The 72,089-nt window shown below is 37.0% G+C and overlaps 3 protein-coding genes across 8 annotated transcripts in view; 2 read left to right on the forward strand and 1 right to left on the reverse strand.

Moving 5' to 3' along the window:
- zmp:0000000926 (ataxin-1-like) overlaps positions 1-8,774 on the forward strand; it is a 50,382-nt gene extending 41,608 nt beyond the window's left edge. For both annotated transcript variants that reach the window (XM_007236078.4, XM_022665592.2), the window contains exon 3: positions 5,035-8,774. In XM_007236078.4, the coding sequence (XP_007236140.2) occupies positions 5,035-5,466 (432 nt within the window). In that variant the 3' untranslated portion in view covers positions 5,467-8,774. The remainder of the gene's footprint in view (positions 1-5,034) is intronic.
- A 4,734-nt stretch (positions 8,775-13,508) lies between these two features.
- Positions 13,509-34,933, reverse strand: irf10 (interferon regulatory factor 10). The gene is made up of 9 exons (XM_049462880.1): positions 34,308-34,933; positions 29,662-29,848; positions 27,508-27,697; positions 26,320-26,402; positions 25,245-25,287; positions 24,877-24,996; positions 21,347-21,733; positions 20,091-20,209; positions 13,509-13,769 (listed from the first exon to the last, which is right to left on the reverse strand). Exons 1-9 carry the CDS (start codon positions 34,310-34,312, stop codon positions 13,617-13,619), a joined length of 1,287 nt encoding a protein of 428 aa, XP_049318837.1. The 5' UTR covers positions 34,313-34,933; the 3' UTR covers positions 13,509-13,616.
- A 20,170-nt stretch (positions 34,934-55,103) lies between these two features.
- Positions 55,104-72,089, forward strand: part of l1camb (L1 cell adhesion molecule, paralog b) — a 90,713-nt gene continuing 73,727 nt past the window's right edge. For 3 of the 5 annotated variants that reach the window (XM_049462867.1, XM_049462870.1, XM_049462871.1), the window contains exon 1: positions 55,104-55,277. The gene's annotated coding sequence lies outside the window, so the exon portion shown is untranslated. Of the gene's footprint in view, positions 55,278-65,441; positions 65,529-72,089 lie in introns of those variants that run through there. The other 2 variants (XM_049462872.1, XM_049462868.1) reach the window with 2 other exon arrangements.

A 72,089-nucleotide genomic window follows, 5' to 3' on the forward strand; every position in this document is an offset into this window, starting at 1 on the left:
GAAAACTCCCAGTATTTGAGCGTGGGAGTTGTGTAATTGATGATAAGGTGGACAGAAGAGACAGTTACTCCAACAAAAGAAAAAAGCTAACAAATGTTGGCAATGTAATGTTACTGAGCTTAGAATAGATATTCTGATTGGCTACTTCTTGTGTCATTAAGTAACTAGTGCTGTATATTGACAAGAAATTGGTGTTAAGTTAAAAGGGTTACAATTTAGTATTTATTGCAATATATTGTAAGTGATGCGATATTTTGGGAATGTTTGAATCAAATTTTGAGAAAAACTGTTTACTCCTTATCCAATCGGATCAGTTGGATCTAACGACAGAGTGCATCTCAGGTGGGCGGGGTTTAAACACAACACTAAATGAACCACTTCTGACTCCAATCTTTACATCTAAACTAATAATGAACAATCATTACTGCTTTTGATATGGATACAGTATTATTGCAAAACTAAATATTGCGATACTTCGATATATCGAGATTTTCATACACCTCTATAAGTAATAGTGTGACACTGACCTTTTGGGTAGGGTGTTGATATTGGGCTAAATTAATCAGTTATAGTGTATATTAATATATAAACTAGGTGTAATTTATTACACGGGACAGTGTGCAGTAAACTCACAGAGCCAGGTTTGTATAGATAACATTATTAATATAAAGATAAATCATTTTAGGGAAGTTTTAGTGAAGGGTATTTTGTATTTTGTGAGTTTTTTTTTATGTAAATCAGTGTGGTTTACATCCAGCTGAATTTAAACTGCTCTCCTGTTCTGGAGACATTAATTTATTCATGTGATACACAGTAATCTATCCTCTGAGCTGAGCTATATTAGGAAAAATTCATTTTGTGCTTCCGTTTGCTGAGAGACGCGTTTCAGAGCAGAGCAGGAATATGTAGTATATACAGAATTATATACAGCAGGATAGAGAAACATTTCAGAGCTATATTTTCTGTGATCAAAGCAAATATACCATTTAAATCACTATTCTGTTCTTTTATCTTTATTTGCTTACCTCACATTTTATCACCATTACCATTAATACAATTGCTTATCTGAGATCATTTTTTAAGTATAATACTTACTCTTAAAATGAAGAGAGCACTTCAGTTTCTGAATCAGTTTCTCTGATTTTGCTATTTATAGGTTTATGTTTGAGTAAAATGAACATTGTTGTTTTATTCTATAAACTACAGACAACATTTCTCCCAAATTACAAATAAAAATATTCTCATTTAGAGCATTTATTTACAGAAAATGAGAAATGACTGAAATAATAAAAAAGATGCAGAGCTTTCAGACCTCAAATAATGCAAAGAAAACAAGTTCATATTCATAAAGTTTTAAGAGTTCAGAAATAATCAATATTTGGTGGAATAATCCTGGTTTTTAATTACAGTTTTTTTTTTTCATGCATCTTGGCATCATGTTCTCCTCCACCAGTCTTACACACTGCTTTTGGATAACTTTATGCTGCTTTACTCCTGGTGTAAAAATTCAAGCAGTTCAGTTTGGTGGTTTGATGGTTTGTGATTATATTATATCTTCCTATAGATTAGTATCTGGTATTGTTGTTTCTAAATGAATATGAACTTGTTTTCTTTGCATTATTTGAGGTCTGAAAGCTCTGCATCTTTTTGTTATTTCAGTCATTTCTCATTTTCTGTAAATAAATGCTCTAAATGAGAATATTTTTATTTGGAATTTGGGAGAAATGTTGTCTGTAGTTTATAGAATAAAACAACAATATTAATTTTACTCAAACATAAACCTATAAATAGCTAAATTAAATATATAAAATTAGATATATAAATATATAAAAATATATATCTAAATTAGAATTAGATATCTTTATTAAGAAAGAAAAATATACATTTTTAAGATTTGAATAATTGTATAGTATTATCAATTTTATTTTTGTTTTAGAATTATCTACTTCTTTATATTTTAAAAACAATTTTTTTTTGACCTATTTAGAATATTCAAACTGGAGGGCGTTACCCACTGAAAATCATTTTATTCTAAATCAGCCTTTTAGTGAACGTGTACAGTACCAGTTAAAAGTTTGGACACTCCAATTCTAATTCAATATCTTTATATATATATATATATATATATATATATATATATATATATATATATATAATTATTTTTCCTACATTATAAATGAAGAGTGAGGTGATCTAGACAATGAAGGAACACATAAGGAATCATGTAGTAACTTAAAAACAGTGTTAAACAAACTAAAATGCTGAAGGAACTCTTGCGGTCCTGATGAGTGCCAGTTCCATCATTATAACATTTTTGATGGTCTTTGCAGTAACTGCACCTGAGGATACTTTCAAAGTTCTTGAAATTCTTCTTTTCGGAATGACTGAGTATTTTTCTTTTTTCTTTATTTAGTTGAGTAGTTGTTGCTTCTCATAATCTGGATTCGAACATTACTGAAATATTCACTATTCACTGTATACCTGTAACTCTACCTCTTCACTACTTTACTTTAACTGATGCTCTCAAACACTTTATTAAGAGACAAGAAATTCAAGTAATTAACTCTTGATGAGTTCAGCACAGCTGTTAACTGAAAGCCTGAATTCCAGGAGACTCTACCTTTTAAAGTATAAAATAATTCCAGGTTTTTCTTCATAGTTTGGATGAGTTTAGTATTAATCTACAATGCAGAACATTTAAAATAATGAAAAAACACTTAATTTAAGATGCGTCCAATTTTTTGAGTGATATTGTGTATCTCTAGATTTACAGATTACATTTTTATCTTGTATAAATAAAGGGTATTTTCCCAATATAACCATGCAGATATTCTATATCATATAATACAGGGATGGGCAACTGGTGGCCCGGCACATCACTCAGTGCGGCCCGCGAATAGATCAAAAATAATTTCATAATTTCATAATTTAAAAAAATAAAATAAAAAAAAAACGTAATTCTACTTTTGACCGCTAGAGGGCGCTGCCAAACAACCACGAAAATTGACATTGACATCCAGTCCATTGTGAGCCAGCAGGCCAAACCACAGCTCTCTCATTAGCTTCAATAAATGTTGGGCCTCTGTGGTCTAGTTTTCTGCTATTATTGAATGAGCTATTTGCAATCAGTTTTTAAATCTTTTTTGTTCTTTGTTATAAATGAGTTCAAATGCCTTTTGCACTTTTATAAGCAAATGTTTTGTCCTTGTTGCTTATGAAGGACTTGTTATAATGAACTTATTTTACACAGAGGAACTACTGTATTTGCAATCAGTTTTTTAAGCAAACTTTTTGTTCTTTGATATGAAGGACTTCCTTTTTGCACTTTTTTTAAGCAAACAGTTTGTCTTTTGCCGTATTAAAATGCATTAATATGCAGAAAATAGTTGTTGATAAATGTTGGTGCTGTAAACATACAGATATAAATTCATATAAAATTTGTTCTTATTGAAAATCAGTTGTAGCGTTTTTCATATTCAATTATTTGAAGTGCGAGGTCATGTGGCCCTCCAATGGTCATGCTGAAAAAAATGTGGCCCTCTCCATCATGGAAGTTGCCCATCCCTGATATAATATAATAAGGCTGTTTAATGTATAATATGTAAAATTTTAATATTACAGCGTAAGTTAGAGTATAATGATCAGTTTTCCGGGTGCAGCGCTGTGATTGGCGGGCTGTGATGTGCAGTGTTTCCTAATGCGGGGTGTTATATGAGGGTGATGGTGAGACGGGCTGGTGGGGATTTCACTTCTCTATAAAGACTCGGACTCGTCTCCGCGCTCCCCGCCGGCGCTCAGCCGTAATTACCGCTCCCGGTTATATTTAGAGGAGCTGTTTTCTCAGCTTTAGTGAGGAGTGTGAGCTCCAGCACAACTTCAGCACCACGGATCTGTGAGATACACACCTCCGTATCACAAGCAGAACTAATCACAGCTCCTTAACGAGGGGTTCTTCCACCGGTACCCATAACAGCTCCAATCACACTGTAGAGTTATATAATCTGATAGATCTGCAGAAATACACAATCAGAATAAATCAAGACTCTTAATTGAAATTATAATGTAGGACAATTAAATTATATTACAATTAAATAAAGTTTTAGTGCCTAGTGCTCTATTCTAATGTTATATAGATTTAATTACAGGTAGATACTCTCACTGAACACTGACTTTATTATTGTTTAATTTTGTTTAGTATTCTAATGTTAATTATAATATTGTTATGTAACTAGAATTATGTCTTATCCCATTCCATTACAAGATTCTTACCATACTACTATGTACGACTACTATACCGTATCAATACCTTAGCAACCACCTAGCAACATCTTTACAACCAACTACTATACCGTATTAGCACCTTAGCAACCACCTAGCAACATCTTTACAACCAACTACTATACCGTATTAGCACCTTAGCAACCACCTAGCAACATCTTTACAACCAACTACTATACCGTATTAGCACCTTAGCAACCACCTAGCAACATCTTTACAACCAACTACTATACCGTATTAGCACCTTAGCAACCACCTAGCAACATCTTTACAACCAACTACTATACCGTATTAGCACCTTAGCAACCACCTAGCAACATCTTTACAACCAACTACTATACCGTATCAACACCTTAGCAACCACCTAGAAACATCTTTACAACCAACTACTATACCGTATCAACACCTTAGCAACCACCTAGCAACACTTTAGTAACACTTTGACAGCACTTCTGCAATGAACACGTATAATACAGCAACAACTTAACAACCAACTAGCAAAGTCTTAGCAACCAACTACTGTACCATAGCTACACCTTATGAACCACCTACCATCATCTTTGCATCTTTGCATATTGTCACTGACATAAACAAAACCTCATAAATAACCTCAGAAATTGCCCAGAATTACTTGTTTTTGCTGTTTTGGCGGGTGGCGCTCATGTGACTCTGGGCAGAGGCATTAAGAGTGGTGGTTGGCACGGTTGCGGGTTCGGGGCGTGGCATTAACAGTGTGCTGCTTTTGTTTTTGGGCAGGAATTGCTGACGGTTCTGGAGGAGTACCCGTTCTTCGTCAGGGACCGCGGCTGGTCCTCCTGCAGCCCCCAGCGCAGCGCCCAGCTCTATGGCCTGCCCTGCCGCCAGCTCAGCGCCGGCGACGTCTGCCTGGCACTGACCCCCACGCCCACCTCGGCCCCGCCCACCTCAAACCGCCCCCACCAGTCCCGGGCGCAGCACAGGCACGGCCGAGCCGCCGCGGGGTCGGAGGTCAGACCGCACGGGTCCGAACGAATGCCGCCGCCCACCGGACCTCCTCTTCCTCCGTCCGCCCAGGCCCCGCCTCCTGACTCGCGGGGACAGGAGAAGCCACGCCCCCGCAAGAGACGATGGTCCGCCCCCGAGCTGCAGGCCGGAGCCGGGACCCGTCCGGATTTACCTCAAGACTGCAAGCGAGTGAGACAGCAGTGAAGCTGCGTTCACATTACAGCATCCGAAAGCGGTGCAAATCCAGGTTTTTGGCAAAAAATGAGAATTTATTGGATGCAAATCAGATTTAAGCTAACATACATTTGAGCCACTTTAGCTGTGTTCATATTAAAGCATCAGAAAGTGGTGCAAATCCAGGTTTTTGGCTAAAAATTAGATTTTTCTGGCTAAAAATCGGATCTAAGCTAATCAACATTGAGCCACTTTAGCTGCGTTCATATTAAAGCATCCGAAAGCAGTGCAAATCCAGGTTTTTGGCTAAAAATGTGAATTTATTGGATGCAAATCAGATTTAAGCTAATGTACATTTGAGCCACTTTAGCTGCGTTCATATTAAAGCTTCCGAAAGCAGTGCAAATCCGCGTTATTGGCTAAAAATTGGATCTAAGCAATACAGAATTGAGCCACTTTAGCTGTGTTCACATTACAGCATCAGAAAGCAGTGCAAATCCAGGTTTTTAGCAAAATAAATTCAATTTATTGAATGCAAATTAGATCTAATATAATCAGATCACATTATAGCAACTGAATGTGGTGCAAATGCAGGTTTTTGGTTAAAAATCAGATCTAATCTAATCAGATTTGAGCACTTTAGCTGCGTTCGTATTGCGGCATTCGATAGTGGTGCAAATCCAGGTTTTTGGCAAATAATGTGATTTTTTTGGCTAAAAACTGGATCTAATCTAATCATATCTGAGCCACTTTACCTGTGTTCACATTATAGCAACTGAAAGTGGTGCAAATCCAGGTTTTTGGCAAAAATTAGATTTCATTGCATGCAGATTAGATCTGATCTGCATGCAATGAAATCTACTTTTTGCCAAAAACTAGGGCTCAACTACAATTTGTCAAACACATTTTGCCAACACAGATAATTATCATTATTATTATTATTATTATTATTATTATTATTATTATTTAGACCACCTTTTTACAAACAAATCTTAAACTTAATAATAATGTTATGTAATGTTGAGGCAATTAATTTGCTATAGTTTACGATACAATTCATTATTTTTTGTTTTTATTTTATTTGTTTTGTAAGTTAAAAAACAAACATTCAGGAAAACAGTTCAGTGACGATGGTTATTATTGTATTAAATCATAATAAATGTGAACAGGAAAAATCTGGATTAAGCCGAATTCAGGTCTGTAATGTGAACGCAGCGCTCTACAACAAATCCTCAACAATCCCTCAACACACAACCACCACCACAACCTCCGCCCATCGATCGGACCGAAGCCTCCGCCCATCGCTCGGAGCCTCGGCTGGGCGGAGTCTAACTCAGACTGGATCATACTGAAGACCTCATGGTTCCTCTGGAAGAGGCGTGGCCTGGAGAACTGACCGGCCTCCATTCTGTCTGTCGTCTTATTGGATAACACGGGTGTGGAGGGGAGGCGGGGTTACGCTAGTGAAGCCCAAAATGCACAGCGCCATCGTCGAGTCGAGTCGAGTCGAGTCTGTATGTGAGACAATCAGATAATCACCTGTCTATCTCGCCACGCGGTAAAACTGTCTGTTATAGTAACGGTCGTTCCATGCCTACTGACAGTGTTTCTTTCTTCAGGGTAAATCTTTTCAATCAGTATTATAACTAAATAATATTGAATGGAAAACAATGTGCATATATATAAATATATGTATATGCATATGTATATATATATTCAGTACCAGTTCAAAGTTTAAAAACACCTTAAATTCAAACTCTGTATTCTAGATTAATACGAATGTCATCCAAACAATCCAATCACCTGGAATTCAGGCTTTCAGTTAACAGTTGTGCTGAACTCATCAAGAGTTAATTACTTGAATTTCTTGCCTCTTAATGTGTTATATAAAAAAAAAATTATGATGATAAAACTGGCATTAATGAGGGCCACCCCAGGAAAGAAAAGAAGAGCGAGAGTTTCCTCTGCTGTAAAGGATTAGTTTATTAGAGTTACCAGCCTCTAAATACTTAAATACTAAATAGCACCTAAATGCTTCTTCACAGAGTATTTTGGTTTGTTTAACATTGTTTTTAAGTTACTACATGATGCCGTATGTGTTCTTTCATAATCTGATAGATCACTATTATTTATCTATAATGTAGGATAATAAAAATAAAAATAAAAACATTGAATAATAAGAAGGTGTGTCCAAACGCTTTAAACATTTTAAACTTTTGACTGGTACTGTATGTGTATACATATGTATTACATTACCTACAGGATGTCTCAAAAGTAAGGAAACTAGGGTTTCACCAAAATTAAGTTATAATGTTTTCAAATAGTTACTGAAACAAAGTTATGTTGATGTTTACGTTAAAATGAAGCACAGCATTGTTTTTCTGTTATAATTCTCCACCAGATTGATACGTCACACGCCTACCTTTCTATAAAAAAAAAAATTCAAGATGGCCGCCATGTCATTGACTTTAACATTGGCATTACCTATGAAAGTTTATAAATGGTTCCTTACTTTTGAGACACCCTGTGCACCATATATATATATACATGCATATATTTATATATATGAAAATATCTTATTACAGGTGTTATATGAACATGTTATATATAAATATATATATATAAATATAAATATAAAAAAGGTTATAAACTTTATGGTAACTTTCGTAAATGCAGTTTTATTTTCACGCTTCTGAACTGAGCTCGGCCTTCAGTCTGGCAGGCGAGGTGAATGTATCAGCAACCTTTAGCCAAGCTTTCCACTGTGGGGTCAACATGCTAATTTAACTTAGCATTACGCTCCAATGTGTTCTTACAAAGGGAAAAGACACTAAAGAACGTGAGCGAGAGACGAAGGCAGCCGGCGGTCCCGGGCGTCCCCCAGGGGGCGCTGTTTTCCCGCCAGTCGTCCGCGGCGCAGCGAGCGAAGAAGCGTTTTAACGGTGCTAAAAACATATTGGAAAGTGATGCTTTGTGAGTGCAATTGACCTCGCAATGTGCTTTCGTTCCCTAAAAACCCCGAAACCCTCCTTTTTTATTATGTTTCTGTACGATCGAGAGCAGGGAAGAAATATAAAAAAGACTACGGAAAGTATTTTGAACTCAGATACGGGTATCTATTATTGATCAAGCACACTCTCTCACTTTAGAGTCTCTTTTTTTTCTGTTTATTTTTTTGTCGTTGTTAATTTTTTTTTCCAAAAAAAAGAAAACGAGAATGTTATTTTTTTTTCCTTTGTAAATGTATAGCTATAAAATTGTATATTTTTAAAATTGTGAGACTGTAATACAGTGTTCGCTAGAAATAAAATAAAATAAAAGAACGCTTTATAGATTTACATGGTATTCAGACATTTATTAACTTTTTGTGGTAAAAAATAAAATAAAATAAAAAATAAAATAAACACAGTTTACACTCTGGAGATTAAACAGATTATTGATAAATGAGTGAGTGATTAAATAAATACATAGTGATGAATGATGAATCTTACATATGCTGCTTATCTACAGTACAGATGTCTAAAAGTTGCCACACAGTTTACACAAGTTTACAAGTATTTGTTAATTAGTTCATTTTACTCTTTATTTTGTGTTTTAAGTTATAAATGATGTGAAACTCGAGTCTATGACCAAACTTATCCTGATTTATACTAAAATTTTACTACAATTAAACACAGAGATGAAAACTGATGTATGAGCATGCCAGTCCTGAAGGGGGCGATAGTAAATCTTTATAAATCACTGAAAAATATATATCTTTATATTTTTCATTGATTAAACAGTGCTTTCGTGAGGCAATTATTGTTAAATATACATATCCTGATACATTTGGACATTTATATTAATCAGTATTGTGATGTGTGTTAATATTTTAAATTATTATTCTTTTTTTTACTACAAATTTTACTCATTTTTAACTCACATTCTCAAAAAATTGCAATTTGTAAATTGTAATTAAATTTTCCAGACTGTTGTTACATCTAAAACATTTTTTAATAATGCATTTTTTAATCTTTTATGTGAGGTGTTAGCGGTTTCTGTAAAAAATACATTAATTTCAAAATAGCTTGCAATTTTTAGATTAAATAAAACATCCAGATCCATTAATTCAAATCTATATACTGGCCTATTTCTGAATTTTAAATCAAATAGGTTTGAATTGGTGGATCTGCATTTTTTAATTTTTTTATGTGAGGTCGTGAAGTTTTGTGTAAAATAAAAAAAAAAAAGATTTCAGAATACCTTGCAAATTTTAGATTTAAAAAAATTCAGATCCATTAATTTAAAACTATATACTGGCCTATTTCTAAATTTTGAATCAAATTAATGGATCTGCATTATTTTAACCGTAAATATGTTTAAATCTGATTTTTTAAAATCATTTTTTAATAATTAGAAACACCAAAAACCTTATTTTTGTTTAAATATCTAGATCAGGGGTGTCCAAACTATGGCCCTATTTTAGAAATAGAATGAAAGTTGGCACGCTGTTAAGCAGGTTTTTATAATGTGAGATTCAAAGTTTGAACGCTAGGTGTCAGAAACGGGCCAAAGAGTCTAAAAGCGGAGAGAGTGCGCATTTCTAGCGCAGAAAAACGGGCCAAAGAGTCTAAAAGTGGCCGTAATTAAGGAGTTTAATATTAAGCGACATCATGAAATGAAACATCAATTTGAAAAATCTTAGTTTACACAACACTGTCAAAGATAAAGATAGTAAGTGAAGTAAAATGGTGTGTAAATGAAATAATCAGGAAAATGTATTATTTAAAGTGGTATATTTCATTATTTGTTTTATTACAGAGTCTGTGGTCCGTGACTTCAAATATATTTCTCCTTCTGCCCCCAACAAAAAAAGTTTGGACACCCCTGGTCTAGATACAGATATATGTAGACGAGACTTAACTGGTATAGGTCAGTACTGTGATTTTTTTTAACCCTAAATAAAAATGATCTTAAAGCATAAACACCAAACCATTGTTCTGCTGAAGAACCCAGTCAATAAAACTGATTAATTGAACACCATTATGGTTACAAATAACATACAAACTTTTACCTTTATCATCAGAGTAAAATATTCTATAAAGACACACATATAGGATTATTATGCATTGCTGACAGTCTACAGTTTTTATGATAGGAGGGAGTTTTCTTGGTGATGGTGCCCCCAGCTACCTTGAGATCATTAACGTCATTAACTGTGTGATTCTGGGCTAATCCCTCACCTTTCTTAGAATCATCCTTACCTCACAAGTTGAGATCTTACTTTCTTAAAGAAACAGGACTACCATAAAAATTATAGACTTTTAATGTCAGTGTAAAATGGGGTAGAACTTGCATTCAATTTTCCCCACTGTAGATATAAACACACAAACAAACTGACACACATAAAAATGAGAGGAAAATTACAGATAGCACAAGCTCCACCACAAGAGGTGCAATTTTAAATCTACATTATATATTTTTTTGTTTGTTTGTTTGTTTATTTGTTTTGAACTTGTGAGGTGGTGAAATTTGCTGTCTTTATTATTATTATATTTTATTATTATTATTATTATTTATGCTGCATGAAAACTAATATTAAAACTAATTAAAACTAATAGCATAAATTTATATTTCTAAATTTAAAATCAAATAGTTTGAATTTATAGAGCTGATTTTTGTAAATAAAAATATATTACAATAATTTTTCCAACAGTTAATTTCACCACCAAAACACAAAAACAATTGTTAAAATATAAATGCATGCATTTTAATATTTTAAGTTTATTAAAAATGGGTAAATTTAATTCAAATATATAAAATGCAGATTTAAATGCTTTTTGTCAGCTTTTAAGCTCCGTAGAACACAACTATACAACGTTTTATAGGAAATTATCACAAAAACTTACAGAGCTCTTAAAAGTAGGCGTGGCTAATTAAGATGGATCGCTAACTGATAAACTCTTATTTAAACAGGTGGGAATGTAAATATGTAAATATGCTGGTATATATATATATATATATATATATAAATCACATATATAGTCTTTACGTCACATCAAACAGTTAACTAAACATAGCGTGTTATTTATAGGCGTCTTTAAGAATAAACACAAAATAAAAGTCCTAGCACTTCCTAAAGAGCAGCTCCAGCAAACAGGCAAACATGACTAGCGCTAACCGGTTAGCATCGTGTGACTTATCGTATGCTAACTGGTGTCTATTCACTTCTATTCATTTTTTTTATTGTGTTAGCATGATTAGCATTTCTGACGGGAGCTGCCCTTTATTCACAGTTGTTTTGTAGTAGAGATGCACTGAAATTGATATATTTGGCTAAAACCAAAAAAAAGGTAAAAACACTGAATTCCAGCTATCAAAATTTGGTTAGTAGAGCATTTTATTTCTGGTTGTATTTGTGGAATGTATTTAATTCTGGTAATGTTGCTGCGACGTCACTTATGACTGTTTAAAATTGTTAGTTTTAATAATGTTACTTTTACGTTTCCATTTTGTTAATATTTCTCTTAGCACCGTTTTTTATAATCATGAATGTACCTCAGAACTGTTGTACTAATCATGCATTTACCTCGGCAGTGCTAATCTAACCATAAATTTACCTCAGCGGAGCTATTCTTGCCATATATTTACCTCAGCAGGGCTATTCTAATCATACATTTTCTTTAGTTATACAAATGTATTCCTGAATTTATCTTAGTAGTGCTATTCTAATTATACATTTTCTTCAGGAGACCTATTCTAATCATGAATTTACCTCAGTATTGCTATTCTAATTATATGTTTACCTCAGCATCCCTATTCTAATCATAGTTTTCCCTTAGTAATACTAATTTTTTCATAAATGTACCTCAGTAGTGCTATTTTAATCACAAATGTTAAATTTACACCAGCTGTGCTATTTTAATCATACATGTACCTCAGCAGTGCAATTTTAATCATGAATTTACCGCAGTAGTGCTATTCAAGTTACGTAAATGAAACGAGCAAAAGGGTTGTATTTGTGGAATTTATTTAGTTTTGGTAACTTGATGCAACATCATTTGTGACATTGTTTAAAATGTTTCGGTTTGGAAATGTTATTTTTACGTTTCCATAATGTTAATATTTATCTTAGCACTGCTATTATTATCGTGAATTGACATCAGAACTGCTGTACTATTCATAATGTTACCTTGGTAGTGCTATTCTAATCATACATTTACCTCAGAAGACCTATTCTAATAAAAAATTTACCTCAGTAGTGCATGTGAGTGAAACAAGCAAAAGGGTTGTATTTGTGAATTGTATTTAGTTCTGGTAACATTGATGCAACATTTGTGACAATGTTTAAAATGATTTGTTTTGAGAATGTTCCTTTTACGTTTCCATAATGTAAATATTTATCTCAGCATAGCTTTAATCATGAATTTACCACAAAACTGCTGTACTTATTAAGCATTTACCTCAGCGTTGTTATTCTAAACATACATTTACCTTAGCAGTGCCATTCTAACCATATATTTACTTCAGCAGTGTTATTCTAACCATATATTTACCTCTGCAGTGCTATTTTAATCATAAATTTACGTCAGCAGTGCTATTCTAATCATGAGTTTACGCAATAATACTAATTTAATCATAAATGTACCCCAGAAGTTCTATTCTAATCATGAATTTGCCTCAGTAATATTGATGTAATCATAAATTTACCTCAGCAGTGCTATCCTTATCATGAATTTACCTCAGCAGTGCTATACCAATTACACATTTACCTCAGCAATACTATAGTAATTATGAATATACCTCAGCACTGCTAATTTACACATAAATTTCCCTCAGTAGTGCTATTAAAGTCACATGCAGCCAGTCTTTTGGTAAAAACAAATGATGCTACTGATGCTAACATTGCTATCCTAGTCCTGATGCCGCTTAAAAAAGGAAACACTAAAAGGAGAATAAATAATAAATTAATGAATATTCGCTATTAATTATTTGGACTTTTCACTAATTTGGACGAATACCAAAAAGTGCTTTTTCCCTTTTTTTTTTTGGTTGCCAAATATTCAGTGCGTCTCTCCAGTGCATCCAGTGCATAGCTGCTTTTTGATCACATAGCAAATGACTAATTACAGTGTATATTTAATTTCTGGTAGCTGGATGGGTTAATCCCCCAGCGAATCAGGTGTGCGAGGGGTGGGGTCTCACTTCTGAAGCTCCGCCCCTCTCCTGCCCTCCATCGCTGATGGGTTGATGTTCTGGATGTTCTGGATCTCTGCTTCGGTTCTTCTCTCCACCCTCAGATCCTGAGGAACCGGGAGCCGGGAAATCAGCTCTTTAGCAAATAAGGGCACCACCTACACAAATACACACACACACACACACACACACACACACACACACACACACCATACACACACACCATACACCATACACACACACCATACACCATACACACACAGAAAAAAAAACTGAATCAGTCTTTTAGTTGATCTGTTAGTTTGTGTGTTGTGTCTCCCTCTACTGGCAGCTAAAAATAAAACTTCAATTGAAGTCATTTAACTAAAAATTAAAACATACTCTGATTTTAAACTAACTCAAACCTATTTTATATTTTCCACTGATATATTTTACTCTGTAGTTAATAGAATAATAATTATAGACTGTAGTTAAGTATCTGTTTCTCTGTATATTTTCTCTCTGTTTTTCAATAATCAGAACCCTGCTTTTTAATCACAGTTTTTTTCATGCATCTTGGCATCATGTTCTCCTCCACCAGTCTTACACACTGCTTTTGCTCTTACAGCCTACACCACTGAGGCCTGGCAATCAACACATATATCACACTAATGCACGCCTAGGACAAGGTAGCTTTGGGCAACACACAGAACAAAGATGGTAAGTAAGGGGGAGGCCACACCCAACATGCAAATATATGGTGCCAGGAGCCTATAGGAAAGCTGTATGAACACGTTCATGGGCTCAGACATCTTTTTTAAGCTTTTAGGTTGATGGTTTATTGAGTTGTACTGGACGGCAATTTCACTCAACTTGATAATATTACAATATTAGTTCTTTTAAATAAAACAAAATACCTTTTTATCCAAAAAGTAAAATACATGCCGTCTTAAGAGAAAATGCACGAAACATCTCAACAAAACCACTGCGAGATGCTGAGTTACCAGGTCTGCCGTGCATGGTGCATTCCACAGAGCTCGTAGTAGTGAATTAAGGGGTTTTGTCACAAACGTAGCATCAGCAGAGGTGGAAAAAGTACAGAAAAAATTGTAATTAAGTAAAAGTAGCTTTACTTTGCCAAAATTCTACCCAAGTAAAAGTACTCATCTAAAAATCTACTCAAGTAAAAGTAAAAGTACTCATCTAAAAATCTAATTGAGTAAAAGTAAAAGTACCCATCTAAAATTCTACTCGCGTAAAAGTAAAAGTACCCATCTAAAAATTTACTCGAGTAAAAGTAAAAGAACCAATCTAAGAATCTACTTGATTAAAAGTAAAAGTACCCATCTAAAAATCTACTCAAGCAAAAGTAAAAGTACCCATCTAAAAATCTACTCAAGTAAAAGTATCCATCTAAAATTCTACTCGAGTAAAAGTAAAAGTACCCATCTAAAAATCTGCTCGAGTAAAAGTAAAAGTACCCATCTAAAAATCTACTCAAGTAAAAGTAAAAGTACCCATCTAAAAATCTACTCAAGTAAAAGTAAAAGAACCAATCTAAGAATCTACTTGATTAAAAGTAAAAGTACCCATCTAAAAATCTGCTCGAGTAAAAGTAAAAGTACCCATCTAAAATTCTACTCAAGTAAAAGTAAAAGAACCAATCTAAGAATCTACTTGATTAAAAGTAAAAGTACCCATCTAAAAATCTGCTCGAGTAAAAGTAAAAGTACCCATCTAAAATTCTACTCAAGTAAAAGTAAAAGTACCCATCTAAAAATTTACTCGAGTAAAAGTAAAAAAGTACTCAATTTAAAATGTACTTTGAGTAAAAGTTACATAATTACTTTTAATTATTTGATGTAAAAAAGTACAACAAATCAAAGTTATGGTCATATTTGTGACTATTAACTGTATTTTTTGTAGTTTTACAGTTCATTATTATTTTTTAACTTGCCATTGCTGTGCTTTAACTGCTATTTAAATGGGGTTTTTTTTACATTTAAGCAGATTATTGTTTAATGATAAAAATACTCACCACCACATGGTTTCTCAGGTTTGATGTGGAAGTTTTGAAAGCTGCAGCTCTGTCCGGCGGGGCACATTTTGTATTGCATGAGGATGTTACTGCCTCATTATTCCACGTGCGAGCATCCGTGCACCGGCGCATCCACGCCAATTTATTATTATTTTTTTTATTCAGATAATTGTTTTTTTCCCAGCATTTTATATTATACTCAGTAATTGGAAGTTTTCCAATGTAGCAAAGTAAATTACTTGTGTCAAAATGTACTTGAGTAAAAGTAAAATTACATATTTTAAAAACTACTTTAAAAATTACAAATTACTCATGAAATCTACTCAATTACAATTTCATTTTAAATGAATTATCTGTCACGTCCTGGTCTTGTCTCGTGTCTCTGTGTGTCTTCCCCATGTGACCCGTACTCCTCTGTGTCTCTTGTCAGTACTTTTCCACCACGTGTTTCTCATTTGTAGCTCCGCCCCTTCCCCAGGTGTTTCCAATTCTAGTGTGTTTCCTGTTTCTGTGCCACTTTGTCTCCGTCGGTCTTTGCACCTTCACCTGTCGTTCGTCTCTCTCTGTGTTTCAAAGCTTATCTCAGTGTGTTCTTGTCTCTCAGAGCCCTAGTCCCTTGTTTCTTGTTTTTTGCTTGTTCTCTTGTTCTCTCGTTTATAGTCTATTTCCTTGTTTATTTCTAGTCCTTCCCTATTATAGTATATATTCCCTGTTTATTTTCTCATTATTATCTCTAGTTGGTTTAGTTTATGTTCTTTAGTTTCTCTCGTTTGTTTTGGTTTTTGGTTATATGTTTATCTATTTTCAGTTATTTAGTTTATTCCCCAGTTCCTTGTATATATCTCCCTGTTTTATGTTTAGGTGTTTATTTGTTTCTTGTCTCTTTGTTTATCTTTGTTATTTATTTATTAAATTATTTATTTTCGCTCTTACCTGCACTTGCGTCCGTCTCCTCGTCTCCCTGCCTGGGTCACCCGTGACATTATCATGTAAATGTATTTATAACAATATTACCTGTATTTGTTTGATTTAGTTTATTTTATTTAGTTTATTTTTTATTTATTTACTGCTAACGTTATTATAGATGTGATGCTGTTTCACACGAGTTTGAGAAATAACTTTTATAGGGTTACAGATATAAAAGAACTGTTTGAAAAGACTCCACCAGATAAAACACTTAATTTTCTGGAAGTTCTTCATATGAAGAAACTGATTTAACCCTCCTGCTCTCCTCCAATTTAGTAACACCCTTTATTCTCTCAGTCAAAATATGATCCCAGCAGTTTAAACCTCCAAAAGATGGTTATAATTTTTATGCTTATTTGACAGATTATTAGTGGTTCTAATATTATTATAAGTGGTTTATTACTATTATATAAATATTATAGGTATTGTGTTGTTAAGTCACGGCTTAAAATGAAGGTAATTTAGAGAATGATAATAAAACTGAGTGTAATAGTGAAATCGACATTATTACCACACAAATATGTGTAAAATATTGAGATTTCTTATGTTTTACACCAATAAAACAGCCTAATAAAACAGACATTGAAGTTGATATATATTTAAAACTTATCTTAATCTTATGTTTCACTCATTGTCTTTATTAAATTAGGAGAAGACGGTAAATATGAATCATAAAACTAATCTTAACCCTTTTTTCAGAGGCTTTATACATTAAATGGGGTCAAATTGACCCCAAAGATAATAGGAGGGTTAAGCCTGTGATGCTCGAGTCATCAACATCGCCGATGCCATAAAACAGCCAACATGTTGCTGATTTGGCACAAAACACAAACAAACAAACGAACAATCACGTGTGTTTGTTATAAACTGCAATAAACAAGTTTCGACTATAGTTTATGTGTTAGTGCTTGTGTTAACAATTGCTCCTAGACTTGCTGCAGCATAAAGCCCCGCCCACGAACGATATCGGCTTTTGGAAATGGAAATCAGACTCAAAAACGATAATCTGTCCATCTCTAATCATAATCATAAAACAACAGAGGCCTTATTTTAGTCATTTGTAGGCGAGTTGTTAACTGTACAGTAGAGTGCAGCTATATTTAGGGCAGTATGTCGGTGTGTCTTTGCTATCATAATGATGGGAAAAGTACACCTTGCTCTATTTGAAACACAAACCAAAATTCATGTACTAATTATTGTAATTAATCATTGGTGTAATGTGAAATAAACCAATCAGAGCATCTCTTGCTCATCATTCTCTTTAAGAGTAGATCAGGTGAGCTCTGACTTTGGTGGATTGCTATTTTAACGGTGCAGCTACCTGGACGTGTTCAACAAACTCTTCTCAGCAGAGGAAACTGAGCTGCTGGTTGACGCTGTGAAGGAGCTCCAGCAGCTCATTTACGGGAACAGCAATGTTATTTTATTTACTATTCTGTTTATTGTTGGTGTAAAAGTTGGGTTTGTGCACTGCTGCTACCAAGATAGCAATAAACGTCTGACTGTTGGCGTCTGTCTAGGTCGTATTCAGTCAGTGGAGCTCCTGTGTTTTCTGTTACCAAGATAGAGATAGCAATACCCCAGAAATGTACCTGAACACACCTCATTCCCAGAACACCACGCCGTGCTGTTTAAACCAGGCAGGAGGAAGGAGTGAAAATAGACTGTTAGCGGAATGTAAGATAGCAATGAGCATCTTCAAGCGAACCAGACCCTGGTTTAGTAGATCCAGACCCAGACCTCCTCGTTTGGTTAAGATCAATCAGTTCAGGTGTGAAACAGTCTGATTTTCTGAAAGCTGATTTTTCCTGTATTGATGTGTTAGTGCAGGTGGGCGGGGCCGAGAGGAGATAATGTTACGGCTGCTGTGAAAGCAGTCATATGATCTTCTGCAGCTTTGATGAGGCAGCTGAAGCTCGGCCTCGGGCCTCAAACTCCCCACGAAACTCACACTCCTGAGTGTTCTGTCACACCTGAGTCAGCGCAGGGCCTTAACGAGCCTTAACAAGGCTTAACGAGCCTTAACAAGGCTTAACGAGCTGATTCAGGTGAATTACAGCGCAAACACTGAAACCTGTTAGCAGCACCACACCGTAAGTGTTCCTGAAGTTGCAGAAGGAGGTCTTCAGTAATGCTGTGCTTCAGTTCTACTCAAACCATGTCTTGCAAAAGTATTCATACCCTTTAGGTGCCTTTTTCATGTTTTATTACCTTAGAACCCCTAATTTAAATGTATAGTTAATTGAGGTTTTAAGTGATAGACCAACACAAAGTAGCACATAATTGTAAAGTGGAACAAACAATATATATATATATATATATACTAAGTATTCAGCCCCTTATATGAATGCTTAGAGCCACCTTCCTCCGCAATAACAACTGCAGGTATTTTGGCCTTTGGGGGTTTGTTTCTACCAGTTTTGTTCATCTAGAGACTTTTAGAGAGATTTTTGCTCCATTCTTCTTTATAAATCAGCTGAAGATCAGTCAGGTTGGATGGAGAGCGTTGGTCTGTGAACAGCAGTTTTCATGTCTCTCCACAGAAGATCAATGAGATTTAGGTCTTTAGGACTTTAACTGGATCATTCTAACACATGAATATTCTCTGATCTAAATCATTATAGCTCCACTGTAGCTCTGGCTGTATGTTTAGGGTCATCGTCTTGCTGGAAGATCTCAAGTCTTTTACAGCCTCCAACAGCTTTTCTTCTTCTAGGATTGTTCTGTATTTACTTATCTCCATCCATCTTCCCTCCATCAACCCTGACCAGCTTCCTAAATCTGTCCCTGCTGAAGAAAAGCTTCTCCCCACAGCATGATGCTGCCACCACCATGTTTCACAGCGGGGATGGAGGGTGTGTTCAGGGTGATGGGCAGGGTTACTTTTCTGCTTCCCAGCACTTATGTCTTTCTTTCAGCAATGTTTTTTTTTCTTCCACTCTTCCATAAAGAACAGATTTGTGGAGAGCAGGACTGTCCTGTAGATAGATTCGTCTCATTCATCTGAGCTGTGGATCTCTGCAGCTCATCCAGAGTGACCATGGGCCTCTTGGCTGATTGGCTGTTTTGGTAGGTTTATAAAAACAGTTGTAGAATAACTTTTTCTGGTTCATTTATGGATGATTGATGCTTAAAGCTTGGAATATGTTTTTATAATCTAACCCTGCTTTAAACTTCTTCTTTACGACTTTATCTCTGATCTGTCTGGTGAATTCTTCCTTCTTGGTCTCTTCATGATGCTGTTTGTTCACTATTGTTCACTAATAAACTACTGAGGTCTTCACAGAACAGCTGTATTTATACTGAGACTGAATTACACACAGCTGCATTAACTCTATTAACGAATTAAGAGATTTCTGTTTAGCACGGATGCTAATCCAGCAAGCTACGTAGCGAGCCATCCGCTACTTTCCCCAACGCTTCATTTAAAAGAGTTTATACAGTAGAACAAGCCGATAATGTAATCAGATTAACAGGTGTTTATATAAACACTAACCTGTGCAGTGATGAGCTTCCTGCTCTTCGGTTGCCCGATATCAGGAAACTCCTCCCCGAAGCACAGGTCGATCTCATAGCGTGGTCTTGGTCCCGCAGCGTGTATATGGCGATGTAACTCTGCAGATCACAAAACAACACGAAAAACATTTTAAACATCTTTAAACTATTACTGATATTAATTCAATTATGTTTTAATTAGCAGTTCATCAATATACTATTAATACACAAAATAATATCTATAATGTTCTCTGTTTCTATTGTTTTAAAACTAAAGAAAAACAAAATCTATCGTCTTCCTTCTGTTTTACCACTATTATTGTAATTATTAGTAGTAAAATATGTATTAACATATGTATATGTATTAACATACACACATTTAAACATTTTTTTTACATGTGAACTATATGACAGGCTATGTGAAAATGTGTTTTAATGATCACAAAAGGTGTAACCCATCACAAAGCCCATGCTTTTTGGGTCACAGACCATATTATTTTTGTAATTTTAATGTATTTTGTCTTACTGCTTAACTTGTAATGGTGCTTTTATTTTGACACATCGTATTTGTTTGTTTATTGGTATTACTGACTTTTATTTTGACATGGTATCTGCTAGTTTCTATTACTGACTTTTATTTTGACACAGTGTGTATCTTTACTTTGACATTCTGTTTATTGATATTAGTGACTTATTTTGACAAATCTGTTTACTGGTATTAGTGATTTTTTAGTTTAACAATCTTTTTCATGGTTTTTATTACTGACTTTTATTTTGACAGTGTTTAATCATTTAATAACTTTTATTTATGACAGTCTGTTTAATTATTGTTATTAATTACTTGTATTTAAAAAATGTCTGTTTATTTGTATTAGTGACTTTCATTTTGACAGTCTGTTTATTTATTGGTATTAGTGACTTTTATTTTGACAGTCTGTTTATTGGCGTTAGTAACTTTAATTTTGACAAAGTCTATTTATTGGTATTCATGACTTTTATTTTGACAGTCTGTTTATTTATTGTTATTAACTTTTACTTTGACAGTCTGTTTATTTGCATTTGTATTGGTTACTTTTATTTTGACATGGTCTCTGCTACTTTCTATTACTGACTTTCTACAGACTGTTTACTGGTATTAGTGACTTTTATTTTGACATGCTCTGTTTGTGATGTAGTGGTTGGGGAACAGGTGAGGTGGTTGGGGGACAGGTGAGGTGGCTGGGGGACAGGTGAGGTGGGCGGGGCCTGTGCTCTCACCGTGGAGGAATATCTGCATGTCCATCAGTTTGCAGGTGCGCTCTCTCTCCAGCTTGTTGGGTTTCTCTCGGTGTTCTGCCAGCGGTCCGTCCCAGTACACCCGGCCCTGACAGAAGCGCTTAATGAAGATGCCGTCCGGCGCCACCCACACCAGCACACCTTTCTCCAGGTGCGGCAGGAGGCGGCTCATGGCGTCTACGATGCCCGAGGCGGCGGAGGCGGAGTCCAGCTGCGGGAAGAAGACCCGCTCGGCGGCACACGGCCCGTAAATCTTCTCGCTGCCCACCGGCGCCGAACCCTGCAGGATAAAGCAGCCCTCAGGAGAACTGCTGACCAGATCCTGCACCAGCTGCCCGTGGTAAAACAACCGCACCTGCAGTCTGAAATCTGCACACACACAGTGGCATCAGGACAGTTAGAGTGGCATTTAGGCTGCCAGAATGGCATTAAGGCTGCCAGAGTGGCAGTAAGACTGCCAGAGTGGCAGTAAGACTGCCAGAGTGGCAGTAAGACTGCCAGAGTTGCATTACGGCTGCCATAATGCAACTGGGGCAGCGTGGTATTAAGGCTATTAAGTGGCATTAAGACGATTAGAGTGGCATTAGGACAGTTAGTGTGGCATTAAGGCTTTTAGTGTGGCATTCAGACCGAAAGTAATGGCATTGTGGCAGTGTGGCATTAAGGCTGCCAGAGTGGCATGGGGACAGTTTGTGTGGCGTTAAGGCTGACAGAGTGGCAGTGAGACAGTTAGTTCAGCATTAAGGCCTAAGGAGTGGCATTCAGACTGACATAATGCAATTGGATCAGTGTGGCATTAAGGCTATCAGAGTGGCATTAAGACAATTCGAGTGGCATTAAGGCTTTTAAATGGCATTCGGGCTGCCATAATGCCATTGAGACAGTTTTTCATCAATTGGCATTGGGACAATTAGAGTAGCATTGGGACAATTAGAGTGGCACTGAGATAGTCAGCGTGGCATTCAGGCTCACAGTGGGGACATTTACCAACCTGGGTATCGAACCCACAAACTTGTTGGTTCCACTGGGACTCGATCACATCCAGGGTAATACTGGGTGGCATTAGGTCTCGGCAGGTTAGAGCTTTATTAAACCTGTCAAACTGGCATTACATCAGTCTGTGTGGCATTCAGGGTAATACAGTGGCAGTTTAGAGCATTTTTAAACCTGTTAAATCGGCGTTACAGCTGCCAGTCTGGCAGTCTGATTTTATTTGATACCATTCTGACAGTTAGATTGGCATTAGCGCAGTCAGGAATCAATTTTAGCACTAATAATGGCATGAGAACAGTCAGTCTGTCACGTCTGGTGCTGTTAGCTCCTCTGTCCCTTCCACACCCAGCTCTAACGGAGGTTCTCAGGTCAACAACTACATTACCCAGAATGCACCACCCGCTGACATCACGCACTCACCTGATCACGTGACACCTCACCTGCTTCCTCCAGGAAGTCCTGAATACTGATTACTGGCACTATAAAAGAGCACTCCACACAAACACCCACGCCGCGTATTGTAGGTTCTCCTCTTTACAAAGCGTTACCGTATTTTTCGGACTATAAGGCGCACCGTATTATAAGACGCACTATCAAAGAACGCCTATTTTCTGCTATTTTTCCATACATAGGGCGCATCGCATTATAAGGCGCGTTAAGTGACACTAGAAAGGGTGCCTATATCAAAGTGAACAGGGGTGGCGCCATGTTTCCCTTCCCCCACCGGGGGTGGTCGCTTGCCGGTGGAGCGTCTCAGTATATATAAATCTAGCTCTTTCAAAGTCAAACGAGTGCTAGATATTAATCTACACAGATTCCTCTCCTGAAAACTGTTTATTTGGGTGAGTAACGTGCTTCAGTTTATTTACAGTAAGCTTAGATTTCCAGATGTCCACTAAGGCTTGCTGCACCAGCGTTAGCATAGCTATCCGCTAGCACGCTAGCTAGTCACCTAAACTAGTAAAGTTAACCCAAACTTAAACGACAGCGTTACACTGAGTAATCCTGCGTGTTCTGGTAAGACAGTGAGATATTAGCTAGCGATTCGTCCCACGTAGCTTGTTTTAACATTGTAAACAAGCAGATTACAGGCTGATAAAACTCACCTCTGAGAGAGTTAGCGCTTAGCATCTAGCTAATGCTAGCCAGGCAAAGCAGCACAGACTTACAGGCCGATAACTCACCTCTGAACGGTGAACGCTTAGCGATTAGCATCTAACTCTAATAATACTGCTCCAGCAGTATTAAAAGTGCTAAATTTAGAAAATACTGATCTCTGAACAGTGAAAAAGCTAGCTAGCTAAGCAGTTAGCATCTAGCTATTGCTGCTCCAGCCTCGGAGCGGCACGGCTCTGCACGGAGTGTGTGTTTACTGCTCCTTACACCTGACGGGTAAAATTTAGATAATACTGATCTCTGAACAGTGAATAAGCTAGCTAATGCTATTTGCTGCTCCAGCCTCGGAGCTGCACGGCTCTGGACTCTGTATAGCACTGAAACTCTCTATAACGCTGCACGGAGTGTGTGTTTACTGCTCCTTACAACCTGACGAGTAAAATTTAGATAATACTGATCTCAGTGAATAAGCTAGCTAGCTTAGCGGTTAGCATCTAGCTAATGCTATTGCTGCTCAGCCTCGGAGCTGCACGGCTCTGGACTCTGTATAGCACTGAAACTCTCTATAACGCTGCACGGAGTGTGTGTTTACTGCTCCTTACAACCTGACGAGTAAAATCCATACAAAAGGCGCACTGTATTATAAGACGCACTGTCAATTTTTGTGAAAATTAAAAGTTTTTAAGTGCGCCTTATAGTCCGAAAAATACGGTACTTTATCTCTTGTCTCAGTTTATCTCGTGTATGACCTTGCCTTTGTTTTCTCGACGCCGATTATTGCCTTTGCCTCTGATACTGGATTGCTTGTGTATTACCTGGACTGTGTATCTCTACTGCCTCTTGGATTACCTCTGACATTGGATCTCTCGTGTATGAACTCTGGACTGTCTCTCGTTTATGGTATGGTTTTGTCTACATTGCTCTGGTTTCTGGTGATTAACTGTTTTCTGTATCAACCACGTATTACATCTGTTTATTTTTATAATAAACATATATTTTTATCAGTATCTGCACGTGTCTGCAATTCTGTGCTCATCATGACACAGTGGCAATATAGCAGTGATGATGGCATCAGAATAGTTAGTTAGAGTGGCAGCAGAGTGGTGACTATAGTATTAAAGTAGTAAGACAGGCATTAGTGCAGTAAGAGAAGCATTAAAGTCATTAGAGTGGCAATTAGGCAGTAAAATGGCATTGGCAGTACGAGTGGCATTAGAGCATTAAACATGGCATTTAGACTGATATTAAAATTTTGAGAATTTTATGAGTTCGCGTGAACATTATAGCATTATTAATGGCATAAGGGGTGTCTAAGTTGCATTTACCTCGCCACAGTGGCATTAGGGCATTCAGGGTGGCATTCAAATCATCAGATAAATATTGGTAATGAAGGATCTTATTACCTGAGATGGAGCCCTGAGGTGGCAGCAGATAGAAATAGGCTGGAGCAGAGTTTTCATATCCAGTGGCGCCATTAGAGCCGTGCAGATTCAACCGCCCGTCCACTCGCCTCTCTGTATTACCTACAGAAAAATATACATATATAAATATATATATAACATACACACCAAATGGGGCAGTCAGTGTGGCATACACGTTATAAGAGTGGCATTAGGACATTCAGAGTGGCATCAGAGCAGCCAGTAATTAGAGAGTTAGAGTACTGATGAAAGCATTATAGCAGTAGTGGCATTAGAACAATATCATTGGAATTAAAGCAGTTGGTTGAGGCATTAGAAAAAAGAGATTTGTGAGTGGCATTAAAACTCACCGTTTGATACTCCGTTATTTTTTAGTTCGGTTTTTACACTGACCTGAAAACGAAAAAATATTAAACTGTTACAAGACATGTAACTACAGTACCAGTCAAAAGTTTGGACACGCCTTAAATTCAGTGTTTTTTCTATTATTAATTCTATTATTATTATTATCTATTATTAATTCTTGCCTCTTAATGTGTTTGAGAGCATCAGTTGTAAAGAGCACGTAAACGCTTCACTGAGTATTTTGGTTTGTTTAATGCTTTAAAGTTACTACATGATTCCTTATCATATGATCACCTAAAAATGATGAGTTTCTTTGATTTTACCAAATTGAAAACCTCTGGAATATAATCAAGAGGAAGATGGATGATCACAAGCCATCAAACCACCAAACTGAAATACTTGAATTTTTACACCAGGAGTAAAGTAGCATAAAGTTATCCAAAAGCAGTGTGTAAGACTGGTGGAGGAGAACATGATGCCAAGATGCATAAAAAAAACTGTGATTAAAAACCAGGGTTATTCCACCAAATATTGATTATTTCTGAACTCTTAAAACTTTATGAATATGATCTTGTTTTCTTTGCATTATTTGAGGTCTGAAAGTTCTGCATCATTTTTGTTATTTCAGTTTTGTTATTTCTCATTTTCTGTAAATAAATGCTCTAAATGAGAATATTTTTATTTGGAATTTGGGAGAAATGTTGTCTGTAGTTTATAGAATAAAACAACAATGTTCATTTTACTCAAACACAAACCTATAAATAGCAGAATCAGAGAAACTGATTCAGAAACTGTTTTTTTCTATTACTATGTAGGGAAATATAAACACAGATACGGTATATTTACACACTCAGTAAATACAGGATCAGCGTGTGCTGTTCAGATCAGTCCACTAGGTGGCGGAAACGCTCTCTGACTGACAGGATCAGTTTCACTTTCACCTTCACTGGTCACACTCACACACACACACATTCACACACACACACACACACACACTAACACACACTCAGCACCTTCACACCCAGAATCAGGGGATTTCCAGCAGATCTGCTGCTGCCAACAACCAACAACCAGCGTTACCTGAACAGCGTTCGGCTCCCTCAGCGCCCGGCCCATCCTCACTGTACCCGCCACTGCACCCGCCACTTGACCAGCCACAAGCTCTACACCACACACACACAAAACATCAGATTTTAGGGATGATTTACTATCTGGTCATGGTAAAGGAAGAACTACAAATACAAGGAAGTGGAGAAAAAAAGAAAGACGAAACTAAAAAAAGAAAGAGCAAGAAAAAAGAAGGAAATGAAGTCAGAGATAAGCGAAGAAAGAACCAGATAGAAATAACAAGAAGTGTTATTTATTTAAATGAGGGAAAAGTTAAGACAGAAAGATAACGAAAGAAAATTAAGTAAGGCGGAAACAGATAAGATAAGAATGAAAAAGAAAGAGGAGTAACCAAAAAATAGAGAGTTATAAGAAAGAAAAGAGAGAGAGAAAAAAGTTACTGGAAAGAAAAAGATACAAAGGAAATGGATAAAAGAAAAAGAAAGAAAGGAATAACAAAAACGAGTAATAAAATAGAAAAAATAAAGATAGAATTTATCATATTATGTGTATATATATATATATATATATAAAATATCTAAGAATTCAAATAAAGAAAGAATCTAAAAGAAAATGAGTTGGGTTAAGTAGTTTAGTGAACTAATCGCTGGTTTGAATCACAGGTCATGCTGCTTCTCCATCAGCAGGAAATCAGATGGTATAAAAACAGCACTAGAACCTGGGATAATGTTGTTTAATAGTGAAAGTAAGAGCTTTACCATAAACACACACTGCAGTGAACAGAACTGAAGGGGTTAAAGTGATTAAACTGCTGTTTATCTTTAAGAAAAGATTTTATCAGTGAAAAATCAGATAAAACAGCTTCAGTTTAGTAGAGAGAGTAAAGATCAGACTCTGGATCAGAGGAAGAAGAAGATCATGTGAAGATCTGATTAGTCCAGATAGTGGCCTAGTGCTTACTGTACAAGCCTGTGGGGGCGGGGCTATGATAATCTGGGGGTGCTGTGATTGGTCAGGTCTAGGTTTAGCAATGTTATGTTACCAAAACATGAGGTCAGCTGATCACCTGAATATACTGAACACCAGTTTTTTTCCATCAGTGGATTTGATCTTTTCTGATTGGACGGGAATATTTCAAGAGGACGATCCCAGGATTGAGAGACAGGAGAGACAGACAGAGAGAGAGACAGGTGATGGTACCTGTGGGTTTGTCAGTGTCCTCCAGGACGCGGTACACTTTGTAAGGTTCAGAGATGTCCAGTTGGCTGCGCTCTGGAACCTCCCTGAAGTCGGTGCTCTTGTTGAGGGCACAGCGGAGGCGTGTCTTCCAGGCCGAGGGGTCCGGCTTATCCCGCCCCTCCCGGTACTTCCCCTTATACACCGCCCACGCCTGCAGAGTACCACACACCCCCACCCCGGTTACAACCATCACCGCAAAACTACCATCAAAACTACCATCAAAACTACCATCAAAACTATCATTAAAACTACCATCAAAACTAGATAGATAGATAGATAGATAGATAGATAGATAGATAGATAGATAGATAGATAGATAGATAGATAGATAGATAGATAGATAGATAGATACTTTATTTATCCCGAAGGAAATTTAGGAACTACAAACTACAATTAAAACTACCATCAAAGTTAACTTTAAAATACCATTTAAATACCATTTAATACCATTTAAAACTACCATCAAAACTACCATCAAAACTATCATTAAAACTACCATCAAAACTACCATCAAAACTATCATTAAAACTACCATCAAAACTACCACCAAAACTACCATTAAAACTACAATTAAAACTACCATCAAAACTACAATTAAAACTACCATCAAAGTTACCTTTAAAATACCATTTAAATACCATTTAATACCATTTAAAACTACCATTAAAACTACTATTAAAACTACCATCAAAACTACCATTAAAATTACAATTAAAACTACCATTAAAACTACAATTAAAACTACCATCAAAGTTAGCTTTAAAATACCATTTAATACCATTTAAAACTACCATCAAAACTACTATTAAAACTACCATTAAAACTACAATTAAAACTACCATTAAAACTACCATTAAAACTACCATCAAAACTACCATTAAAACTACCATCAAAACTTCTATTAAAACTACCATTAAAACTACAATTAAAACTACCTTCAAAACTACCATTAAAACTACCATTAAAACTACCATTAAAACTACAATTAAAACTACCATTAAAACTACCATTAAAACTACCATTAAAACTACCATCAAAACTACCATTAAAACTACAATTAAAACTACCTTCAAAACTACCATTAAAACTACCATTAAAACTACAATTAAAACTACCATTAAAACTACAATTAAAACTACCTTCAAAACTACCATTAAAACTACAATTAAAACTACCACTAAAACTACCATTAAAACTACAATTAAAACGACCATCAAAACTAACATTAAAACTACCATTGCCACGAATAAGAGTGGCATTACAGTCACAGAAGTGGCATCTGGGAGGTTGGTGTGACTTTATAGAATTACATCATAATAAAACTCTGCTGTGCTATTATCAATCCAGACTGGCATTAAGACTTAAGATTTATGCCTTCAGAGCATCATTAGAACAGCAAAGTGGCATTAGAACAGTATTAGCATTAGATCAGTAAGAACAGAATTAGTATCGGGTGATTGAAACAGGAATGCATTACATCGGTATAAGTGGCATTAGAACAGCTATACATCAGTTTGAGTGGCATTAGATCAATAAGAACAGCATTAGTATTGAGTGATTGAAATAGGAATGCATTAGAACAGTTTGAGTGGCATTAGAGCAGCAGCATTAGAACATTATTTGAACAGTTTGAGTGGCATTAAAACTGTTTGAGTGGCATTAGAACAGTTTGGGTGGCAATAGAGCAGTGATAGAACAGTTTGAGTGGCATTAGAACAGTTGAGTGGCATTAGACCAGCATTAGGGGCAGTTTATGTGGCATTAGAGCAGCATTAGAACAGTTTGGGTGGCATTAGAACAGTTTGGGTGGCATTAGAACAGTTTGGGTGGCATTAGAGCAGCATTAGAACACTCTGAGTGGCATTAGAATAGTATGAGTGGCATTAGAACAGTTTGAGTGGCATTAGAACAGTAAGAACAAAAGTGGCTTTGAGTGATTAGAACAGGAATGCATTTGAACTGTTCGTCTGGCATTAGTATGGATTTCTTTCCCAGATAATCCTTCTTTGCTAATGTTATGTGATGTAGCTTTTCTAATTAAATGATGCATTAATATTTAAATTTCCACTAGAAACAGCTATAATCTCAGAAGTTGAGGTCTAAGAGGGTTCTTACCCTGAAGAGCGCGGCGTCCTCGTCCTGCCGGTAGTCCTGCTTGGCGGCGTGTTTCCAGGGGATCTTGAACATGGATTTCTCCTGGTTCTCCCAGCTCAGACCAGCGTACTGAGCACTGTCAATCTGAGCTATCAGCCACTCCCTCAGCCTCATGTGTCTTCCTGATTCCTCCATCGGTGACGGCAGCCTGGAGCACAACCACCACAAACAATCAGAGACGACCAAAAACAATCAGACATCTACCAGAGACAATCAGAAACAACCAGAAACAACAACAATCAATCAGAGACAACCAAAAAGACTAAAAAACTGCCAAAGACAATCAGAAAACTACCAAAGACATTCAGAAACAACCACAAAAAACACAAACAATCAGAAACAATCAGAAACAACCAGAAACAACCAAAGACTCTCAGAAACAATTAGAAACTATGAGAAATGAGGAACATTGAGAGACAACCAGAACCTACCAGAAACAGTCAGAGACAATCAGAGACAACGAGAAACAATCAGAAACAACCAGAAACAGAGACAATCAAAGACAATGCATAACAACCAGAAACAACCTGAAACAATCAGAAACAACCACAGACAATATAAAACTACCAGAAACAACTAAAGACTATCAGAAACAACTAGAAACAATCTGAAACAATCAGAGACAAACAATCAGAAACAATATGAGACAATCAGAGACAATCAGAAACGATCTGAGACAATCAGAAACAATAAGAGACAATCAGAGACAATCAGAAACGATCTGAGACAATCAGAAACAATTAGAGACAATCAGAAACAATCAGAAACAATCAGAGACAATCACAGTCAATCAGAAACAATCAGAAACAATCAGAGACAATTACAGACAATCACACAAAATAAGAAACAATCAGAAACAATCACAGACAATCACAGACAATCAGAAACAATCCGGAACAATCCGAAACAATCAGAAACAATCTGAGACAATCAGAAACAATCAGAGACAATCAGAAACAATCAGAAACAATCTGAGACAATCAGAAACAATCAGAGACAATCAGAAACAATCACAGACAATCAGAGACAATCCAAAACAATAAGAGACAATCAGAGACAATCAATAACAATCCGAAACAATCAGAGACAATCAGAAACAATCACAGACAATCACAGACAATCACAGACAATTAGAGACAATCAGAAAAAATCAGAGACAATCAGAAACAATTAGAGACAATCAAAAACAACGAAAAACTACCAACGACAATCAGAAAACTATCAGAAACAATCAGAGACAATTAGTAACAATTGCAAAATATCAGAAACCCCAACAATAAATAAATATCATAAATTACTTTACCGTCCCTTCACCTCACTCTACACTAACTCTATTCTCACTCTACACTAACTCTATTCTCGCTCTACACTAACTCTATTCTCGCTCTACACTAACTCTATTCTCGCTCTACACGAACTCTATTCTCACTCTACACTAACTCTATTCTCGCTCTACCCTAACTCTATTCTCGCTCTACACTAACTCTATTCTCGCTCTACCCTCACTCAACCTCACTTTACCCTCACCCAACCCTAACTCTACTCTCACCCAACCCTAACTCTACTCTCATTCTACCCTAACTCTACTCTCATTCTACACTAACTCTATTCTCACTCTACCCTCACTCAACCTCACTTTAGGAGGTCTTTGAGGATGGTCCCCCCTTAATGTGAGTCTTGGTCCTCCCAAGGTTTCTTCCTCCTCCTGCAGCTCTGAGGGAGTTTTTCACTGGGGGTTCTGTATTCTGTATTTTCTATGTTTAATGTTTTGCCTGATTCTTTGTCCTGTAATCATGTTTCTGTAAAGCTGCTTTGTGCCAACACCAGTTGTAAAAAGCGCTATACAAATAAATTTGATTTTGATTTTGACTTTACCCTCACCCAACCCTAACTCTACTCTCATTCTACCCTAACTCTACTCTCATTCTACCCTAACTCTATTCTCACTCTACCCTAACTCTATCTCGCTCTACAATAACTCTATACTCACTCTACCCTCACTCAACCTCACTTTACCCTCACCCAAACCTAACTCTATTCCCACTTTACCCTAACTCTACTCTCATTCTACCCTAATTCTACTCTCACCCAACCCTAACTCTATTCTCACTCTACCCTAACTCTACTCTCACCCAACCCTAACTCTATTCTCACTCTACCCTAACTCTACTCTCACCCAACCCTAACTCTATTCTCACTCTACCCTAACTCTATTCTCGCTCTACACTAACTCTATTCTCACTCTACCCTCACTCAACCACTCTACCACAAACCTAACTCTACTCTCACTCCACCCTCACTCTATTCTCAGTATACCCTTACTCCACCCTCACTCTATTCTCACTCTACTCTTACTCCATCCTCACTCTACTCTCACTCTACCCTCATTCTACCCTCACTCTACTCTCACTCCATCCTCACTCTACCCTCACTCTACTCTCACTCCACCTCACTCTACACTAACTCTACCCTCACTCTATTCTCACTCTACCCTCACTCTAATCTCAGTATACTCTTACTCTACCCTCACTCTATTCTCACTCTACTCTAACTCACTCTACCCTCACTCAACCTCACTTTACCCTCACCCAAACCTAACTCTACTCTCATTCTACCCTAACTCTATTCTCGCTCTACACTAACTCTATTCTTGCTCTACTCTAACTCTATTCTCACTCTACCCTCACTCAACCTCACTTTACCCTCACCCAAACCTAACTCTACTCTCATTCTACCCTAACTCTATTCTCACTTTACCCTAACTCTATCTCGCTCTACACTAACTCTATTCTCACTCTACCCTAACTCTACTCTCACCCAACCCTAACTCTGTTCTCACTCTACCCTAACTCTACTCTCACCCAACCCTAACTTTATTCTCACTCTACCTTAACTCTATCTCGCTCTACACTAAATCTATTCTCACTCTACCCTCACTTTACACTAACTCTATTCTCACTCTACTCTCACTCTATTCTCACTCTACTCTCACTCCACCCTCACTCTATTGTCACTCTACTCTCACTCCACCCTCACTCTATTCTCTCTATACCCCAACCATATTCTCACTCTACTCTCACTCCACCCTCACTCTATTCTCAGTATACCCTTACTCCACCCTCACTCTATTCTCACTCTACCCTCACTCTACTCTCACTCTACTCTTACTCCATCCTCACTCTACTCTCACTCTACTCTTACTCCATCCTCACTCTACTCTCACTCTACCCTCATTCTACCCTCACTCTACTCTCACTCCATCCTCACTCTACCCTCACTCTACTCTCACTCCACCTCACTCTACACTAACTCTACCCTCACTCTATTCTCACTCTACCCTCACTCTAATCTCAGTATACCCTTACTCTAACCTCACTCTATTCTCACTCTACCCTTACTCCATCCTCACTCTACCCTCACTCTACTCTCACTCCATCCTCACTCTACTCTCACTCTACCCTCACTCTACTCTCACTCTACTCTGACTCTACCCTACCTCTACTATCACTTTACCCTAACTCTACTCTCACTCTATCCTCTCTGCCTTACTCTACCCTAACTCTACTCTACTTTCGCTCTACTCTCACTCTACTCTCGCTCTACTCTCACTCTATCCTCACTCTACTCCCACTCTACCCTCACTCTACTCTCACTCCACCCTCACTCTACTCTCACTCTACCATCACTCTATTCTCGCTCTACACTAACTCTATTCTCACTCTACCCTCACTTAACCTCACTTTACCCTCACCCAACCCTAACTCTACTCTCACTCTACCCTAACTCTATCCTCACTCTACTCCCACTCTACCCTCACTCTACTTTCACTCTACCATCACTCTAATCTCACTCTCTCCTCACTCTACCCTAACTCTACTCTCATTCTACCCTCACTCTACTCCCACTCTACTCTCACTCTACCATCACTCTAATCTCACTCTCCCCTCACTCTACTCTCACTCTACTCTCACTCTACCCTTACTCTACCTCACTTCATCCTTACTCTACACTTCCTTCACCTTACTTAACTCTCACTCTCCCCTTACTCTATCCTTATTTTACCCTAACTCTACCCTCACTCTACCCTTCCTTTACCTCACTCTACTCTCACTCTACCTTCGCTCTATCTTACCTTACCTCACTCTACCTGCAGTCTTGTTATGTGATGTGAGCACAGTCTGCAGTGTAAAGAGCTCCCTCTGTTGCTGTTGTGGGTGATGCAGGTTGAGTTTGCTTTTATTTGCCATGTTATTGCAGCTCTTTTTATTTGTTTATTGTGAAAAATCATATTGCATTAACAAGAAATAGCTAAAAACACGTAGACAAGCAGAAACTACTGAAAAATAATATATAAATATATCAGAAAAAAAATTAAATATCAGAAATCGCAAATAACCTGAAACATTTTGAAATTATTAGGGGAAAACAAAAAAAATGAACAAATGAAACTATTAGAAACAATCAAAAACACCAAGAAACAATACGAATGCTTTCACAAACAATCAGACACAATCACCAAGAGACATTAAAACGATCAGAAACAATCAGAAACTGTATGAAACAACAGTCAGAATAAAGTCTCCAGATCAGAGCTCTGTAATATTTACCTCATTTACTCCACAGCCAGAGGACGGTCTGATCCCCAGGGTGGTCTGTAGAGCTGGAGAGTGATAATTACAGATCACTCTCTGTGGGGTGAGACGGAGTGACTGAGTGTGCACACGTGTGCGCAGTAAAGAGTGAGATAGAGGAGCGACTCAAAACGAAAGTAAAAGTATGAACAGAAACACTTTCGCTTTCCTGAACGAAGAAAGAAATCTGTCTTCCCATCAGACCAGAACTTCAGATCAGAACTCGCTATTCTATTCTTAATTCACTTGTATACAAACACACGTGTTTATATTCGCGATTCTTCCCTAATTTACACACTTTATAAAAGAAAACTGGGCGAATAATCGACTGGATTAAACTACAGTAATCGAAAACAGTCTGATCTAAACTTCAGTACATTATTATTATTTGTGTAAACGCTGATAATAAAGCCGCAAATTACCGCAAAACAACCGCAAAACCCTAAACTTCTTTACATCAGTTTCTTTTCCTAGTTATCAGCTCGCGCTCTTTATTCCCACCTGTATTCTGTCAGGCCACGCCTCTCCTGCGCTGTGATTGGTGGAGAAAACCCACCGGAGTTGATTCCTGTTTTTGGGTTATGAAGTGCATATTTATATATTCTATTAAAAATGTAATAATCATTAGTTTTGAAATATTATTTCGATGTTTTAAGGGAACATCAGGTTTATTTATTTTTAAAACATTGAGTCAGAGATATTAGGTAAATACTTTAAATTTCCTTTTTTTATTGTCATTTTTATAAAAAAAAAAACAAGTATTTGATTTGAATCCCTGTTTTAAACGGTTGATTAAAGATACTAATTTACTTTTAATTTTTGTACTATTTTTTTAAATTGATACTACTGCAAAATCCAGGTATCAAAAGGACGTTAAATCAATGTTATTTTTTCATTATTCATTGTTTGTTTTAAACCATAAGTATGTATATATTGTTTGTATTGTATTCTTATGCTGTGGGCACTCCTATTTCTAAGCATCAGGGAACAGGGTTGCCAGGTCTATCAAAACACCTCTAACTAACAAACTACTTCTAACCTCATTTCCTTCTACAGCTCTGTAAAAAATAAGAAATCACTTTAAAATGCTGAGTTTTTTCCAAATTAAAAACCTCTGGAATATAATCAAGAGGAAGATGGATGATCACAAACCATCAAACCACCAAACTGAACTGCTTGAATTTTTACACCAGGAGTAAAGCAGCATAAAGTTATCCAAAAGCAGTGTGTAAGACTGGTGGAGGAGAACATGATGCCAAGAGGCATAAAAACTGTGATTAAAAACCACCAGGATTATTCCACCAAATATTGATTATTTCTGAACTCTTAAAACTTTATGAATATGAACTTGTTTTCTTTGCATTATTTGAGGTCTGAAAGTTCTGCATCTTTTTTGTTATTTCAGTCATTTCTCATTTTCTGTAAATAATTCTCTAAATGAGAATATTTTTATTTGTAATTTGGGAGAAATGTCGTCTGTAGTTTATAGAATAAAACAACAATGTTCATTTTACTCAAACATAAACCTATAAATAGCAAAATCAGAGAAACTGATTCAGAAACTGAAGTGCTCTCTTTATTTTTTACAGAGCAGTGTATCCCACTATTCCCATTTTGGCACCTTTAGGCCCTGACTAAAATGTTTTTGAGTTTTTTTTTATGTTGAACTTTTATGTCCTCTATTAACTGTATGTGCATCATTATTGTAAGTTGATTTGGACAAAAGTGTCCGCCAAATGTAATGTAATTTACTATTAATGGTTTATAAATCAGAAATTGACAAATAATTGAATGAAATAAATAAATACAGTATATACTGAATCTTCATATATTATTATTTTTGGTCTAAATGGTTTAAAACGGTCTAAAAAAAAAACAACGCTAAACGCTCAAGTTTAGGATTAGTTTCCTCTCCTTCTATTCAACTCGTGCTCGATCTTTCCCACCAGCATTCAGACATGGCCCGCCTTTCCTGCGCTCTGATTGGCTAATCGTTCAAATTCAGACACTTCCCGGGTGACCGGAAAGCAGGTGGGTAAAAAAAAATCATTAATTTTTTATATATTTTTTTTAAATGTTGTTTTTTTTTCTTTAAAAATTAATCTGATTTTTTATGGGAAGTGATACATTTGTTTTAAGATATTAACTTATTTTTAATTCACTGTTCCAAGGTCACTCTTATTAAGATTGTTTTTAGAGAAATTGCCATTATTTTGCAATACAAACAACTTTCTGAGAATGTTACTAATAATTATAAAATTAAAGATGATGTGTGTTAAGAAATCATTTATTTATTTTAATAAAATAATTTACTTTCTAATACTTTTTTTGCACCATTATTGTAATATAATATGTTTTCAAGTAATTATTATATGATGAAGATAACATATATGTGTGAAATTAATTCATAATTGTTTTAGATGCTAATGATAAAATATACAGGTGAGATTAGAGTAAATGTTCTCTTCAGTAGAGAACAATAGTATCATAAATGAAGGTACAGAAAGTTTCAATAGAAACATCAGATTCTATATTAATCAGAAATTAGAGAAGTGATATTTCCACTTTCGTCTCTCAGGAAACACAAAACCAGGAAGCTGCATTTAAACAGTGGCAGCTGCACTGTAAAAAAACACAGCAGGTCATTATGGTCTGTTTCGTACATATATAAATGTACGAAACAGACCTTAAACACACCTTAAATTTAGTGTTTTTTCATTATTTAAAAATGTTCTATATTGTAGATTAATACTAAACTCCAAATTATGAAGAAAAACGTGGAATAATTTAATAAACAAAAACATTTTAAACAAACCAGAATATTCAAGGATTCAAGGATTCAAGGAGATTTTATTGTCATTCGCATCACATGTGGTACATGAGGTGGAACGAAATTGTGATCTCACGATCCAGTTTTACACCCAAAGAGCTGTTATTAATAGATATATAGATAAAAAAACAATACAATAAAAGAAATAGAATATACAAAATAGATAGATAAATATCCCAGAAAATAAATAGAGAGTAGAAGGTTCAGCAACATGAAGTCCAGAGTGCAAGTGTGCTATAGCAGCATGATAATGTGAATTAGAGCAGTGGAGATAAAGTGTCTCAGTGCAAGTAAAGTGACCATGTTGGTAAACAGTAAACAGTAATTTGTCCTTGGTGTCAGTGCAGTGTGTTGTTAAGTGGAGTTTAAGAGTCTTACAGCTTCCGGAATGAAGCTGTTTCTGAGTCTTGTTGTTTTGCACTTAATGCTCCGCAGCCTCCGGCCTGAGGGGGGTGGGACAAAAAGTGCGTGTGCTGGGTGGGTGGGATCCTTCCTGATGCAGGTGGCCCTTTTCCTGCACCTGGAGGTGTAAATGTCTGTGGTGCTGGGGAAGCTCACTCCAACAATCCTCTGTGCAGCCTTCACCACCCTCTGCAGTGCTTTCCTGTCTGCAGCAGAGCAGCTTCCATGCCACACGTTGATGCTGGAGCACACGACGCTCTCCACCACACATCTGTAGAAGGAGGTGAGGACTACGCTCCCGAGTCCAGCTCGTCTCAGCCTCCTGAGGAAGTAGAGCCGCTGATGTGCCTTCCTGACCAGAGTGGAAGTGTTGTTGCTCCAGGTGAGGTTGCTGGTCAGGTGCACACCCAAGTACCTGTAGCTGTCAACCACTTCCACCGCAGATCCTCCAATGTGCAGGGGGAGGTGGGTATGCTTGCCCCTTCTGAAGTCCACAATCATCTCCTTTGTCTTTTTTACATTGATGCAGAGGTTGTTTTCTCTGCACCAATCCTCCAGGTGTTCCACCTCCTGCCTGTAGCTGGACTCATCTCTGTTTGTGATGCATCCAACCACTGCCGTGTCGTCTGCAAACTTCACAATATGACAGCCTGGATGGAGAGGTGAGCAGTCATATGTGAGCAGTGTGAACAGGAGGGGGCTCAGCACACAGCCCTGAGGGGAGCCAGTGCTGAGGATTATGGAGGGGGAGGAGATGTTGTGAATCCTCACAGACTGCGGCCTGTTGGTCAGGAAGTCTAGGACCCAGTTGCACAGCGAAGAGCTCAGTCCAAGTGAGGAGAGTTTGGTTATCAGTGTCTGAGGAATCATGGTGTTGAAAGCAGATGTGAAGTCCACAAAGAGCATCCGAACGTAGGAATCCTTCTGCTCCAGGTGGGTGAGGGCAGTGTGGACCACGGAGGAAATGGCATCCTCTGTGGATCGGTTCTTCCTGTATGCATACTGGTGTGGATCCACAGTGATGTTGATGGTGGCTTTGATGTGGGTCTGAACCAGTCTTTCAAAGCACTTTGTGACTATCGGAGTGAGGGCTACTGGCCGGTAGTCATTCAGACCTGTCACTGTGGAGCTCTTGGGGACTGGGATGATGGTGGCGGTCTTCAGGCAAGTGGGGACAGCTGCCTGGATGAGGGACGCGTTGAAAATGTCGGCCAGGACGTCCGAGAGCTGGTCTGCGCAGTCTTTTAGCACCTGTCCGGGGATGTTGTCCGGGCCGGCAGCTTTCCGGGGGTTAATCCTCCTCAGCGTCCTCCTTACTTCTGCTGGTGTCACGCTGAGGGGCTCCTCTCCTGGTGAGTGTGGGAGTCTGGTGCTGGGGGGTGTGTCAGGGTTCTCAAAGCGGGCGTAGAACGTGTTGAGAGCCTCAGGCAGGGATGGGTCTTTGGAGCTTTGTGCAACGTTAGATTTGTAGTCCGTGATGCACTTGATGCCCCTCCACATGCTCTGTGGATCCTGTTTTATATGTTTTATATTTTACATTCTTCAAAATAAAAAATAAAAATAATTGCAAATCGTGAAGAGGTAGAGTTGGCATACAGAGAATAGTGACTATTTGAGTGATATTTAATCCATTTTAATCTGAAAAGAAGAATTTCAAGAACTTTTAAAAGTATCCTCAAGTGCAGTCACCGCAAAAAAAAGACCATCAAAAACATTCTAATGATGGAACTGGCACTCATCAGGGCAGCCCGATGAAAGAATAGAAATGTAAGAGTTTCCTCTGTTGTACAGGATAAGTTTATCAAAGTTACCAGCCTCAGAAAGACAAGTTAACAGAGAATTTTAATTTGTTTAACACTTATGTTACTACATGTTTATGTTGTTAGCGGTAGCATAGCATAGCATAGCATGCTAAAACTCCACAAGCCTAAAATCTGTAAATGTTTCTGTAACTCACTTTACAGTAAAACTGATTCATAACAGTTCAAATCTGGGGAATAAATGACCACATTCATCATTCAGACATGGAGTGGGGGTGTAAAATTCATACTGGATGAGTATTAATTCTCAGTAATGTGGGGGAGGGAGGTCAGAGTTAGCCGGAGGGAAAGCAGAACTGAAACTCAGCCGTCAGTCGTCAGGTTTAGCTGCAGTTTCTCTCCTCGTTTCTGTTCAGGAACTGAAGCTGAAGTGGAACTGAACTCAAAAACAACTCGTATACAGAGTTTCAGCAGAGAGAGAGAGAGTTACTGTAAAAACTCAACATTTTACACATCAGAAAAGCAGCATTAATAACCGATAAACTGCTGAAAAACACATTTTCTCCCCAATTTACATGGCAAATTACCCAACCCACTCATTAGGACTCCTCCCCCTATCACTAGTGATGCTCCAACACCAGGTGAATTAAGAAGACTAGCAGACGCCTCCTCTGATACATGTGAAGTCAGACTCCGCCTCTTTTCTAACCTTTTAGCTGAGTGGCATCACAGCAGCGCTAACGCTGGGAGGAAAGCGCAGCGATTTGGTTCTGATACATCAGCTCACAGACGCAGCCTTGTGCTGATCCACATCACCCTAGGAGTGATGAGGGGAAAGAGAGAGCACCATCTACTGTACTGTACCCACCCAGAGAGAGCAAGGACAACTGTGCTCTCTCAGGGCTTCAGCAGCTGATGACCGGCAAGCTGCATGACCTGGATTCGAACCAGCGATCTCTTGATAGTGGCAGTGCTTAAGACTACTGGACCAGTTAACCAGTTTAGCTCATAACCAGTAAAGGGTCTGTGTTTGATCTACGAGCATTTTTAACCTTACAAATTAGAAGTTTATTCAAGTTTACTATTAGTATACTTTTAAACTTTTACTATTTTACTATTAGTTTACTATTAGTATACTTTTAAACTTTTACTATTTTACTATTAGTTTACTATTAGTATACTTCTTTTAAACTAAAATGAAGTAAGTATTAAAGTTCTCCTTGCGCTAAAATCCTCTTTTTCTTGTTCTTTTTGAAATACAAAGGCTGTCCTGATCTGAGAAGGAGCTTCTTAACAGCTTCTGAACGTTAACTATCTTGTGTAAGTAACTGTAGGTTAAAATCGGATCTCCGGTTGATTCTGCAGTTTTACCGAGACCTTAAATAGTAAACACCAGTGAAGCACAGTTTGACAAGATAGCACAACTCAACAGAACACCAGTCAAAAGTTATATTACACTCACATTTGTATTTCTTTTAAGCTTTGCCAATAAATATATATTTAGGTCCAGTTATTAACCATAAATGATACTAAATACAGACGGCTGACCCACATGGAAACGAGGGATAAAAGAGTGGAAGAGGAAGGGAACTGGAGATAGACAGTAGAGAATGTACGCTCTCCTTTATATTTCTTTCTCTTTCTCTTTCCCTTTGTTAATTTGTTATTTTATATTTTGTTTATTTGTTCTAATTGTCTGTTTTTCTCCCACCTTCTTTCTCTGTCCGTTTCTTCATTTGATTAATTTCTTTCTTCCATTCTCTTTTTCCATTTCTTTCTTTTTCCTTGCTCTTGTTCCTTTTATATTTCTTTCTCTTTCTCTCTATTTCTTTCTTTTATATTTCGTTTATTTGTTCTCATTTTCTATTTTCATCCTCTTTCCTTCTCCCTCCTTTCTTTGTTTTTTTCTTTATTTTATCCATTGCTTTTTCCCATTTTCTCTATTGTTTCTCTCTATTCATTTCTTTAAATTTGATCTCTTTTTATTTCCTTCCCTTTCTTTCATTTCTTTTCTTAATATTTGTCTGTTTCTTTTGCCGCCTTTCTGTCCCTCTTTTTTATCTCTGCTTTATTTTCTCATTATAAACGATACAAAAAAGGAGAACATGAAAGAAAAAGAAAAGGAGGAATACAAAAAATAGAAAGAAAGTAAGAGAGAAAAAATTTGAGAGAAGGAAGAAAGAAATTGATAAAATAAAGAAAAGGACAGAAAAAATTAGGGAGAAGAAAAGAGGGGAAAAACAGAAAATGAGAACAAATAAACAAAATATAAATGAAAGAAATAATAGAGAGAAAGAGAAAGGAATTTAAGAGTTGAGGGAAGGAAAGAGAGATAACAAATATCAGCCAGGCATTTATATAGAAAGAATGAAAAAAGAAAGAAAGATAGAAAGAAAGAAAATAGAGAGAAGGGGAGAACGAAGAAAAGAACAAAGAAAGAGGGCGTGTCAGTGTCAGATTAACATGATTAGGGACTGAGTCTCAGTTTTAGCAGAGAAGAGAATTAAAATTAGAATTAGAATTAATCTGACAGGAGAAGAAGAACTGCAGTAATAAAGTCATTAATAAGATAAAGATAAAATAAATAAATAATCAGATTATCTGGCTCATACAACACTAAATATACTGGACTCATAAACTATAGGGGTGTTCTAAAACTTTTGACCATACACCTTAGCATTGCTGAGGTATTGATGTCTCACTGTTAGATACAAGCATTTTGCAGTGATGCTAATAGCTATTAGCATTTTATCCCATTATAACTAACGGCTATGTTACTAAACATTAATTTAAGACATAATTGGGTGAATTCCTGACTCAGAATCCCGCCTACTTAGGCAGCATTCCTTACATTTCAGATACAGCCCTAGTGTTAACATTGTGTGCAGTGCACTGTGGGTATTGTAGTTCTGATGAGACAGTGTTCTAATGCTACACTATAGAACTTATTATAGAGTGTTAATTATATAAATGGAACATATGACGTTTTACAGGACATTCCCTGCAATATATCGACCAATCAGGAGAGAGAGAGAGTGGAGGATGAGGAGGAGGAAGATGAAGGTAATGAAGAGGAGGAAGAAGAGGAGGAGGAAAGTTTCAGTTTTACTGGTTTCTTCTCCATCACTCCTGCAGTAGTGAAACTGTTCGGCTCAGACTGTGGGCTGTGTGGAAGCTAAAAGTTAAAGTAAGTGATGTAAATGTTTTATATAATAAATTAAGGGGAATTAGAAAATGTTTATGCTAATTTTATTGGAGTAACTGTCTCTACTGTCCAGAGAAGACTTTCTACTAGATTCTAGACTTAAATTGCTGTGAGGATTTAAAAGCATTCAGTCACAAAACCTCAAGATAATGAGGTCAGGATGTTGAATGTTTACCTCCCCACCCCAACTCATCACCTTCTCATCTCCAACTAATCTACAGCTCAGCTACAGCTCATCTTTAACTCCCCAATTCATCCAAACACTCATCATCAACTAATCTCCAACTCATCTCTAACTCCCAAATAATCTATTACTTATCTACAACTCCCCAACTCATGCACAACTCATCCCCGACTCCCCAACTTATCTTCAACTACCCAACTTATCTCCAAAATCCTGACTCATCCTCAATCCATAACTCATTCCCAACTCCCCAACTCATCTTCAACTACTCAACTCATGCACAACTCATCCCCAACTCCCCAACTCATCTTCAACTACCCAAATCATCCCCAACTCATGCACAACTCATCCCCGACTCCCCAACTCATCCCCAACTCCCCAACTCATCTTCAACTACTCAACTCATGCACAACTCATCCCCGACTCCCCAACTCATCTTCAACTACTCAACTCATGCACAACTCATCCCAGACTCCCCAACTTATCTTCAACTACCCAACTTATCTCCAAAATCCTGACTCATCCTCAATCCATAACTCATTCCCAACTCCCCAACTCATCTTCAACTACTCAACTCATGCACAACTCATCCCCAACTCCCCAACTCATCTTCAACTACCCAAATCATCCCCAACTCATGCACAACTCATCCCCGACTCCCCAACTCATCCCCAACTCCCCAACTCATCTTCAACTACTCAACTCATGCACAACTCATCCCCGACTCCCCAACTCATCTTCAACTACTCAACTCATGCACAACTCATCCCAGACTCCCCAACTTATCTTCAACTACCCAACTTATCTCCAAAATCCTGACTCATCCTCAATCCATAACTCATTCCCAACTCCCCAACTCATCTTCAACTACTCAACTCATGCACAACTCATCCCCGACTCCCCAACTCATCTTCAACTACCCAACTCATCCCCAACTCATGCACAACTCATCCCCAACTCATCTCCAACATCCTGACTCATGCCCAAGCCATAACTCATTCCCAACTCCACAACTAATCCGGAACCTATCCACAACTCCCCAATTAATCCCCAACTCCCTGACTTTTTCCCAACTTTTCCCCAATTTATCCCAAACTCACAACTCATCCCCAACTCCCCAACTCATCCCCAACTCATCTTCAACTCCCCAACTCATCTTCAAATTCCCAACTCTTCCCTCAATCCGTAACTCATTCCCAACTCCCCAACTAATCTACAACTTATCCCCAACTCCCCAACTCATCCCCAACTCATCTTCAGTTTACCAACTCATCTCCAACTAGCCAATTTATCCCCAACTCATCTCCAATTTATCTCCAACTTATCCCCCACTTCCCACCTAATCCTGAGCTCGCCCACTCATATTTATTTATTTATTTATCTTCAGCAGAGAGTCCTAATCTATTGGCAGTACTTCCCTTAGAACTACAAAGACTAAACAAACTGTGAACAAACTGTGTGTGTGCATTTGCACATTTGTATCAGCAATGTGTGCTTGACATAATTTAAGTATCTGAATGTAGAATTAATTAGGAGGGTGACCATGAATATTTGGACATGTAGAGCACTTCACTTTATATCTGCTACAGAAGATCATTATATTTCAATATAAAAACAGCCACTAGAGGGCAGCACCGCACCGAGCTGAGATTAATCATACAGGGTGTGTTTCTCAGACAGAGATTATAATATTATTTTAACTTTTGGGTCATTTAAAGAGGTTTGAGGCTGTATTTTTTGTAGTTTTTGGCCATTGAGAGACTTTGTGCCATTTGGATTCAGTTTGGGACATTTTGGAGACGTGTTTGGTTAATCTTTAATAAAACTCAAATTATTATCGGTAGCTCAATAAAAAGTATGATGCTTATTGAACTTTGAAGATATAATGAATTATTTGGGACAGAAATAGGCAAAATTTATTTGTTTGGGAAAAATCAATAAAAGGTTATTTAATTTTCCAAATAATAAAAACTAATGGGTCCATTTTTGACCTCCTATCACATGAACCAGTGTGTTTTTAAAAATATATTCTAAGCTGAATAAAAAATATAATTTTAAGGGGTTTAGAATTAGTCTTAGTCCATATTCATAGCAGATTTAATGTAGTTGAGTTTTGTTTTTGGGGAAATGTAGCTTTATATAAAAGAGTCTTTATATAAAACTTTTGTGTTTTTAAAGTTCAAACCTTCGAATCATTCTTCACACGTCATTGTGGTTCATTGTTTTGTTGTAATACCAGTAATTCCAGCACATCCGGCCGGGTCCAGACCCGCGCTCTGTCTCTGAATGGATCTCCAGTCCTGCTGAAGTCTCTCAGAGCTTTTCTCTAAAGTCACGTTTCTGTTCAACTCAATAACAGCTCTATTCAGACCCTCTGAACTGAAGGACTGTTCTCGGATCTGTAAATCCTTCCCGTCTGCTGAGTCACTCTTAGTTCATCACACACACACACACACACACACACACACACACCACCACCGCAGCAGAACCGGGCCGGATCAGAACCACAGGGGAGAGTTTATTCTGTCTGTGCTGAGATTACTGCAGTTAAAGCTGCAAAACACAATCAATAATCAATAATTAATAATCAATAACAAACACCAAACAATACAAGAACAGCAGATACAAGATATATCTGTTCATCTCTGCCTTCTGTCTTTCTGTCCAAATGATCTTCCCTCTCTCCATCCAAAGACACAGAGAGACCGACAGATGGATGGATGGATGGATGGATGGATGGATGGATGGATGGATGGATGGATGGATGGACAGGCAGACATGAAGACAGAGAGATAAATAGAGAGACAGGCGGACAGATAGAGAGACAAAAAGTCAGTGATGGATGGACAGACAGACTGAGAGACCGAGACAGATTGACAGACAGATAAATGGATGGACAGAAAGCCAAAGACAAAGAGAGAGGAATGGATGGATGAACAGTGAGTTAGACAGACAGATAGATAGATAGATAGATAGATAGATAGATAGATAGATAGATAGATAGATAGATAGATAGATAGATAGATAGATAGATGAACGGCTGGATAGACGAACAGACACATAGATATATAGACTGGCAGATAAATAGGCATACAGGAGGCCAGAGACACAGAGAGACAGATGGATGGATGGATGGATGGATGGATGGATGGATGGATGGACAGGCAGACATAAAGACAAGAAGACAGAGAGATAAATAGAGAGACAGGCGGACAGATAGAGAGACAAAAAGTCAGTGATGTATGGACAGACAGACAGAGAGACCGAGACAGACTGACAGACAGATAAATTGATGGACAGAAAGCCAAAGACAAAGAGAGAGGAATGGATGGATGAACAGTGAGTTAGACAGACAGACAGACAGACAGACAGACAGACAGACAGACAGACAGATAGATAGATAGATAGATAGATAGATAGATAGATAGATAGATAGATAGATAGATAGATAGATAGATAGATGAACGGCTGGATAGACTAACAGACAGATATATATTTATATATATAGACTGGCAGATAAATAGGCAAACAGGAGGCCAGAGAAACAGAGAGACAGATGGATGGATGGATGGATGGATGGATGGACAGACAGGCAGACATAAAGACAAGAAGACAGAGAGATAAATAGAGTGACAGGCGGACAGAGAGACAAAAAGTCAGTGATGGATGGACAGACAGACCGAGAGGCTGAGACAGATTGACGGACAGATAAATGGATGGACAGAAAGCCAGAGACAAAGACAGATGAATGGATGGATGAACAGTGAGCTTGACAGACAGACAGACAGACAGATAGATAGATAGATAGATAGATAGATAGATAGATAGATAGATAGATAGATAGATAGATAGATAGAGAGAGGGATAGACAGATAGATAAAGGAATAAGAGAGATGAATGGATGGATGAACAGATAAACAGAAAGTCATAGATTGACAGACAGACAGAGATATATATAGAGAGATACACAGACAGAGAGACTATTTATTTATTTATTTATTTGTTTATTTATGTATTTGTCTGTCTGTCTGTCTGTCTATCTATCTATCTATCTGTGAGTCTGGCTGTGTGTATAATAGAGAGGAGGGGGCGGAGTCAGCAGGGGGTGGGGCAGGTGGGCTGTAGGTATTGATCTGTTATGGTAAGTGAATTAGAGCTGAGCTGAGGGGGGGGGGGGGGGGGGCAGATCAAACCCGTCTGTCTGACTCCAACAGAACAGAAAGAGAGAGAGGGAAAGATAGAGAGAGAGAGAGAGAGGGAAAGATAGAGAGAGAGAGAGAGAGAGAGAGAGAGAGAGAGAGGGAAAGATAGAGAGAGAGAGAGAGAGAGAGAGAGAGAGAGAGAGAGAGAGAGAGGAATGAAAGGGCAGTCTGAGCTTAAACTCACTGAAATATATTGTATTTAATATATTTATATATAAAGGTCAGGGCTGACTGGATTACTGCTGAACACAGGGTCTGGTATCAGTCATGGCCATTAGTCACTGGACACTGGAGTGACTGGTTACCGTGGAAACAGTCCTATTGACCACACCCACGTCCACGGCGTCTCTATAACAATGGGCAATGGTCTTTATTTACAGCGTAAAATCAGAGTAACAGCTCAGACTGATCCTCTAACAGTGGAACCGGCCTCTAAAGAACCTTTAAACACGGTTCTGTATACGATCTAAATAAAACAAGAACTATATAACGGTAAACAAAAGTGATATTTCACTGGTATCAGCTATAGAGTATACACATGTAAATGATACAGTATATAGATACTGTATGTAAAGAAACCATTGAATTATTAAAAAAAGGTTTCCTGAGCTTTCTATATTTCTATAAAGAAAGTAAACGACTGCTCTCTGTACATAACCCTGTAGTGAACATTTCTTTTTATTTTACTATTATTGTGCGATAAAGAAGCCTTTTCATTATTATAAAGAACTGTACTATATAGAGCACTGTGATCACAAGCTCTAACAGGTTACTGGTTGTAACCCTTTTTTTATTTTGCAATCCCTTATTGTGACCCACGCTTTGATCGTACAAATTATAAATTGTATATATGTTTCTCCTGCACCGAGCAGCTCTTTAGGAACCATAGGAAAATAAATAAATTGATAAATCTTTAAAAAACTTCACCAAAATGAGACCTGGTTCTGTCAAACCATCAGTAAAACACACAAAAAAGATGGAGATAGATAGATAGATAGATAGATAGATAGATAGATAGATAGATAGATAGATAGATAGATAGATAGATAGATAGATAGATAGATAGATAGATAGATAGATAGATAGATAGATAGATAGATAGATAGATAGATAGATAGATACTTTATTGATCCCTGAGGGGAAATTCTAGACATCCAGCAGACAGACACAAAGTTACCTGGACGTGTCCAACAAACTCTTCTCAGCAGAGGAAACTGAGCTGCTGGTTGACGCTGTGAAGGAGCTCCAGCAGCTCATTTACGGGAACAGCAATGTTATTTTATTTACTATTCTGTTTATTGTTGATGTAAAAGTTGGGTTTGTGCTGCTGTGTGTTCATGTGTGTGTAATAAGTGGGGGTGTACGCTCGGCTCGGTGCAGCGCCTGTGTTACCGAGATAGCGATGAACATCTGACTGTTGGCGTCTGTCTAGGTTGTATTCAGTCAGTGGAGCTCCTGTGTTTTCTGTTACCAAGATAAACAAGATAAAACTCCAGAAATGTACCTGAACACACCTCATTTCCAGAACACCACGCCCATCAGTGTAGATATATTCAGAATTTCATAATTTTCTTATGTATTTGTTACAAAATAGAAGGACAACAAACAGACCCCTCACCATGTGCACCAGTGCAGTGATCACCATTGTACCATCACTATTGATTAATTAGTTAAATGGACGTGTCATAAAAACTAAACTTAACAAAACGAAACAGAAGAGAACAGAAGGACCCCTCCTCCTGCCGGTGGCTAATAGGAGGTTATGACCCCCGATCCGCCATTCTGCTCATCTTTAATCCTCCAACTGGACCCGAGACCAGCGGGACCGTGGGACACGGCCCCCCGAGCTCGGCCCATCTGTCCCGCTGCAGGACGGGACGGGGGAGGGGGCGGTACTGTAGTTGTGTGGAGATACGGGTTATTTACACTGACCTGCTGTGACTGAAATAACCTGCAGTGATTGATTTTGTACTCGACAGACAGGCAGAGAGACAGACAGAGAGACAGGCAGAGAGACAGACGGAGAGACAGACAGAGAGAGACAGACAGAGAGAGAGACAGACAGAGAGAGAAACAGACAGACAGACAGACAGATAAAATAAAATAATAAAAATAAAAATAATGCAACTTTACAGGAATTTTAGTTTAAATCAATTTTAAGATTCAGAAGATTAAAGTCATTTTTGGAGAATTTCTTCTTTGAAGTGAATTAATTATATTGTTAAATTCTGATATAATGTAAATATTAACTGCTAGATTCACAAACAAGGCTTTTATAGATGACAGTGACTATATATAATTATTTGTGTATATTTATGTAATATAGTATATTTTGACTACTTTTAATAAATACATTTTATACATTTTCAAAAAATATTTTCAATATAGATATAATTGCTATACTCATGCTGTACTTCAAAGTTTTAAAAGCTATATATTAACTATTCCTTGTTTTATTTTCTGTTGCATTTCTATTTTATTACTTTTAGTAATTTTATTACTTTTATATCATAATTTAAACCATTTGTTTTTTACCTTATTGTGCGTATGGTGCGTCATTCTGTGTTTACATAATTTTCGAGGAAAAATAATACAAATATATATTTACAAAACAATAATTAATGAGAGCGTGAGTGAACTAACTAACTATACATGGATTATTTTTATTATTGTGTAAACTAACAAATAAAAATTTATACAAATATATATCAAAAATATATATGAAGTACAAGTATCTTCACTTTTGTCGTTTTTTTTAGTTTATTAGTCTACATTATTTGAACACACAAACTGTCAAAAGTTAAAATTGATGGTTATATGTTGTATGGTTTTATGTGTCTCCAATAAAGTTGCTGTTTGATTCATTTAGATAATTAGTACATGACTTTTATGCTTGTTTCAAGCTGCCTTGGTGTACTTTTCCCGTCGTTATGATAGAAAAGACACACTGACACGCCCCGTGTCAGTTTATTTTTATTAAATATTTTAATAAATATAAAAACGTAAAATAAAAATGTAAAAATATATTTTAAAAATAAGTTTACTTTAATTAAAATTACAGCATATTTAAATAGAGGCGGAGTCTCTGCAGCTCTGTGGATCTGAGTGGAGGAGAAAGTAAGTTGACTTCCCAACTTTTATCTCATGTTTTCGCTCAAAAATTCGGATTATATGTTTTAATTTCGACATGTCTGAGGTACATTTAGTCAGTGCATTATTTTATCACACACTGCTGTTGGTTATTTAAAGTAAAACCCTGTTTTTTGCGTGTTAAGAACGTTTTTACTCGCTGTTTGGGGCGAATTTAATTTAAGGTGGAACGTTTAAGGTGGAATAGTTATTAAGAACCGTTCACTAGAAACTCGTTTGTTATTTTAATACAACGTTGTTTATTTTTAAGTTAATTATGAAAAGATAACCGGATAGTTCAGGGTATTGTGTTTATTTTAAAGTTATGTCATTTTTTGCACAGGTTTGCACCAATTTTGCGTAAATTCCTTCTTAAATTTGCGTGTAAACTCTTTACTAAGTTCTTAGTTACGCTAGTTAGGTTCTAGTAACCTAGGTTCTTTTTCACCACAAACCCGTACAGTCCGTCTAAACTAGTAACAACTAAAAACTCGTGCTCAAAGTTACAAATTATCACTTTTAGCTACAAACAAATTAACAAAGTTATAGCGTGTTGCCATGGAAACGCGGTTGTGCACCAGCACAAATGTTTTTATTAATATTTAACTGTGATTATAGATATAAACAGATTTAACAGCATGTTACTATAGGTCATACTTGCTGATTATTGTTTTTTTTTTCTTTCTGTTTGAGTGTGTCTTCCTACTGCAGGTTACTGCTTGATGCAACTTAACCAAACTGGTTGGTCACCACCAGGGGGAACCAACCATAAAAGGGAACAGGAACAGGAAGTGTGAGGGTGGTGCTTGGCTTCCAACATGACTCCTGTGTGTTCCTGGTTCCCTGCCGCATGGTCTACCCAAAGTTTGTAGCCTGTTAAAGTGTTAGAACTAAGCTGATGGTAAAATCATGTTCTTTGGTGTGAACACTGTTGTTTCTGGTCTCTCAGTGGGAGAAAGAGTTTACTTTTCTATGTTTTCTCTTGGTTTGTTTAATTAGGGAGTTAGGTTAGTGATTTGTATTTCTTTTTGTATTTTCTTTTCTTTGTTAGTTAAGTTAGTTTTCTTAATCTTGAAGTTAGATTTGTTTTGTTTATTATTTTCTCTTTCATCCCTAACTGTTATCTCCCCTTTGATTTAAGCCTTGTATTCTTTACAATTTGTTAAATAAACTAAACCTTTTGACTAACAGGAGTATGTGTGGTTGGGGAACCAGGAGGGCATGGGGGCCTCTTTTTTTTATGTTACGGGCTGACTTAGACCAGGTCGTAACACAGCATCACCACCTGTTTAATAAGTGGGATGTTATTAAAATATATATCTTTTATTCTTCAACCAGCCAAAACGGGCACATGTCACCCCGCTGCTCATTGAGCTCCATTGGCTACCAGTTGATGCTCGCATCAAATTCAAAACTCTTACAATCGCCTACAAGGTGATGACAGAACAGGCTCCTTCCTACCTGCACTCGCTCCTGAAGGCTTACGCTACCTCCCGGCCGCTGCGCTCCTCCAGTGAACGTCGCCTCGCTTTACCAAACAAACATTCACACAAAGCAATCCAGACTGTTCTCATACAGAGTTCCCCAATGGTGGAACAAACTACCTTCCACTACCAGATCAGGAGAATCTCTCACTATCTTTAAGAGACTCCTGAAGACAGAGCTCTTCAAAAAGCACCTACTCTCCTAACACCTCTAACTAACTACCTTCTACTACCAGATCAGGAGAATATCTCACTATCTTTAATAAACTCCTGAAGACAGAGCTCTTCAAAGAGCACTTACTCTCCTAACACCTCTAACTAACTACCTTCTACTACCAGATCAGGAGAATCTCTCACTATCTTTAATAAACTCCTGAAGACAGAGCTCTTCAAAGAGCTCTTACTCTCCTAACACCTCTAACTAACTACCTTCTACTACCAGATCAGGAGAATCTCTCACTATCTTTAATAAACTCCTGAAGACAGAGCTCTTCAAAGAGCACTTACTCTCCTAACACCTCTAACTAACTACCTTCCACTACCAGATCAGGAGAATCTCTCACTATCTTTAAGAGACTCCTGAAGACAGAGCTCTTCAAAAAGCACCTACTCTCCTAACACCTCTAACTAACTACCTTCTACTACCAGATCAGGAGAATCTCTCACTATCTTTAATAATAAACTCCTGAAGACAGAGCTCTTCAAAGAGCACTTACTCTCCTAACACCTCTAACTAACTACCTTCTACTACCAGATCAGGAGAATCTCTCACTATCTTTAATAATAAACTCCTGAAGACAGAGCTCTTCAAAGAGCACTTACTCTCCTAACACCTCTAACTAACTACCTTCTACTACCAGATCAGGAGAATCTCTCACTATCTTTAATAAACTCCTGAAGACAGAGCTCTTCAAAGAGCTCTTACTCTCCTAACACCTCTAACTAACTACCTTCTACTACCAGATCAGGAGAATCTCTCACTATCTTTAATAAACTCCTGAAGACAGAGCTCTTCAAAGAGCTCTTACTCTCCTAACACCTCTAACTAACTACCTACTACTACCAGATCAGGAGAATCTCTCACTATCTTTAATAAACTCCTGAAGACAGAGCTCTTCAAAGAGCACTTACTCTCCTAACACCTCTAACTAACTACCTTCTACTACCAGATCAGGAGAATCTCTCACTATCTTTAATAAACTCCTGAAGACAGAGCTCTTCAAAGAGCACTTACTCTCCTAACACCTCTAACACACTAACTACTTCTAACCCCATTTCCTTCTTCCCCTCCTTCACTTTTCTATCCCCTTATTTCCCTTCGACCTCCTTTAAGCCCTATCTAAAAATGGGTTATCTAAATTCCTATTACTTTTGTACTTCACTATTGTAAGTCGCTTTGGACAAAAGCGTCTGCCAAATGAAATGTAATGTAATGTAATGTAATATATATTTCTCCACTGCAGATTTAGAGTTTTGTATTCGGTGCTTTTTTATTGCAAAAATAATTAACATATAAAAACTTTACATGGGCAGTTCCACCGAATGGGTGCCATTTCTGTCCCCAGGAAATGACATGTACAAATAATATTAAGAATAATATTAAGAATAGTGTCGTGTGCATTGACCTAATGGCAAAAGTAAGATATATTTAATTAAAAACATTAATAAAAACTACTTAAAATACTGAAACTCTCTAACTATAAACTTTACCATGCAATATATTTATTAAAATCCTTCAGAGATGTGTTTTTTTGTATTGTTTATTGTCTATGCTTTAAAAATATATATATTTTTATAATAAATCCATAATATTTAAGTTAAAAAAATACACATTTTAGTTGTGTCCCTGGGTTTCACTCAGTTACTGTAACGCATTACCCCTGATCTGAAACATCTGGAACATTCTACAACAGGAAGTCACACCTACAATAGGAAGTGACATCATCAGCTGGTTCTTCAGATTCAAATTCCCAAAGTTCCCTCATTTGTTTTTTTCCTGTGTATTTAATTTATTGTAACGATGACTGAGCAGCTCAATCTCAACACTCAGTCCTGTTACCTAAATTAATTCTTACATCTTATTGGTTTATTTTAAATATGTTTTAGACATTTTCGGAAAATCACTAGAATGCGATCAGTGTCCTCAGGCTATATTTAGCGGCATGAAACATTTTTCATGTTTTTGCTAATTCTATGCTAAAAACTTGTTCCTGTTACTTTCAGTCCTGTTACTCAAAACATAAAAAGTAACAGGAATTATTTTTTTTTTGTCATAAATATAAATTATTTGAACATGCAGTCATTGCACGTTTCCTTTAAAATAAAGACTTTCTTGAGAGAAAATTAAAGGAATTAGAGGACTTGCTTTTAAACTTGCTTTTTAAATGTCACATGAGTTTTGTAAACATCTTCAGATTAGAAACCTTGTAATAAATTAAGTAAAGCTGCCTGAGATTGATCAGTACTTGTTTTGAATAGTTAAATATATGTGTTATTAGATGCAGTTGAAAATATATATATATATATATACAGGGCTTTGGAGAATGAAACTGAAGCACCTGGTTTTAGAGCACAGTAATTGATTGTGGTGATGGACAGTTCTGGTGGAAACAGGAGAGTTGAGGTGCACATTGAATTCTGCGTGATTTGATCAGCCGTGGTTTTATGTTTTTTGGATACAATCCGGGTTAGCACCCGAACATCCCTTTCAGACAGCTTCCTCTTACAGCGTCCACAGTTAATCCTGTTGGATGTGGTTGGTTCTCCTTGGTGGTATGCTGACATTACCCTGGATACTGTGGCTCTTGATGCATCACAAAGACTTGCTGTCTTGGTCACAGATGCTCCAGCAAGACGTGCACCAACAATTTGTCCTCTTTTGAACTCTGGTATGTCTCCCATAATGTTGTGTGCATTGTAATATTTAGAGCAGAACTGTGCTCTTACCCTGCTAATTGAACCTTCACACTCTGCTCTTACTGGTGCAATGTGCAATTAATGAAGATTGAACACCAGGCTGCTCCAATTTAGCCATGAAACCTAAAATCCCACACTAAAATGATGACAGGTGTTTCAGTTTCATTGTCCAACCCCTGTATATACATGTATATATATATATACCTGCTGCTGTAAACCAGGCAGGAGGAAGGGGTGATAATAGACTGTTGGACGGGTGTAAGATAGCAATGAGCATCAGGATGTGCTCTGACCCTGAGTCTGAATATGCAGTGTGTGTGTGTGTTCCAGTCTGGTGTTGTTTAGACTGAGATTATGAATGCACTTTAATAAGAACAATAGAAAACATCAAAGAAACAGAATCTGTTTTATTGTTCCTTTTAGAGGAATCCCTCTCTCCTCCACCAGCAGATACACCATCATCCTCATCATCATCATCATCATCTTCCTCTTCCTCATCATCAAAGAGCCACCAGCCGCCCGGGAGGGAGGGGCCAGCCGGCACAAAGAGAGAGAGAGAGAGAGAGAGAGAGAGAGAGAGAGGTGATGTCATCTGCAGTAAGAGGCGAATCAGAAAATGGAAAGGAGGGAGGAGAGAGAGAGCGGGGGATGCTGAGGAGAGAGAGAGAGAGAGGGAGGGTGTGTTTTTTCCATCACTGCAGCATCACAGCAGAAGGTGTAGTCCACCCATTGGATGGAGGGATAGAGAGAGAGAGAGAGAGAGAGAGAGAGAGAGAGAGTAAGGTGTGTCTCACTGGGCGAGAGAGAGAGATAAAGGACAGTATACCTATAAAGGTAAGACCTGCTCTGATTACCTGACTATATCAAACAATGGCTGTGTGTGTGCGTGTGTGTGTGTGTGCGTGTGTGTGTATTGGTGTGAACAAAGTAGGTGCTAAGAAGCAACGCTAGCACCCTAGCAAACACACCTTTCGTGTGTGTGTGAGGTTGTGTGTGTGTGTGTGTGTGTTAAGCGTAGGCTTGGCCCACCATAGAAGCCTGCAGTGTGTGTGTGTGTGTGTTATTTTGGTCAGTATTAATGGTTAATAATGATTAAAACACATATTCCATGGATAATAATTAGTAATAATATGTATTAAATTTCCAAAAATAGGAGATAGTGTGTGTTATATGGCTGATAATGGTCAATGTACGGCTATGTATGTATGTATGTATGGCTAATAATGGTTTAAACACATATTCTGTAGCTAATAATGAGTAACAATATGTATTATTATTAAATGGGTGATAGTGTGTATTTAATGGCTGATAATGGTCAAGAATTGGTATTTCTTTGGCTCTCATAAGTCCAAAATCTATAAAAATGGAAAATAATTATATGTATTATTATTATTATTAGGTACTAGTGTGTATTTTATGGCTAATAATGGTTAAACACCTATTCCGGCTACTTATAATGAGTAATAATATGTATTAAATGTATTTTATGGCTTATAATCAATAATATTATGTATTGTCTGGCTAATATTGGATAAAATGTGTATTCTATGGCTCATAATGTGTAATAAATGTGGCTTTTATGTGTTAGATTAGTGTGTATTAGTAATAATGTGCATTTTATGGCTAATAATGGTTTAAACACTTATTCTGTAGCCAATAATGAGTGTTAAAATAGGTGAAGTGCGTATTTTATGCCTGATAATGGTCAACATTTGGTATTTCTTTGGATCTCGTAAGTCCAAGATGTATATTTTATGAGTAAAAATGGAAAATAATTATGTGTGTAGATACTAGTGTGTATTTTATGGCTAATAATGGTTAAACACCTATTCTGGTTACTTATAATGAGTAATAATATGTATTAAACATATTTTATGGCTTATAATCAATAATACTGTGTATCGTCTGGCTAATATTGAATAAAGATACGTATTCTATTGCTCATAATGTGTAATAAATGTGGATTTTATGCGTTAAATTAGTGTGTATTAGTAATAGTGTGTATTTAATGGCTAATAATGGTCAATAATTAATATTATTGATTAATATGCATTTTATGTCTAAAAATGGTGAATAATTGTGCATTCATGGCGTTGGCGTAGTGTGTGTTGGTAAGAATGTGTGCTGTATGGATGTAAAAGGTCAATTATGGGACTCTGTGGCTAACAATAGTTAGCATACATGTATTATCTGGCTTATACTGCATTTTAGGGCGAATGGCTATATATTTCTGCTTAAATATAAATAATGTGTATTGTATTTTCTATTATTTGGTTAACAGTTATTAGGGGTGGGCAATATTATATCGTATACAATATATCGTGACACAGAAATATCATGATATTAAAAATCCATATTGTGATAATAGGGCTGTTCTCATTATTTACTGTGAAGCTTTAGGTGTATTTATTGTATAATTGTTTTAGTTTGCAGTTTATATGCATGCACTAAATATTCTGCAATATTATTTGCTGCATTATATTATTTTATGCTATATTATTTATTTTGCCACATTATGATTATACTGTTATACTATTATACTATATTCCTGAAATGAATGAATTATTTTAGTTTTCCTATATCGCCAAGTATATCGTTATCACAAAAATACCCTGAAATATCGTGATATTATTTTAGAGCCATATCGCCCACCCCTAACAGTTATTAAAATTAAATCACATGGTACACATCATACCAGTCAGTAATGTGTGTTTTATGGTTTCCAAGAATAGTATTGACCAATGCTATTGAACGTAACAGTGAATAAATAGAAATAAATAGTGAATATGAATATTGGTGAATAATGTGTATTATATATTTTATGGTGATTAGAGAATGTGTTCTCTCTACATAAGAATAGTGAATATCTTTATCTTATAATCTTTAATAATGTGTAATTTTCAGGTTAAAATAGTACAGAATGTGTATTCTCTGGTTAATAACAGTAATATTGAGATGCAGAGTATTGTGTGTAGTATGGTGTGTGTGTAGTATGGTGTGTGTGTAGTATGGTGTGTGTGTGTAGTATGGTGTGTGTGTAGTATGGTGTGTGTGTAGTATGGTGTGTGTGTGTGTGTTTCTCTGTGTATCTGTTTTTTTTTTTTTAATACGGTTTAGAAGTACATTTGGGCATTTACACCGACATGCCAATAGTCATGGTACAGCAGTATGCATTGGGAATATATCCCCTAAAGTGCTACATAAAGGGGCGTGGCTAGGGAACACCCACACCTGTATAAGTTGTGAGGTGTTATCTTGTGAGTAAGGTATTTCGAACAGTGGTTGGTCAGTGTGCTCATGGCAATCACCACTTGTGAGCCTGTGTGCGTTACAATTGGTTAATGCTTACTGTATGAAATACTGTACTGGGGAACCGTGCTTCCTTTAATTGTAGTTTTTCTAGATCTATATTTTTATATTTATATATTCCGATTTATATATAGATTTTTTATTATTGTCTTATATTGTTTATATATTTCCTGACTATTCTGTTCTATTCTCTGCAGTGCTGTAGTGTTGCGAATCTTATAAACTCAGATTTTCCTCGATTTCTGCATATGAACACATTAATTTTGCACTAATTCAGGAGCGCCCTCTGGTGGTCAGTCAAACAAACCCGATAAAGAATCTATAGTAGGGATTCTCCTCTCTATAAGGGTACGAATTACGGGGGTGATGGGAAGGGAAGGGGGGGGGGGGGTGTACTCTGCATTAAGCTTTCTCTCTATACTTTACAATTACAATCCATCCCATCATATCCTCATCATTAATACAGCAGCAGATCAATCAAACATCCATACAGGAGATGATATTAATACCCACAGATCAATACTCTGCATCTACATCTCCTATATATTACATAATGAAAACAGTGCAGCTTAACCAGCCTTTATAATCACTTATAGAGATACATTAAACTATAATTATCAGATTTCTCTCTAAAACTTTAATACGTCCCTCACATAACCTTCTGTACCTCCTCTTCCTCATCCTCTTCCTCATCCTCTTCCTCATCTTCTTCCTCATCCTCTTCCTCATTGTTCTGCAGCAGAAAAAAACAAGTCGATTAGAAAAAGCACCGTGTCTACATCAACCCGTGAATTAGTGTTCATTGCCCCGCCCACCTCGGCTCGGGACCGCCTACAGACAGCAGAGCTGAAGCCTATTCCTGTGTTATTTGTGAGAAAAACACATCAGTGTTTATATACTTTATCCAGTAATTCAGAGCTAAGAAACAAATGGTTAGAATTAGTCTATGGAACACCCCGGGGTGGATTTTTACTTTCTGGACCTGGACTACCCACCTCTGTGTGTAACTATAGGTTTAAATAGGATCTCCGGTGGATTTGGTGTTTTACAGAGACTCTAATAATAATAATAATAATAATAATAAATTTTATTTGTAGTGCACTTTACATTTGGACACAAATCTCAAAGTGCTACATAGTAAAAAGCAAAGTAAAAAAACACTATAAAACCACCAATTACTTAAGAATGGTAAGTTCTTCTAAAAAGAAATGTTTTTAGTCCTTTTTTAAAGCTATCTATTGACTGATGAGCTCTCAACTCGTCAGGTAGCGCATTCCACAAGCGAGGTGCGGCAGAGCAAAAAGCCCTATCACCCATGGTACTGAGCTTAGTTCTGGGGAGGAGGAGGCGGTTTGAATTTGCAGAGCGAAGGGATCGTGATGAGGTTTGCGGTGTGAGAAGTTCTTTCAGGTATGGAGGAGCATTGCCATGTATGCACTGGTAGGCAAGGAGGGAGACCTTGTATTCGATTCTGACAGAGACAGGAAGCCAGTGAAGTGATTGAAGAACAGGTGTAATATGTTCATGTTCCCGTACTCTCTTCAGGATTCGAGCAGCACTGTTCTGAATATACTGTAGTCTCTGAAGGCTCTTGTTTGGGAGCCCAATAAAAAGTGCATTGCAGTAATCCAGTCTTGAAGAAACAAATGCGTGAACCAGCTTTTCAGCGTCTGACACAGTGAGGGTAGGGCGGAGTTTGGCAATGTTTCTAAGATGATAAAAAGAAATCTTACAGAGGTGTTTGATATGGGATTCAAAGTTTAGTTGTTGGTCTAATTTTATGCCAAGATTGGTAACTGTCGTGGTTAGAGGAGTGGTGTGACCTGATACTGTAACACTGGCTATGGGAGATGACTGGATCTGATGTGGCGTGCCAATCAACATCACTTCCGTTTTTGCACCGTTCAGCTGAAGAAAGTTGCTTTCCATCCACGCTTTTATCTCATCCAAGCAGTCAGCAAGTATTGAAGTGGACGAAGATGGGAATGAAGCAGCAGTGCAGGAGGGCGTTGTGTCAATTCGAATGTAGAGTTGAATATCGTCAGCATAGCAGTGAAATGGTATTCCGTGTTGATTAATAATTTGACCAAGGGGAAGCATGTATAAAGTAAATAGGATGGGCCCCAGTACTGACCCCTGGGGAACCCCATAGGTCACTGCATATGACTGAGACTTTGCCGATCCAATAGAAATGTACTCAGTTCTGCCAGTGACATAGGACTGAAACCAAGCAAAAGCGGCATCTGTGAGTCCGATGTGTTTTAACCGGTCGAGAAGTATACCATGGTCAATTGTGTCAAAAGCCGCTGACAGATCGAGGAGAATGAGCAGGGAAGGAGAGCCAGAATCAGCTGTCATCAGAAGGTCGTTGGTGACTCTAACGAGAGCCGTTTCTGTACTGTGAGCCGGACGAAACCCAGACTGGAATTTTTCGAAGAGGTTATTGTATTTAAGGTGGTCCTGAAGATGAGTAGCAACAACTTTTTCCAATACCTTGGATAGAAAAGGAAGATTGGATATAGGCCTATAATTTGAAAGAACATCAGGATCCAGAGTTGTTTTTTTAAGAAGTGGTCTGATTATGGCAGTTTTTAATGAGACTGGTACGTGGCCAGCTTGTAGAGACTGATTTATTACTTTTGTAATCATAGGACCTATGGCAGGGATGTGTGCTTTTGCTAAGGCTGTTGGAAAAGGGTCCAGAGTACATGTGGAGGATCTCATCTTTCTGATGATGTCTTCAACCTTTTGTTGCGTGACTTCAGGGAAGCACTTTAGAGGCTTGGAGACCTTTAACTGTGTATTTGAAGTCTGAATGGGTGGATTTGTGTTGCCAGTTAGGTTAGTACGTATTAAGTCTGTTTTAGTCTTGAAAGAGGCCATGAAATCATTACAGCGCTCTTCATTAATTCCATTTAATGAAGGAACTCGTGGTTTGAGGAGATGATTTATAGTAGAGAAAAGCTGCTTAGAGTTTCCCATACTGTTGTTTATGATGCCTGAGTAGAACTGTGAGCGAGCCTCTCTGATGGACCTCGAGTATGTCCTTTGGTGTTCCCGGTAAGCCACTCTATGGACAGGGAGGCCGGAAATCTTGCAGCGCCGTTCAAGGACACGCCCAGCTGTCTTCATTTTCCGTAGTGCTTGGGTAAACCAAGGAGCGGAACGGGAGAAAGTAACTGTTCTTATTTTCATAGGGGCATGAAGATCCAAGATGCTGCTCAATGATTTATTATAAAAGTCCACTGCATCACTGACTGATGCAAAACTTACAGGGCAGCCTAAACAAAGGAGATGCTGTAAGTCATCTGTCAAGGTAACTGAGTTGATGTTTTTCAGATTTCTAAAGCAGATTTCACGTTTGGGTCTGATGAGGGGTGATGCAGATGTCAGTTCCAGGGAGATGGCCTTATGATCAGACACACCCAAATCATAGGCAGACAAACTACTTACAGGGGCAGAGTCAGTAATCACCAGATCAAGGGTGTGCCCTTTGGTATGTGTCGGTACATCAGCTAATTGTGTGAGGTTAAAACAGTCCAGTACTTGCAGAAATTCAGATGCTAAGCGACAGGAGGGGGTATCAACATGAATGTTAAAATCCCCCAGCATTAAAATCTTTGTAGATGAAGTGCACAAGGTTGACAGAAGGCTGTACATATCCGAGATAAAGGACGATTTAAGTTTGGGTGGCCGATAGATGAGCGATATTGTCACGGAAGAAGGAAATTTGAGTCTAAAGGTCAATCCTTCGAAAGAAGACAGCTCAGGTAGGGGTAATGGAGATAGATCCAGATTGTTGTGATAGATCACAGCCAGACCGCCTCCACGACCAGTATTGCGGGCTTTCTGAAAATAGCAGTAGCCTGAAGGACAGGTTTCATTTAAAACAGAAAAAAACTGCCAGGTTTCAGTAATACACATTAAATCCAGAGACTTGTCCAAGATATGGTCATGAATAAGGCAGGATTTGTTTGTTAATGATTGTGCATTAAGCAGCTCAACTTTAAGGTTTGATGGGGCTCTGGATCTCTGTATTGGTTGAAGAAGGTTAAAATCCACTCCGCGTTTTCTATCCTGCTCAGCAGATAGCGTTGTCCGGTTAAAAGACTCTAAGACTAGATCAGTGTACTGCACTTAGCAGAGCATTATTACACATGTTGTAAAGTAACATATAACATTGTAAAGACTGTTATTAGTGTAAAAATGTCTTTATTTTAGGATTTTTCTGTTGAACTGTTGTTCGTCTCGCTGCCTAGTGTCTTAGTGCTGTTAGCCAATCAGAGGCGATATGTTTGCATGTATTAATATTCATGAGCAAGAGCCGAAATCCTATCGTTTCTCCCCGCCCACTCCTCCCCCGGACTAAAGCAGGGTTATACCAGATCACCGGAGTAAAAAAACAGCTCACATTGCATTCATTCATACTAGAGACACAACTACACATTTTAAAATGAATGAAAAACGATTCTCATAATCTGGATTCGAACTTTACTCAAATATTCACTATTCACTGTATACCTGTAACTCTACCTCTTCACTACTTTACTTTAACTGATGCTCTCAAACACTTTATTAAGAGACAAGAAATTCAAGTAATTAACTCTTGATGAGTTCAGCACAGCTGTTAACTGAATACTGTTGTTGTTGTTGTTGATATATAACAGAGCTAGCTGGTGGTATACGTGCACTGTTAGGACTGTATATGTGTGTGTATAGTAACACTAGAGTGTAGGTGAGATGTCGTGTCTTGTCAGTTATGGTGAAGAACTACAGGTCTGTTAGTATCTCTGACAGCATTTCCACTCAGATCTTCCTCATACCTGAGCAACCGCTTCAGTAACATCACCAAACACACACTTACACAGTTACCAGGATCAATAAATATATAAATATAAATGTATTCTGATATATAGGGATTATATATTTATGCATGTAGAGAGTTGTAGAGGTTCCTAATGTTCCTCCTGTTATAATCCATCCCATAATAACTCCAGTATTCTCTATACACACTTCCTGCAGATTGTGTGGTAGGGGTATAGGGGTATTACACTTATATCAGAATGAATTTATAATATTTTAATGTTTCTGATAACCTTTATCTTTTATCTTCTGAGTGCGGCGTTCTTTGATGTTAAGTGTAATTATACCACTAACACTATATAACGGTGATAGTATTAATAGTGACAGTAGTAGTAGTGATAGTATTAATAGTGATAGTTATAATAGTTGTAATATTGATAGTGATAGTAGTAATGGTGGTTTTATTAATAACAATAGTAGTAATGGTGACAATATTAGTAATGATAGTAGTAATAGTGATAGTAGTAATAGTGATAGTAATAATGGTGGTATTATTAATAACGATAGTAGTAATAGTGATAGTATTAATAGTGATAGTAGTAATAGTGATAGTATTAATAGTGATAGTAGTAATAGTGATAGTAGTAATAGTGATAGTAATAATGGTGGTATTATTAATAATGATAGTAGTAATAGTGATAGTATTAATAGTGATAGTAGTAATAGTGATAGTAATAATGGTGGTATTATTAATAGTGATAGTAGTAATAGTGATAGTAATAATGGTGGTATTATTAATAACGATAGTAGTAATAGTGATAGTATTAATAGTGATAGTAGTAATAGTGATAGTATTAATAGTGATAGTAGTAATAGTGATAGTAGTAATAGTGATAGTAATAATGGTGGTATTATTAATAATGATAGTAGTAATAGTGATAGTATTAATAGTGATAGTAGTAATAGTGATAGTAATAATGGTGGTATTATTAATAACGATAGTAGTAATAGTGATAGTCTTAATAATGATAGTAGTAATAGTGATAGTATTAATAGTGATAGTAATAATGGTGGTATTATTAATAACGATAGTAGTAATAGTGATAGTATTAATAGTGATAGTAGTAATAGTGATAGTAGTAATAGTGATAAAAATAATGGTGGTATTATTAATAGTGATAGTAGTAATAGTGATAGTATTAATAGTGATAGTAGTAATAGTGATAGTCTTAATAGTGATAGTAGTAATAGTGATAGTAGTAATAGTGATAGTATTAATAGTGATAGTAGTAATAGTGATAGTAGTAATAGTGATAGTAGTAATAGTGATAAAAATAATGGTGGTATTATTAATAGTGATAGTAGTAATAGTGATAGTATTAATAGTGATAGTAGTAATAGTGATAGTCTTAATAGTGATAGTAGTAATAGTGATAGTAGTAATAGTGATAGTAGTAATAGTGATAGTATTAATAGTGATAGTAGTAATAGTGATAGTAGTAATAGTGATAGTAGTAATAGTGATAAAAATAATGGTGGTATTATTAATAGTGATAGTAGTAATAGTGATAGTAATAATGGTGGTATTATTAATAATGATAATAGTAATAGTGATAGTATTAATTCTGATAGTAGTAATAGTGATTGCAATAATGGTGGTTGTATTAATAGTGATAGTAATAATAGTGATAGTAGTAATAGTAATGGTGGTAATATTAATATTGATAGTAATAATGGTGGTTGTATTAATAGTGATAGTAATAATAGTGATAGTAGTAATAGTAATGGTGGTAATATTAATATTGATAGTAATAATGGTGGTTGTATTAATAATGATAATAGTAATAGTGCTAGTATTAATAGTGATCGTAGTAGTAGTAATAGTGGTAGTATTAATAGTGATAGTAATAATGGTTGTATTATTGATAGTGATAGTAATAATGGTGGTTGTATTAACAGCAATAGTAATAATGGTGACAATATTAATAATGACAGTATTGGTGTATTAGTGATAGTATCAATAGTGATACAAGTGATACTCATACAGTAGTAGTGTGTAATGTGTGTGTAACTCTGCAGAAATCTCAGTATGTAGAGAGTTGTAGAGGTTCCTAATGTTCCTTCTGTGATAATCCATCCCATAATAACTCCAGTATTCTCTATACACACTTCCTGCAGATTGTGTGGTAGGGGTATAGGGGTATTACACTTATATCAGAATGAATTTATAATATTTTAATGTTTCTGATAACTTTTATCTTTTATCTTCTGAGTGCAGCGTTCTTTGATGTTAAGTGTAATTAAAACACACATTGGTGTAAAATGTATTTAATTCTGAGTTTATAAAGTAATCTCATGTAGTTAATCTGTTGTGTTGGTAATCTGTAATTTTTCACAGTTCGGGTGAAACATTTTCATGACATTTTCCATTTTATCTCTCTTTTATCCCTCAATCTTTCACCTCAACCCCTGCACTCATCTTTTCATTCATCTGTTTCTGAACCGCGCTCTCTTCTTCCTCTGACAGAATGAGGCCTTTATACTGAAGTATGAAGAGAATTCTCACTCTCTTCCTGTCTCTCTCTCTCTCTCTCTGTGTATCTCTCTCTCTCTCACTCTCTCTCTTTTTGTTTATCTCTCTCTTACTCTCTCTTCCTCCCTCTCTCTCTCTGTATCTCTCTCTCTCACTCTCTCTCTTTTTGTTTATCTCTCTCTTACTCTCTCTCCCTCCCTCTCTCTCTCTGTATCTCTCTCTCTCTCTCTCTCACTCTCGCACTTTCTGTGTATCTCACTCACTCTCTCTCTCTCTGTATCTCTCTCTCTCTCTCTGTATCTCTCTCTCTGTATCTCTCTCTCTCTTTCTCTCTCTCTCTCGGTGTAGTAGTGTGCTGGTGAATATAAAGTTTAGTTCACTGGGTGAGGGAGCAAAACATCTCCTGCTTTTCTGAACTTCAGACAGATATAAGAGACACAGTGAGTCTTTCACTATTAGCGTCTGTTCTGTATCACTATTTATATTGTTTAATTATTATTTAATTTTGTTTTCAAAGCAAATATTACAAACAATTTATCTGAAAGTGTTTTAGTAATGTTGGTAGTAATAATAGTGATAGTAATAACGGTTGTAGTATTAATATTGATAGTTGTATTGGTGGTAGTATTAATAATGATAGTAGTAATAGTGACAGTGGTAATAGTGATAGTATTAATAGTGATAATAGTAAAAGTGATAGTAGTAATCGTGATAGTATTAAAGTGATAGTAGTTATTGTAATGGTGGTTGTATTAATAGTGATCGTAGTAATAGTAATAGTATTAATAGTGATAGTAATAATGGTGGTAGTAGTAATAGTGATTGTAGTAATAGTGATGGTAGTAATAGTGATGGTATTAATAGTTATCATTGTAATGGTGGCAGTATTAATAATGAAAGTAGTAGTGATAGTATTGATAGTGATAGTAGTAATGGTGAAAGTAGAAATAGTACTAAAGTTAGTAGTAGGAGTTATAGTAGTAATACAAGTTTTGGTAGTAATTGTAATAGTAACAAAGGACAGATAGATAGATAGATAGATAGATAGATAGATAGATAGATAGATAGATAGATAGATAGATAGATAGATAGATAGATAGATAGATAGCAGTCACAAAGTTAGAAGTACCAGTAGTATTACTTATAGTTGTAGTAGTACTAATATTAATAGTATAGTGATGGAGTTCAGTGCAGTACTTTTAAATGGGATGAGTTGTGGATGAGTTGCGGGTGAGTTGTGGAGTTGTGGATGAGTTGTGGAGTTGCGGGTGAGTTGTGGAGTTGCAGACGAGTTGGGGAGTTGTGGATGAGTTGTGGAGTTGCGGATGAGTTGTGGATGAGTTGTGGAGTTGCGGGTGAGTTGTGGAGTTGCGGGTGAGTTGTGGAGTTGCAGACGAGTTGGGGAGTTGTGGATGAGTTGTGGAGTTGCGGATGAGTTGTGGATGAGTTGTGGAGTTGCGGGTGAGTTATGGAGTTGCGGATGAGTTGTGGAGTTGCAGACGAGTTGGGGAGTTGTGGAGTTGCGGATGAGTTGTGGATGAGTTGTGGAGTTGTGGATGAGTTATGGAGTTGCGGGTGAGTTGTGGAGTTGCAGACGAGTTGGGGAGTTGTGGATGAGTTGTGGAGTTGCGGATGAGTTGTGGATGAGTTGTGGAGTTGCGGGTGAGTTGTGGAGTTGCGGGTGAGTTGTGGAGTTGCAGACGAGTTGGGGAGTTGTGGATGAGTTGTGGAGTTGCGGATGAGTTGTGGATGAGTTGTGGAGTTGCGGGTGAGTTATGGAGTTGCGGGTGAGTTGTGGAGTTGCAGACGAGTTGGGGAGTTGTGGAGTTGCGGATGAGTTGTGGATGAGTTGTGGAGTTGTGGATGAGTTGCGGGTGAGTTGTGGAGTTGTGGATGAGTTGTGGAGTTGCGGGTGAGTTGTGGAGTTGCAGACGAGTTGGGGAGTTGTGGATGAGTTGTGGAGTTGCGGATGAGTTGTGGATGAGTTGTGGAGTTGCGGGTGAGTTGTGGAGTTGCGGGTGAGTTGTGGAGTTGCAGACGAGTTGGGGAGTTGTGGATGAGTTGTGGAGTTGCGGATGAGTTGTGGATGAGTTGTGGAGTTGCGGGTGAGTTATGGAGTTGCGGGTGAGTTGTGGAGTTGCAGACGAGTTGGGGAGTTGTGGAGTTGCGGATGAGTTGTGGATGAGTTGTGGAGTTGTGGATGAGTTATGGAGTTGCGGGTGAGTTGTGGAGTTGCAGACGAGTTGTGGAGTTGTGGATGAGTTGTGGAGTTGCGGGTGAGTTGTGAAGTTGCGGATGAGTTGTGGAGTTGCAGATGAGTTGTGGAGTTGCGGGTGAGTTGTGAAGTTGCGGATGAGTTGTGGAGTTGCGGATGAGTTGTGGAGTTGCGGGTGAGTTGTGAAGTTGCGGATGAGTTGTGGAGTTGCAGATGAGTTGTGGAGTTGCGGGTGAGTTGTGAAGTTGCGGATGAGTTGTGGAGTTGCGGATGAGTTGTGGAGTTGCAGATGAGTTGTGGAGTTGCGGGTGAGTTGTGAAGTTGCGGATGAGTTGTGGAGTTGCGGATGAGTTGTGGAGTTGCGGGTGAGTTGTGAAGTTGCGGATGAGTTGTGGAGTTGCAGATGAGTTGTGGAGTTGCGGGTGAGTTGTGAAGTTGCGGATGAGTTGTGGAGTTGCGGATGAGTTGTGGAGTTGCAGATGAGTTGTGGAGTTGTGGATGAGTTGTGGAGTTGCGGGTGAGTTGTGAAGTTGCGGATGAGTTGTGGAGTTGCAGATGAGTTGTGGAGTTGCGGGTGAGTTGTGGAGTTGCGGGTGAGTTGTGAAGTTGCGGATGAGTTGTGGAGTTGCGGATGAGTTGTGGAGTTGCAGATGAGTTGTGGATGAGTTGTGGAGTTGCGGGTGAGTTGTGGAGTTGCGGGTGAGTTGTGGATGAGTTGTGGATGAGTTAAAGTGGTGATTATCTAAAGTCTAAACTCACTATTGCTGCTCTTCTGGCCGAATGCAATCAAACCAAATATTCACAAGAACACAGTGAACAGAATCTAGTATAAAATCTGATCTGGAGTGTAGAAACTCTATAAACTCTATTTAATACTCTTAATTTCAGAATAAAAAGTGAACGAGCGGCTGTCCCATGACTTTAGTCCATGTAGTGTATGCTGCGCTAGTGTCTGTTAGTCGTGAGTTTCAGTATATATAAAGATGGTATCTGCAGGGTTATCAGTGTGGGAGGTTACTACAGCAGGATGGGGGTTGGGGGCGGGGTTAAAGCAGCCCCTGGGGGTGTGAGGGGGCGGGGCACTGGGGTGTGGGGGCGTGATTGGGGTGATGGAGGTCACACCCCTTTAGCAGTTGTAGATTAATTGACTTGCTCCTGTAGTAACATATAGATAGACACGCCCCCTCCATAACATCTTCATACGAGTGAATATACCACTAACACGAACACAAACGCTAACGCTGTTACTTATATTACTTATACCACAGTATTAATAATTCTTATTAACATATACTACTAACGCTATTACTTATAGTTATACTATAACTCTCACTACTACCTTCACCACTACTATCACTAATACTACCACTAATACTACCACAGTATTAATAATTCTTATTAACATATACTACTAACGCTATTACTTTTATACTATTACTCTCACAACTACTCTCACTACTACTATCACTAATACTATCACAGTATTAATAATTCTTATTAACATATACTACTAACGCTATTACTTATAGTTATACTATAACTCTCACTACTACCTTCACCACTACTATCACTAATACTATCACTAATACTACCACTAATACTACCACAGTATTAATAATTCTTATTAACATATACTACTAACACTATTTCTTATAGTTACTCTATTACTCTCACTACTGCTCTCACTACTACTATCACTAATACTATCACAGTATTAATAACTCTTATTAACATATACTACTAACACTATTACTTATATTTATACTATTACTCTTACTACTACTATCACTAATACTACCACTAATACCACTCTCACTACTACTATCACTAATACTATCACTAATACTACCACTACTACTACTCTCACTACTACCTTCACTACTACTTTCACTAATACTATCACATTATTAATAATTCTTATTAACATATACTACTAACGCTATTACTTATAGTTATACTATTACTCTCACAACTACTCTCACTACTACTATCACTAATAATACCACGTATTAATAACTCTTATTAACATATACTACTAACACTATTACTTATATTTATACTATTACTCTTACTACTACTATCACTAATACTATCACTAATACTACCACTAATACTACCACTACTACCACTCTCACTACTACTATCACTAATACTATCACTAATACTACCACTACTACTACTCTCACTACTACTATCACTAATACTATCACTAATACTATCACTAATACTACCACTACTACCACTCTCACTACTACTATCACTAATACTATCACTAATACTACCACTACTACTACTCTCACTACTACTATCACTAATACTATCACTAATACTATCACTAATACTACCACTACTACCACTCTCACTACTACTATCACTAATACTATCACTAATACTACCACTACTACTACTCTCACTACTACCTTCACTACTACTTTCACTAGTACTTCCACATTATTAATAATTCTTATTAACATATACTACTAACGCTATTACTTATAGTTATACTATTACTCTCACAACTACTCTCACTACTACTATCACTAATACTACCACAGTATTAATAATTCTTATTACCATATACTACTAACTTTATTACTTATAGTTATACTATTACTCTCATTACTACTCTCACTACTACTTTTACAACTACTCTTACTACTAATAATAGTATTAATATATCTGATTAAGATATACTACTAATGCATATTACTTATAGTTAAACTACTTCCACCACTACTACTAAAACTACCTATATCACTAATAATACTTTAACTACTGCTACTAACACCACTACTACACTCACTACTACTGTCACTAATACTACCACAAATACTGCATTTATATATCTTAACTTATACTACTAATGTGATTACTTTAAACTAGTTATTTTACTACTCTCACTACTCATTACTCTTACTAATACTATCACTATTAATACCCAAACTACTGATTCTACCACCACTACTAATATCACTAATACTACCACAGTTTTAAAAATTCCTATTAACATATGCTACTAACACTATTACTTATAGTTATACTATTACTATCACTACTAGTTTTACTACTAATTCTACTCCTACTTCTCTTACTACTTATAATTACATTACTTCCCCTACTACTACTACTACTACTCTTACTACTATTACTACTACTACTACTACTATCAATACTACCGCTACTACTATTATTTCTACTGTTGTTACTACTACCACTAATACAGCTATCAACATACTTCCACTTTCACTACTATATTATAAATAGTATCTCTACTATTGTTACTGTTACTAATTCCTCTAGTTATACTCTTACTACTATTGTTGATACTGCTGTTACTACTACTTAATAACAGCAGGTCTTATTAACATATACAGTGCAGTACTTCCACTGATACTAATGTTACCACTACTAATACTACTAAGTAACTATTACTTAACTAAAACACGTACATAAAAAATACAATAGTACCACTACTGTTACTTCTATGACTAATAGTACTTCTTTTATTATTAGCTGATTTTTTGTTACTTGTAATACATACAGAAATTTGTGGGACATTTGAGGTTGTGTTACTAATGATGAAAGTGTGTGTGTGTGTGTGTGTGTACTGTGTGTATAGTGTGTGTGTGTGTGTGTGTGTGTGTGTGTGTATAGTGTGTATATACTGTGTGTATAGTGTGTGTGTGTGTGTGTGTGTGTGCTGAACAGATATACAGCAGTCATTAGTATTCATTTGGTTAATTTCTGCTTCCTGTAAAAGACGCATATGTGATTGACATCTATGACGTGTTCATTAGCGCTTAATGAGGAAAACAAACACACACACACACACACACACACACACTCACACACACGCCTACACATAAACAAACAGGCAGAAATAATCTCATTATACAGTGATGTGTGTGCTGAGTGTGAACGCACGATTTCATGGATTTGAACCTCCTGCCCAGAAAAAATGATCAATAATCCATAATCAGTAATGAACCTGTTTATGTGGAGAAAATCTGAGAAACTTTAACGTTTAAGTAAATCATTCGAATGTTTGTGGACGCTCTTTCTGATGCATGCATTATTCAGATACTGGACGTTTAACTTTAAGCAAAGTATTGCCAACTGTTTAGGACTCTCTGGAGAAGGTAAACAGATATGAAGCTGTTAGCTCCATGCTAACGCTAATGCTAGGTGTGGAATATAGAGGATTATAAAGTCTTAGTATTGAGACTAGGGGTGTATCGACATATCGTATCGTACTCAATAATATCGTCAACATTTGTGAGTATGGGGATTACTGATATTAAACCCTGAAATATGGAGCCACATCACCCCCCCCTAATTATCACATCAGGGTTCTACTTTTTTATTTGTTTTTATCAAAAGAAAAATTCACACTGTTCTCATTTCCCATTATATATCTACTAGAGACAGATTATATCTGTACAGTATCATTTATTTTACTGTAATCCTGAATATATGCAGATATTTGGAGTGTATTATTATTATTATTATTATTATTATTATTATTATTATTATTAATTAGTATCATAACTAATAATTCTGGATCATTGACTTCTGTTAAAAATCTGATAAAATTCTTGTATATTTTTTAATATCTCAGTTATTAGGGGTGCGCCATATCATATTATATCATATGCAATAATAAAATTAAATTTTAATTTTGTTGCAGTACATATCAGTGTATTCTCGATATAATGTTTTTAAATTCAGTGTTTTATCATAGAGTCGCCAAGAGTATCGATATCACAAAAATACCATGATATATCGC

This window comes from Astyanax mexicanus, chromosome 13 (assembly GCF_023375975.1).
Source record: "Astyanax mexicanus isolate ESR-SI-001 chromosome 13, AstMex3_surface, whole genome shotgun sequence".
Lineage (NCBI taxonomy): Eukaryota > Metazoa > Chordata > Actinopteri > Characiformes > Acestrorhamphidae > Astyanax > Astyanax mexicanus.

Coding starts and splice junctions, on each gene's coding strand:
- irf10 (XM_049462880.1), bottom strand. Junction 26,403..27,507: donor GGACACTGACAAACCCACAG/GTACCATCACCT, acceptor TGTGTGGTGTAG/AGCTTGTGGCTGGTCAAGTG. Junction 13,770..20,090: donor GGAAGCTCATCACTGCACAG/GTTAGTGTTTAT, acceptor GTATTTGTGTAG/GTGGTGCCCTTATTTGCTAA.